Raw genomic sequence first — 72089 nt, 5'->3', positions numbered from 1 at the left:
CTAATGGAGAAATGCTGTGGCTGCCATGTAGTTCAAGTAAATCAGTACCGTTCTTACAGTACAGCACAGGCCTCGCTCTCATATTGGAAATGGAACTGTATTTGGTGGTGGTGGTGAGGTCTCTATTCTAATATACGCATAACTGGAGAAGTCTGCCTTTCTCATGAATGATCTAAACCAGCTGTCTCAATTAAAAAGGTAAGGACCACAGGAAGTCCCCCCCAGCATTTATCTTCCCAGTACAACCACAGAACATGCTCTCTACACTATAGATCTCATACGGGCACACTGATTTAAAGCTGCTGGACCTTCCAGACTCCATCAAATCACACTCATTTAGTCTTGACATTACACATTCATTACACAGTCAACGCAGCAGATACTGTACATGAAAACCATTATACAGCTTCCATACCAAATCAAATCGAATCAAATTGTATCAAATGTTATTGGTCACATACGCATGGTTAGCAGATGTTAATGCGAGTGTAGCGAAATGCTTGTACTTCTAGTTCCGACAGTGCAGTAATATCTAACAAGTAATCTAATAAACACAAATCTAAAGGGATGGAATAAGAATATGTACATATAAATATATGGATGAGCGATGACCGAGCAGCACAGAGAAGATGCAATAGATACAGTAACACCAGTCTCTCCCTTCTAGGCAGAGTTCCTCTGTCCAGTGTCTGTGTTCTTTTCCCCATCTTCATCTTTTCTTTTTATTGGCCAGTCTGAGATATGGCTTTTTCTTTACAACTCTGCCTAGAAGGCTGTCACGTCCTGACCTTAGTTCCTTTTTTATGTCTCTATTTTAGTTTGGTCAGGGCGTAATTTGGGGTGGGCATTCTATGTTTTGTTCTGTGTGTTATATTTCTAGGTGTTTGGCCTGGTATGGTTCCCAATCAGAGGCAGCTGTCAATTGTTGTCTCTGATTGAGAACCATACTTAGGCAGACTGTTTTCCCACTATGGGTTGTGGGTGGTTGTTTTCGGTTTTGTGTATTACACCTTGCAGTTTTGTTGTTTTGTTGTTCAAGTATTCACGTTGATTAAAAGGTATTATGAATACTTACCACGCTGCACCTTGGTCTTCTCCTTCTCCCGACAACAGACGTTACAAAGGCCAGCATCCCGGAGACGTCTCTTCACTGTTGATGTTGAGACTGGTGTTTTGCGGGTACTATTTAATGAAGCTGCCAGTTGAGGACTTGTGAGGCGTCTAGTTCTCAAACTAGACACTCTAATGTACTTGTCTTCTTGCTCAGTTGTGCACCGGAGCCTCCCACTCCTCTTTCTATTCTGGTTAGGGCCAGTTTGTACTTTTCTGTGAAAGAAGTAGTACACAGCGTAGTACGAGATCTTCAGTTTCTTGACAATTACTCGCATGGAATAGCCTTTATTTCTCAGAACAAGAATAGACTGACGAGTTTCAGAAGAAAGGTCTTTGTTTCTGGCCATTTTTAGCCTCTAATCGAACCCACAAATGCTGATGCTCCAGATACTCACCTAGTCTAAAAAAGGACGGTTTTATTGCTTCTTTAATCAGACAACATTTTCCAGCTGTGCTAACATAATTGCAAAAGGGTTTTGTAATGATCAATATGCCTTTTAAAATGATAAACTTGGATTAGCTAACACAACGTGCCAGGACTGATGGTTGCTGATAATGGGCCTCTGTACACCTATGTACTGTATATATTCCCACCAGAATGGGCCTTAGATGAGGCATATGAACCTTTAGCCATATAACTTCAACAGCATTTAACAAGAGATCCTCTCTCAGTTTTACAGGAATGTTGTTCTAAACATAAATAGCCACACCTCCACCTTTGGCATTTCTGTCTTTCTGTAGGTCTTATAACCATGTCTTGCTGCCACTGTATCAACAAATGTATTATCTAAGTGAGTTTCAGACATTGTCAGAATATGAATGTCATCTGTTACTAGCAAATTATTGATTTCATGAATCTTGTTTCTTAAGCTACATATGTTAACGTGGGCTATTTTTAACACTTTCTGGGATGCTTGATTGTTTTTCTTGCTTTACTGGGAAGCTTATCAGAGTTAGACATGCTCAGGTTATGTGTATTAGTGCAGGTTGAGCTGCACACAGTGGACATCCTACCTGGGCACACTACCTCAGTACTAACAGTATTACTCTGGTTCATAGTCATATGATTATTGTATACAATAGCTGTAGGATCAGCAGGGGCATTCAGGGCAGTATTTTATTTTATTTATTTAACCTTTATTTAACTAGACAAGTCAGTTAAGAACAAATTCTTAAGTAAAAGGAACATAAATGAGGTTACTTATATTGTGTCTACCAACGCCCCTGGTATATTGTACATTTGCTGAAGCACTATGACAACTCAGCGACACAATGGTAGGGATTAAATGAGCTGGACTTGAGTCATTGATAAGTCATTGTCTCAACACTGCCTTATAATGCTGTGAATGGATCCAGGAACCCAAATGATTTGGGTGGATCCCATCCTCCTTATAATACAAGTTGTTTCCAGAATGTATAAAAATTGTAAATAAATATTATACCCACAGAGCTGCAATAGTCTCATAGCCAATTATGTAGGGCTACAAGTCTGTTGAACTGTTCAATGCCATGGTTTAGGGAGAGCAGAGGGCCAGCTATTATGGGGCATTTGTTGATATCAAGTAGAGCCCCAATCCGTTCTTTAAAATCCATCTTCAGCTGTTCTGAGCTGCCCTTCATAATGTTTTTTAATTTTACCTTTATTTAACCAGGCAAGTCAGTTAAGAACATATTCTTATTTTCAATGACGGCCTGGGAACAGTGGGTTAACTGCCTGTTCAGGGGCAGAACGACAGATTTGTACCTTGTCAGCTCGGGGGTTTGAACTCACAACCTTCCGGTTACTAGTCCAACTAGTCAACTAGGCTACGCTGCCGCCCCTTCATAATGTAATTTGATCCCACATGAACCATGGCCGTATCAGCCCCCAGTGACTGACTCACAGCCTCGGGAAGCGACCTGGTGATATCCTGGGTACAGACATACATTGGGGAGAACAAGTATTTGATACACTGCCAATTTTTCAGGTTTTTCTACTTACAAAGCATGTAGAGGTCTGTAATTGTTATCATAGGTACACTTCAACTGTGAGAGACGGAATCTAAACCAAAAGTCCAGAAAATCACGTATGATTTTTAAGTAATTAATTTGCATTTTATTGCATGACATAAGTATTTGATACATCAGAAAAGCAGAACTTAACATTTGGTACAGAAACCTTTGTTTTGAATTACAGAGATCATACATTTCCTGTAGTTCTTGACCAGGTTTGCACACACTGCAGCAGGGTTTTTGGCCCACTCCTCCATACAGACCTTCTCCAGATCCTTCAGGTTTCGGTGCTGTCACTGGGCAATACGGACCCATCTTCAATGCTCTTACTGAGGGAAGGAGGTTGTTGGCCAAGATCTCGCGATACATGGCCCTATCCATCCTCCCCTCAATACGGTGCAGTCGTCCTGTCCCCTTTGCAGAAAATCATTCCCAAAGAATGATGTTTCCACCTCCATGCTTCACGGTTGGGATGGTGGTCTTGGGGATGTACTCATCCTTCTTCTTACTCCAAACACGGCGAGTGGAGTTTAGTGGAGTTTAGACCAAAAAGCTTTATTGTTGTCTCATCAGACCACATGACCTTCTTCCATTCCTCCTCTGGATCATCCAGATGGTCATTGGCAAACTTCAATCAGGCCTGGACAATCGCTGGCTTGAGCAGGGGGGGTCTTGCGTGCGCTGCAGGATTTTAATCCATGACGGTGTAGTGTGTTACTAATGGTTTTCTTTGAGACTGTGGTCCCAGCTCTCTTCAGGTCATTGACCAGGTCCTGCCATGTAGTTCTGGGCTGATCCCTCACCTTCCTCATGATCATTGATGTCCCACGAGGTGAGATCTTGCATGGAGCCCCAGACCGAGGGTGATTGACCTTCAACTTGAACTTCTTCCATTTTCAAATAATTGCGCCAACAGTTGTTGCCTTCTCACCAAGCTGCTTGCCTCTTGTCCTGTAGCTCATCCCAATCTTGTGCAGGTCTACAATTATATCCCTGATGTCCTTACACCCTCTCTGGTCTTGACCATTGTGGAGAGGTTGGAGTCTGTTTGATTGAGTGTGTGGACAGGTGTCTTTTATACAGGTAACGAGTTCAAACAGGTGCAGTTAATACAGGTAATGAGTGGAGAACAGGAGGGCTTCTTAAAGAAAAACTAACAGGTCTGTGAGAGCCGGAATTCTTACTGGTTGGTAGGTGATCAAATACTTATGTCATGCAATAAAATGCAAATTAATTACTTTAAAATCATACAATGTGATTTTCTGGATTTTTGTTTTAAATTTCTCTCACAGTTGAAGTGTACCTATGATAAAAATTACAGACCTCTACATGCTTTGTAAGTAGGAAAACCTGCAAAATTGGCAGTGTATCAAATACATGTTCTCCCCACTGTATGCCGGGTACAGATATATGCCTCACCATTGAACCCCCTATCACAATCGTCGGAATGATCCGCCCTCTGCCGTGTCTCGAAGCAGATTGCAGACCGTATAGGCAAATGTACAGTCATGAAGCAGAGATTAAAATATTAATGGACTATTTGGGGGGGAATGGTGGAGATTATAATAAAAAATAGGCCCCTCTGCTGGTACTTCATAGAAATGCAGTGTCTTTCACCACCATCTCTAATATTGATTGAGAAAAACTGTTACATTGAGAAAGTGTACACATACACTCGAACACACACACCTCATGATTTCACCTTTTAATCTTTGTCAAACGTTTTCATACCTTGGGAGTATCCTTTAATCAAGCTGTGTTATTCAAATGTTCTTACTTTTTAAAAACGTGTTCCCTTGGAATCACACAATTAAATAGGCTACTTGAAGAGGTAGATACAAAGACGGAAGAAAAACTAGCCTATGATGAAAAGTTATATCAGCAAACTCAATTATAATCTCATTAATTAGGAACACTTATCTTTCTACAGTACAGTACTATTCTACTGCTGTTGGCGCAGTACAGGGAATGAATCGTTAAATAGACCATAGGCGTACATCTGACTTACAACAGAGACAGCACAAAAAAACTGTTGTGCAGTTCAAAGGGGCCCGAGTCAGTAAATAACCTGGGAGAGTGTTGACATCTGTAAGGTCATGACATCTTTCTTTCATTACTCTGCTTGCCCCACTTTTCATTGCAGAATTACTCCGGCCCACTTTCATGTTGCCGAATAGGTTTGAACTCATAACTTTAAAAAGCAGTGATTTTTCTGTTTTATTTTTTATGATAGATGCACAGTTTTGGGAAGTAGATTCAGTGTTGGGGAGTAGATGCCGTGTTGGGGAGTAGATGCCATGTTGGGGAGTAGATGCCATGTTGGGGAGTAGATGCCGTGTTGGGGAGTAGATGTACAGTTTCCAAACTATGAGGTTGAAATAAAACTGAAATTGTGAAAATGATGATAATGCCCTTTTTGTGTAAATAGAAAATAATAAGCCTGGAATTTCAGCCTGTTCAGATGGGTTGGAGTTTTTGGCTCAGAACATGATTCGACATTTGATCTGATTATACTGACCAATGACCAGTCATATTTTATTTGCATATGTATCCTCCTACTAGATGCTCTACAGATGGTCATACTATCAACAAACTATGGTCATACTATCAAACTATGATCGGCAATCAGGGCTGTCTATATAAATACATTTACATTTGTATCTGTCACGAACCGGCTCAAAGCCCGTAACAAAAGGGAACAACGTGGAGATGAGGAGTAATAAAATATATATTTATTAAATAAGTAACTAAGTATAATATACAATGGTGTCTGTAATCAGTAGTCAGTAGTGTAAGTGAGTGTTTTGCATGAATGTGATAATGCAGGGTGTTGAAAGGTTCCAAAGCAAACAACCAAAAAACCACCAAGAAAAACAACCAAATCTATAAAGGTGTCTGCATGGAGAGAGTCTCCTCCATGAATGGGGAAGTGGTGTATTTATCCTGGGAGACACCAGGCCCAGGTGTTTCCCATGTAGCTGACGACCCTCCCAACTCCGCCCACCAGCATCCTAATAAGGAAATAACAGAGAGAATACGGCAGACAGAGTGGGAGGGTCGTCACATATCAATGCCCACACAATCAGACTGAGCATTTAAATGGCAAAAGGAGGCTCAGGGGGAAAAAAGGTTACAAAATATATTTGGATTTATTTTCATGAAATTAACACACAGTGATATACTGTATTAGACATACAGTGATGATTTAAAAAGACTGCATGGGGGCTTTAAGACTTTATGACTCTATAAAAGTCAAATGAAGGAAGAAAAAAGCGTCCTATTTTTTCTGAAGGTTAGCTTGGGGCCTCTGTTATAACGGTAGCTCTCTCCTCTTGCTAAAACACTGCTCTTACTCTGAAAGAGAGTTTCTGCCTGTATATTTATGTGCTTGGAGGTCACTAACAATAAAGCATGTAGCAGGAGTGAAAACAAGCAGTATATGTCTCTCACAGTGAAACTAAAGGGAAAAATATCTTAAACACCGGTATGGGTCACGCTGTGTTTGCAGTTCATGGGCGAATAGTAATTTTATCTGAGACGGAAACCTATATTGAATTTATGAGCCGCTTCTCACATATAACTGAAGTGATGTTTAACTCAGTGCATAAGTGAAGTAATGTTTTCCAATCAATCAACACAGGAAGCAGTATTGTTTTTTTTATTTGGTCACACTCACATATTGTTTGTTAGTTTCTTTCTGACCTCATTCTTGAAAAAAAAGTCTAGGCCTAAAATGTCTAGGCCTAAACTCAAGGCTGGTTAATTTTTTCCTGTGGGTTTATCTGAATTCTCCACATGGCCTTGCCTCGTCATACAACGTCATGCTCATTGAGACAGGGATTGTATCACATTAAGAACAGCCAGTCAATGCGTTGTTTGGGAAAACACTATGGGCCGGATCCAAAGGCCTAATCCTAGGTTCTACTGAACAGATGTATCATACCGTTACCCTCAGTGTCGGACCTTGTCATGCACACAATAAGCATGGACTGCCACTAATACATCTACATCTGAAGAAAAAGTACCATGAGTCCATTTCACATACCATCCGATGCCTAGTGTAGTTGTAGCCACAATCAGAGTAGAGAGGTTTCACCATCTAAGGCCTCCTCCTCTTCCTCCTCCACCTCCAACTCTACTTTATTGACTCATGATTCAGTGAGGCTGACCCTAAGCTCCTAGCACCTGGTCCTGATCACAAACTTGTTCTCCCAGATAATATATGGGTTAGACATGCTCTATATTCATTTTCATAAAGTGACTTGTATAACTTTAGACGTCCCCTCGCCCATACCCGGGCGCGAACCAGGGACCCTCTGCACACATCAACAACAGTCACCCACAAAGCATCGTTACCCATCGCTCCACTTCAAGGTCTCAGAGCAAGTGATGTCACCGATTGAAACGCTATTTAGTGTGCACCGCTAACGAAGCTAGTCGTTTCACATCCGTTACACTCACCCCCCTTTTGACCTCCTCCTTTTCCGCAGCAACCAGTGATCCGGGTCAACAGCATCAATGTAACAGTATAACTTTAGACCGTCCCCTCGCCCATACCCGGGCGTGAACCAGGGACCCTCTGCACACATCAACAACAGTCACCCCTCGAAGCATCATTACCCATCGCTCCACAAAAGACCCATGTCACCGATTGAAACGCTATTTAGCGCGCACCGCTAACTAAGCTAGTCGTTTCACATCCGTTACACTTGTTCAGAAAATTATAACGGATTCCAAAGTACAATGTAATAACAAAGCTTTATCTTGGTACTGTGTTGACTGTCTGGATTGTGGGTGGCATTTTGGAATGCATGTTCGTCTTCTGAAAGACATTTGCTTTCTATACCCCTTCGTGAGTCTCTCCATCATTGCACTCTACCTTTCACACTGCACAAAGTAGCCTACAGTGTACACTCTACCTTTCACACTGCACAAAGTAGCCTACAGTGTACACTCTACCTTTCACACTGCACAAAGTAGCCTACAGTGTACACTCTACCTTTCACACTGCACAAAGTAGCCTACAGTGTACACTCTACCTTTCACACTGCACAAAGTAGCCTACAGTGTACACTCTACCTTTCACACTGCACAAAGTAGCCTACAGTGTACACTCTACCTTTCACACTGCACAAAGTAGCCTACAGTGTACACTCTACCTTTCACACTGCACAAAGTAGCCTACAGTGTACACTCTACCTTTCACACTGCACAAAGTAGCCTACAGTGTACACTCTACCTTTCACACTGCACGAAGTAGCCTAGACATACTATTATTTGATTGGATTTGGAACATAAATTCAATAGATGAAGATAAATGCCTTTCATATCTCTTTGATAACACAAGTGAGGCACATGCCTCACTCTTTGGTTTCCCCTGTCATAAATAGTGTCCAGTCATAAGGGATTATTATCCTCTGGTTAATGGGGCCCCTTGGGTTAGCGTGTAATAATTTATCTAAGAACATTAAAATAATCTATCATCAAAAATAAGGTTATTGATAGACTAGTGACAAGTAAAGACAAATGTTGATAAGAAAATAAACAAACACTGAACAAAACTCCCAACCGTGAGTAATTGGCATTCAGTTGTTTTAAATGTCATTATATTTGCACAAATATCCATAATAGCTACCTAAGGTGTAAGATGGACACCTGAGTTCACTTATGTTTGTTAATGCTTTGTTCTCTTTTTAAATGGCCTTTGATGGTTGTTTCTCAATCAGCCACAGTCCCACTGGGCCCTCAAGTACAGTTGTAAGTCAAATCAAAATATGTTTCAGTTAAAATGCTTGGACCGAACACAAAAAGGGACTCTCAACAGCCCTTAAAAAACAATTTCTCAGAATCTAGCTAATGTTTTAGACATTCCCCTGTGCTGATGTGGTAAGGACTATATTAACGGAGCTCATGGGGTGAGAACAGAAGACACTAAATCTGATTTTGGATAGTAGTTCAGGTCTGTCATGCAGCCGGACAAAAATACAGAGACAAAACTCTTGAAAACAAGCCCTGTCTCAGCCACAAGAACGCAACTGAAATGTGTGTTTTCAATTATATAAAACCCACTCAACCATAGTCTCCTTCATTTGGCTGCCTGTGAAGAAGACTAAATTACACTTCTTCACAGTAAATCAGTACACTGTCATGTTAATGCACACACAATCTCAAATGATTTAAATTAGGAAATAAAACGTGACAAATCCTAGGTTCTCCAAAACAACTAAACTGAACTAAAATAGGTGGTCTCCTGGCAAAATGGAAATATCTGTGGTTTTCAACTGAAGAAAGTGAGCGGTATGCTAAAAAGAATTTGGAAATCTCCCCTGCCATGTTCTTGCATACTGTGGTGGAAAAGAGGGGAATATTGTCAAAGTTGGCCATTGGGAAGGCAAATATAGAATGATGTTCTAGAGTTAGGGTCTATTCGGTGTGAAATAGCAGATATTTCCCATCAATACAAACATATCTAAGTGACTGATTAAGCTGTATTGTTTTTCTAATGTCAAGCATATGAGCTTTGTGTAAATTATTTTACTTGACTTTAGTCAAGTTGCCATAGTTCTGAAGTGTCTCTACAACCTCATTCATTCTTACAGTATATAATGCAGCACATTGCTACTGATTGAGCCTCACTAGCATATATTTTAGACAGCCAAATGTATTTGAGAAAAAAGTAGTAGGAATTCTAAATAGAATGAACATATCACTGCATCTGTACACAGCCCATCTGTAAATAGCCCACCCAATGACCTCATCCCCATATAGTTATTTATTTTTGTTATTTTGCACCCCAGTATCTCTACTTGCACATCATCATCTGCACATCACTCCAGTGTTAATGCTAAACTGTAATTATTTCGCCACTATGGCCTATTTATTGCCTTACCTCCCTAATCTTACTACATTTGCACACATTGTATATAGAGTTTGTTGTTTTATTGATTGTACGTTTGTTTATCCCGTGTGTGACTGTGTGTTGTTTTTGTCGCACTGCTTTTCTTTATCTTGGCCAGGTTGCAGTTGTAAATGACAATTTATTCTCAACTAGTCTACCTGGTTAAATGAAGGTGAAAAGAAAAGAAAGAAAAAAATAAACTGTGAGAGTTGAGAAAAAAAGCCTCAGACTGTCTGTTTACCCCGCATATACAGTGGGGCAAAAAAGTATTTAGTCAGCCACCATTTGTGCAAGTTCTCCCACTTCAAATGATGAGAGAGGCCTGTAATTTATCATAGGTACACTTCAAATATGATAGACAAAATGAGAAGAAATCCAGAAAATCACATTGTAGGATTTGTAATGAATTTATTTGCAAATTATGGTGGAAAATAAGTATTTGGTCAATAACAAAAGTTTATCTCAATACTTTGTTATATACCTTTTGTTGACAATGACAGAGGTCAAACGTTTTCTGTAAGTCTTCACAAGGTTTTCACACACTGTTGCTGGTATTTGTTGTCATCCGAGACATTCTCGTCAATGATAAGATGACATAAACTCTACAGTCTATACATTATAGTTATCAGATTCACATGGAATTGTTGTGCAATTTAGAGGTGTCACGTTCTTTCAAAATCTAACCCAGAAGCAGACCAGGACAAGGAGAGTAGGAAGAAGGTGAGTATTTATTTACAAGTGAATGTGAATGGGTAGATATATCCAGGTGGTGTAGCGGGCAGCGGTGGTGAGTTGATGGGAGTAAATAGGTGGATCCAATGGGGTAGCGGAATCCTCCGACGCCCAGGCGGGAATGGGGTAAATGATCCGGGTGAGTAACTGAAGACAGAACAAACGGAGGTAAGTTTAAGGCAAGCAATACGTAAAAAACAACAAAACAAATTCTATCCAACTTGAGGCTGATACTATGGCACAACATACTGTTCATGGCTAACGATCCGGCAGGGAATGGATGTCAGGTCCGGGATTATGAAGAGGAGAGATGATGATCAGGACCAGGTGTGCAGATAGCTGATACAGGTGCGGGTAATCAGAACTCCCAACTGGCTACATTGCCCGGCAACGCGACAGGGTGCGTTCCAGGACGCCGGAAAAAACACTCCCGGACAGAACACAGGCAAAAAACAGACTCAGGAAACGGGATTCGTGACAGAGGTTTGAATATTAAATTATTTGTGATGGGATGAAATGTGATCTTACCTTCTAAAATGTGAGAATTGGGTTTTCATGGGTGAATTAGGCCTGACTCAGTAGCCCACCCACGTGAAGAGACATAGGTTGTAAACTATGAAACACACCCCTTTTCTCCCTCCACTATTTAAGCCCTTGACGAAAATGTAACCTCCTGTTCCGAGGACGTGAGGACAATGGTCCATACGTTAAAAAGGAATAACATGTCAACTACAGAACTAAGCCAACCTCAGCGTGAGCTTCGGTTCTGAATGGTATGAACTTTGAACTCTTATTCACTAAAGAAGTGAGACATCCTAGCCGTTGAGTTAGCAACAGCAGCTAAAAACGTGGGCTAGGAAAGGATAGACAGAGTATCCCGTCTACCACCCAACGACGACACTACAACATTTCCCGTTCACCACTAGAGACACTCTTCAAAGGACAAAGGACTCTGTTGGGCAACACGGCCATCCATCTACCACCAACGTATTGATGCGCAGCTCAGAGTAAATCTTTATTGCATTTTTCTTTTCCAAATGGGCGGGAATTTAGAATGCATAGGATATTGTATTTACGATAGCACAGCTTCTCCCTTTGTTCTTCAGTCTTCCCGCTCTTTCACTCAAACCCAACCCACTTTCCTTTGTGTGTCATATCTGTTCCGTCCGCTAGGGACGTTTTACTTTATGAATTTTTTGTAATCAAGGTATGATTAATTCTGTGTATATGTAATTCTGTGTGATTAGTTAGGTATTTAGTAAATAAATAAATAAACCCAATTTTGTATTGCTGATTCAACTTGTTAGCCAGAATTTACAACTTTCAGATGAGGCTAAAATAAGGTGACGATTAATATAGACTGCTATTGATGGTAAATATTAAGTCTTTAAGAGTTTACTCGGAAGATAACAGCTCTATAAATATTATTTTGTGGTGCCCCGACTTTCTAGTTAATTACATTTACATGATTAGCTCAATCAGGTAATATTAATTACAGAGAAAGGATTTTATAGAATAGCATGTCATATCACTTAATCAGGCATAGCCAAAGACACGACAGTATAATTTATTAAGCTTTTCTGTCGTTCAACCTCAGATGTGTCTAATTGTGAAATACAATGCTCTGAGCATCAATTGATCACACTCCATAAGAAAAAGAATAGACAAGCTCTAATTATTTTCCTGTAGGCTCTCTTACATTATAATCCCAAAATGTCTACTCCAGCAGTGGCTTATCCCATTTCACATCTCAACATGTACCTACTTGCCCTTTGATCTTTTGTTCGGCAACCCCTCCTCTGCTCACTGAGAGACACGCTCAGGTCCCTACTCCACTTCCACATCATCAACAGCGAGATAAAGCTCTCTCTGATCTATAATTTACAGTGCCCGCTGCAGCCATTCAGCCAAACAGCAGGCCATAGCTCCACTTTGCAGCCTGCCCAAACCTGAGTTTGCTACCTGATATTTGTTGAGCTTTTAGCCAGCACTTTTATATACTGCCAATAAAGACTCTAGCAGAGAGTGGGGCTCTATAGGAGCGTGGCTCAGCTGAAGAAGGGTTGCCCATTGATGGAGTGTTTTTTGCCATAAAGATCCTCAGCACGGTAGGATGGATACATTCCAGAGCTATGCACAAAGCGTTATGGAAGACAACCGTGTTCCAGGTTCCATCCCTCAACACTCTTAGAAAAAGGGCTTCCAAAAGGATTCTTCGGCTATCCCCGTAGGATGACCCTTTTTGGTTACGGGTAGAACTATTTTGGGTTCCATGGATTACCCTCTGGGGAAAGGGTTCTACATGCAACCCAATAGGGTTCTTCCTGGAACCAAAAGGGGTTATTCAAATGGTTCTCTAATGGGGACAGCCGAAAAAAACCTTTTAGATTCTAGATAGCCCTTTTTTTCTAAGAGTGTAGTCTATATGATTGTGTTCTGAATGTTTTAATACTGTTTTTAGGTATGGAGACTTCTTAACCATACATACTTTCAACGCCACTCTTTGCAGTACTTATACCACTAGTACTGTACCACTATGTTTCCTCTATATCTTCCACATGAATTGGTGTGTATAGTTTTTATTTTTTTAAAGGGATATGAAAAAAAGAACAATACTTTCATGGACATTTTGTGGACAGAGAAGTTGTAAATTGTAATTATTACCCACATACCCTTAGTGGGTAGTTTTCACAGTTTTAGCCTGGTGGTCCTCTTCTAAATTAAAAGTGAATCCTCTAGTAAATCAAAAATGGCTTGGTGGAAAACAATAACCAAGACCTGGAGACAGCTAATGTATACAACAGTGAACACCAAGACGATTTCATCCCATTACTGTCCACATTAAGGCTTTCAAAGGGATTTCCTTTTCTGGGAGACGCTAATGCGGTTTACAAGTCTTTGTTACCTAAGGGTATTGTGGTCCCATTGCGCTGGGAGACCACAAAAAAAGTATCATTAAAATATCATGAGGCAGATGGTAGATCTGCTAACAGGCTTGGGGTATAGGCCATCCACCGCAAGATATCAAATATTATTTTGATATGTGTTAATGCAGAGACTTTGATATATGGCTGCTGAATGCAAGTTTGCCTGTTTGTTTTGATCCTAATCATGGGGATATCTGTGGGTAGGAGCCGTTCCTATTTCCCCTTGCTATAAGTCACTGTCAGAAACAGATTTTCAGCATCAGCACATCAGCGTTCTGCTATTGGGAAACTGAAGAAAGTGAGAGAAAATCTCACTGAGGTCACAATGAATCAACAGCGGCAGAGTTACTTTTAGAAGCTGGTATTCTGTATATAGCACACAAGAGCCACAAGCCGAGCGGTGGGCAACAGTGAGAAATTCTAGAATACACACTCATTATTCTGTCTTGACCTCTAGGGTCAAAGAAAGGAAGGAAGCCGGATACAGTGCCAAAATGGAGCCGAGACACTTGCTTTAAAACCAGCCTCAGACAACAAGATTCACTGTTTTCAACTGCTGGAATTAGAAGGAAGTGGTATCTCTGGAATATATCATTACCTTCACCACTTTTCCTTTGAATGATCCTATTGCTCATTGGTATTTGGGAACAAATGTCCCTAGCCAATACAAACAGAGCTCTCAGTCTAAATACTAATGGCTATAAAGTTGCTATATCTTATTTAGAAAACATTCTCTGTATTTGGTTCCAACCAAGGAGAAAGTCTGGGTATCTGAGTTCAGTTGAACCTTCTACCAGTCATTCATTCATGGGAAAAAATGCATTTTTAGAATGCAAGCTAGTTGATTGGTTGATTAGGGATTATTATGGTCTCCATAGTACAATTAAATGGAAGCAAAATTACTGGTTAGTCTTCAGCAGAGTTTCTCTTTGTTTTAACATTTAAAAAATGTCAAAATCATTGTGGCTAGGTACTTTTGAAATGTCATCCACCCTGCAGTTATAATCTACCAAATAAAGCAGTTTGCAGTATGGCAAAGACTTGGCACTCCCGTTTTTATACAGTACTCACTGCATACATTATAGGGCTAGTAAACACATGTGGTCTGGCAAATCCAAACATTCTAGGGCCCAAGGCTAGCATCTTACCCAGATAGCAGTCCCATGCTGTCATATGATTCTTAAAGTCAAATCTCTTTGGAGAGGCCACTTTCACATTGAGTTTGGAATATTCATATAGAAGTCAGCACATTGGAATTACAAATGTATCCTGCATGGTCTAGTAGTGTCATTCTTTAGCCCCCTAACCGATTGATTCAATAAGGGTTCAAAATGATTGGAAAATCCTATTGTACATGTATCTGGTGTTGTTGCATGTCAAGACCTTCTCAACATTTGGCTTTGGGTAATGTATATCATCCCTGATTGTGCATTACTGTGTACATGTAATGTAGAATTGTGCGGTATACAACTGTGCAGTGTACTGTAATTTGTTCATGAGCCACAGTACTGACTTGAATGCCCCTCTCCTCAGCATCATCTCTCAGCATCATCTGCCAAACCCACCTCATCTATAGAACCATACTACACAGTCATTAGAAAGCTTTAAATGTACCGTTTATGCCGGCTTTATCTTGTTTGCATGTGGCTTGGATTGAAATTAGCTGGTATTTTCTCTGTCCTCTATCATTTTCAGAGATCAACCACCTCCACTTAAAGCAGAATGAAACCTCCCCAATGGGAGCTCTCTTCAACCAGATGTTCACTATCTGACAACTCTGAGTGCACTTTTTCCATTCCACATAGACACTCGGAAAACAAATAAGAGAAGACTGGGAATAGAGTTTTGGCACTATAAACTGGCATGAATTTCTGGTTTGTAGACAATACAAAGTAGTAGCTAGAATGACTACACATTGGGGGAGAGAAAAATACACATTTGTCAGTGTGAATTTCCATTATATTCTTGTCATCCTTTCTGGTTCCACAAGTTATTTTTAGAATTTTGTTTATTAATGTATGTTTATTGATCTGAAAGTCAAAATGAGAATTTGATAGTTAAAAACGGTTCCTTTCACTCATAACAAAGCATTATAATGAAACGCAATGGAGAGAAACCATGCATTCCTGGACTGCCGCCGAGCTAAGATTTGTCAGGTCTGTTTGATGCCCAGTGCTGTAGTAGGCTAGCCATAACATTCAATAAGACTGTGACTTGTGGTGCTCATCTTCATTGGATTGCCACTGGACACCTGGGCTCATAGTCTGTTGGGGGGTTTCATCATGTATGATCTACATTCTGTGTCTCTGGAACTAACGCTGTAAATTGCTCAAGTCATTGTACGTATCTGTCCTTAATACTACATTGATGTGCCTCCTCCAAAATGAATGTAATTTGTACAGTACACATGGTTCAACACACAGAGTTGTGCATATTACTGGCAAGATATGTATCACACTAAACCATGAATGCTGAGCACAGTCCATACTTCTTAGCTGCCACGTTGCAACATCAATTATTACCGCACAGTGTGTCCAACTGATTACCATTCAACATACAAACGCATCATTTATTAAGACTTTAATGTTTTGTATAGGCACCCAAGTTGACCCTTATGGAAAAGACACAGGAATTTCACATGTGAGTGTAACCGATGTGAAATGGCTAGCTAGTTAGCGGTGGTGCGTGCTACTAGCGTTTCAATCGGGTGATGTCACTCGCTCTGAGGCCTGAAGTAGCTGCTCCCCTTGCTCTGCAAGGTCCATGGCTTTTGTGGAGTGATGGGTAACGCTGATTTGAGGGTGTCAGTTGTTGTGTGCAGAGGGTCCCTGGTTTGAGCCCGTGTATGGGCGAGGGGACGGACTAAAGTTATACTGTTACATTGATGCTGTTGACCCGGAACACTGGTTGCTGTGGAAAAGGAGGAGGTCAAAAGGGGGGTGAGTGTAACCGATGTGAAATGGCTATCTAGTTAGCAGTGGTGCATGCTAATAGCGTGATGGGTAACGATGCTTCGTGGGTGACTGTTGTCTGTGTGCAGAGGGTCCCTGGTTTGAGCCCGGGTAGGGGCGAGGGGACGGACAAAAGCTATACTGTTACATGAACACATCTGAAGTGTTCCAAAAACACATGTTTTCATGTGATCACGTGATCTTATGTGAAGTAAAGCAACATGTTATAACATGAAACTACACATGTGAAATCATGTGATTTTCCACAGGTGAAAACATTGTTTTTCTGTAAGGGGAGGAACAACATTGTAGCAATGTTCTACTAATTTAAGACACTACAGTACTGCATGTACAAAGCCTGCAGCGTACTACTAACCATAACACTAAAAGATGCAGCCTGTGGTACAGAGTCATTATAAATGCACATTTCTTGGAAAGATTTAATTGGTTTGTGAAATTAAATGCTTTTTGCCTCTAGTTTAAAGATCCATTAAAGCCATTCAAAAGTAGGATAACGTTTGGTGTGTGTGTGTGTGTGTGTGTGTGTGTGTGTGTGTGTGTGTGTGTGTGTGTGTGTGTGTGTGTGTGTGTGTGTGTGTGTGTGTGTGTGTGTGTGTGTGTGTGTGAATGGCATAGTCTGGAGAGAGAACACTTTGTATAATAAGACTAATGCGCTCTCAGCGACACTTCTCTCTCCTGCTCAGGGAGGACGGTAGTGGAGACAGCATGGAGGTGCACTGAGCTGAGCCCAGCATGAGAGACACAATACAGAGAGGTTCACAACAGATGGAAGGAGCTTATGATTTAATAACATTGTTTATACCTGCTGGGTTGATAACATTTCAACACATTGAGAGGAAAGACTGCGTGCTGATGAATGTCAGCCAGAGGACACAGAACTGCGTATTTTTTAGAGGATGACTTTCAATGTTTCACTTTAACTATGTAGTATAATATCTGTAAACTAAAGATCTTATAAAAAGGGCATTACAAGATCTTTGGTAAGGGGTTCATTTTAGCATATTAGTCAAAAGATCCACTCAAACTACTCTGACTTTAGCAGAGTAGCTAATTTGATTCTGGGTGCCGGGATTACACTCAAACTGATTTACTTCAACTAGTATTCCAGTTTATCTCAACCTATATCAAATTGAACAGTGATATTATCCTAGCCCATGTTGTTTGGTGGTTACAACATACATCCTTTAGATATTCAACAGTTGTAATAGTTTTTGCAACAATATCAATATCAAGACAAGCCTGACCTCTAACCCCAAATATTTTAAGAACCACACAATAATACATGTGTTACATTTTGCTTTGCAGCAAAAACCTCTATTGGCTTTGTTGGATCTTGAAAATTCCCTTATGTAGAGAAAAGAAGAACAACTTGCAAGTGTTATTAAACATGTGGCTATGGTTATGTGGAAAGGTTGAAAATTACACTGGATTTGCAAAACATCTTATGATCAACATTCGGAGCTCCATGCAGCCAATACAAACCAAAATCAAATATTTCACAATGGCTGTTTTATCTTCTTGGTTTAGTGGTTGTAAAAAAAAATCACTTGCAAGCAAAACGTCAAACAGGACCATCCTCCTGATACTAAAGTTCTGCGATGGCAAATCAACTGGAATTTCATAATTCCATTTAGTCCAATCCCCCCCAAAAAGAGAACAAACATATATTATAAGACTGAATGACATTGATTTGCCTGATTTGTAACCTTGCATTAGGATTGTCAGCTTCCAAGACACTGGCCAATGATATACAGTTGGTGACATAGCCTGTGTACTCCAGAAATGTATAGATGATACATTAGCACACTGGGAGGAGGGAGATATTGAAATATGTGTCCTGTTTGTTTAACTTGGAACAAGGCGCAAATCTTAGCACATTTTGCAAATGAAGGAATATTTATATCTTAAACACATCTCGTCCCTGACAAGAAATGAATCTGAATGTGTTTTTTTCTTTTTATTGACTTGCCACTGGGAATTAGATTTCCAAGGCATTGTAATAATGTTTTATGAAGAATGTCTTTCCCTGAATGATGCATACTGCTTATTGCCTGCCAACTCAACCAGGGCAGGGGCATACTGTATAAACCAATCTAGCTGGGGTCTGTTTGGACTGCTGTGGATTTTCAGAGGTGTTTGTCAAAATGTCCTCTACTCTCGCTGTGGTCTGGAAGACAGAGTTATAAATGCTACCCTGCTCAGGCCCAATGGGTGCAATGAAAATCCACACAGCTCTAAATGGTACTTACTTGTATTGCATAAGCTTTATTCAGAAATCCTTTATGATAATTTCACACACCCACTCCCAACACATAATTCTCATTGACAAACCATGAATTAGTAGGAATATATTTTTCTAAAAAGCATCTTCTTCACAGCACACATCTGTCATCTGGGGATCTCTGTCATGTGGTGGATATTCTTGTTTCTGCTGCATGGAAGATTTCCATGATGTCATAGGGTCTATGACATAGACCAATATCATCTCCAGAGTTATGAGGATTGTTTACACACACACAATAGAAAAGTCCTTGTCGGTTCTATAAATGTGTAAAGGTTTTATGTCACCCTCATAAAACAGGATCAGGTCTGGTTTTGATTGTAGTCTGATCTGGTGCTATTATTGCAAAAGCATTCCTCATATCAGGTTTTCAATGGCTACATTTCTGACACCTAACATACAGTAAATATACATATACACTACATAACCAAGAGTATGTGGACACCTGCTCGTCGAACATTTCATTCCAAAATCATGGGCATTAATATGGAGTTGGTCCCCGTTTTGCTGCTATAACAGCCTGCACATTTCTGGGAAAGCTTTCCACTAGATGTTTGAACATTGCTGCGGGGACTTGCTACAATTCAGCCACAAGAGAATTAGTAAGGTTGGGCACAGATGTTGGTGTTCGATGGGGTTGAGGCCAGGGCTCTGTGCAGGCCAGTCAAGTTATTCCACATCGATCAAGCCAAACCATTTTTGTATGGACCTCGCTTTGTGCACGGGGGCATTGTCATGCTGAAACAGGAAAGGGCCTTCCCCAAACTGTTGCCACAAAGTTGGAAGCACAGAATCATCTAGAATGTCATTGTATGCTGTAAAACAGCCCCAGACCATTATTCCTCCTCCACCAAACTTTACAGTTGCCACCATGCATTGGGGCAGGTAGCGTTCTCCTAGCAACCGCCAAACCCAGAATTGTGATTCACCCCTCCAGCCAACACTTGGCATTGCACTTGATGATCTTAGGCTTGTGTGAGGCTCCTTGGCCATGGAAACCCATTTCATGAAGCTCCTGACGAATAGTTATTGTGCTAACGTTGCTTCCAGAGGCAGTTTGGAACTCTGTAGTGAGTGTTACAGATGATTTTTACACACTACGCGCTTCAGCACTCGCCGGTCCCATTCTGTGAGCTTGTGTAGCCTACCACTTCCCGTCTGAGCCGTTGTTGCTCCTAGACCTTTCCACTTCACAATAACAGCATTTACAGTCGACCGGCCAGCTCTAGCAGGGAAGAAATTTGACGAACTGACTTGCTGGAAAGGTGGCATCCTATGATTGTGCCACGTTGAAAGTCACTGAGCTCTTCAGTAAGGTCAATGTTTGTCTATGGAGATTGCATGGCTGTGTGTTCAAATTTGTACATGTGGCTGAAATAACCGAATCTACTAATTTGAAGGGGTGTCCACATACTTCTGTATATATAGTGTATGTTATACATGTACTGTTCTGTACTGTAGGGTGCATGCTCACACACTTACAAACTGACACACATACTTAATCGACTTAACTCGAACGTGTTCACAGTCATACTGTACACACACACACACACACACACACACACACACACACACACACACACACACACACACACACACACACACACACACACACACACACACACACACACACACACACACACACACACACACACACACACACACACACACACACACACACACACACACACACACAGTGAACCACAGACAGACGCATATCCCTCTGTGACTAATGAACTGATTTGAGTGTTTTCTTTGGCTCATTTGGTCTTCTTCATTAATCAAACCGGGAAGAAACTTCCCCTGACCCTTTGAACCATAAAGAGTCAAAACACAAATAAAAGTGAAAGTTTGCCTCAGAAAGGCTGAGCCGGTGAACTTGAGCAACGTGGCTGGTGTTCCTGCGTGTAGATTTATGAGATAAATGATTGGCCAGAGTGTTCTCTGTAATGTGTATCCACAGTACTCATCATCAGAAAGCTGAGAGAGAGGGATGGCAGCCCTGGAGACCATACAGATGGACTCCCAGATCACCTTTCAATACCACACTTAAAGCCCCGCTCTCTGAGCTGCTAATGTTTATGTAAATAACTTGAAAAGGAAATGTTCGGTTCCCCACGGAATGTTAATCGATTTACCCAGACAATGTATTAAATCACTACATAGCCAGCCAACAGTATATGAGAGAATAACATTTTTTGGTAACAATTTATTTGGATAGTCCATCTGTAGATGCTCTATAGACTATCTACAGACTATCAGTAACATTTCAACATTTCATAACTATCTACTAACCCTATCCCTATCCCTTAAACCTTATTCTAAACTTAACCCTTACCCTAGCCCTTATTCTAAACCTTACCCTAACCGTAACCTTAGCAAGCAGTTGCTTATCAACAGATAGTCAGTTGCTTATCAACAAATAGTTTGTTGATAGTATGACCATCTGTAAAACATCTACAGATGGATTATCCAAATAAAGTGTGACCCGTTTTTCTATATAGAATCATTTGGATTACATTGCATTTCACTGTAAAAGTATAGATATCTTGATTTGGTTTAGTGGCAGCAGAGAGATGAAATACGGAATATTTGTTTATGCCTGTACATAATTTGCCTGAACCACTGTTCGTTGGGCTAGCTACACATTGGAGCTGGTGTGATTTACTGTGTTGGATGCCTTTCCCATTGAGTCAGCAGGCAAGAATGCACCTTGACCCACGTCTTCCAGTAAACTTTAGACAGTCAATTCATTGTAACTGGAATACAAGAACAGTCAAGACCCTATATTTAAGCATATGCTATTGCTCATGTCCTTGTTTTTCACCAGGGCCATGCAACACAAAAATGTTGTGTGTCCTTGTAATGTCAGAGTAATCACTAAATGCAATTGATTTTACATTTAAAAGTTCTTAATTTTCTTAAAGTCATTTAATAATAGTCTGCTGATAAAATAGTGGGTACTTTGACTTGCTAGTTCATTATTAAAAAGATCGAATGACCTGCAAAAGCTAAATTAGGATGATTAATTGACCCTCTGTTCCCAGAACCTCTGTTACCATGAAACAGTATGGATGCTTGTTTTGAAGTGGTCTGTTGTTGTGCACGGCAAAGGGAGGGACCTGCCTGCTTAGTTACTCTAACAATCATCTCCTAAAGTCTGTGAAGCAGTGAGTCGGTCAGGCAGGCAGTGGTGCCAGTGGTGAGATCAGACCACAGGGCAGCGAGTAGCTCAATATTCCCAAACAAAGAAAAGTTGTTTTGATTTGACCCACTATTGCATGTGACTGCAGAATAATCCTTGGTATGATACAAGGCTCTTTCCCGAAACTCTTGAACCTTGGTGTGAGTTGCATGTTACCAAATCAGTTTGGTAACAGGATTTAATCAGCCAGTGCTGACACGAGCAGCCATAGGCTGAGCCTATAATAAAAGACTCAGTGGACTCAGTGGAAGATGTTTTCATTCACTTTCTTGTTTGAAAGGGTAACACATCTACTAGACTTATTGTGCTCCCACTCAAACTTGAGTGTTTTTGTTTCCATGGCTTGCTGCGAATAACAACAAATGTCATGTGTTATTTCAAGAATCAGGCTACAGTATTATCAGTATATATGTATACAGGACACAGTATTAGAGGTTATGTTTACTGCTATTTTTACAAGTGGCTATTGTAATGGGGAATTCCATAATATATGAATGTCTGGACTTATAGTATGTTGCATCATTTGTCTAGACTTATTTAACATAATTTAACACATAAAGCCCTCAGCCTGAACTAGTGGCTGGACTGTGCGAACCTAGTAGATGTCTCTGTTTCTTTTAAGGCTGAAAGTTGAAGGTCAGGTGAGATTACAACACTAAAGTGATGGTGGAGATCAGAGGACATAAGAGAAACAAGCATATTTCATTTCATTTCTTCATCAATGCATTGTCTCAAATAATATGTGCTTTGAAGTTTTGCATGAAATACTTCCCTCAACCTCTGGGTTCCACCATAGGGAATTCCTCTCCTCTTATTGGGACATTAGACTTACTCAAACTGCATTACAGTCAAAGAGCAATCCTTGCATTCAGCACTGGACTATGATTTCATTACAGATGCTTTATTTATTTATATAAGCTCATATGACTACGAGGCAACGAATCGATGATAGTACGACAAGCCACCCTATCCATCTCCTCCCAACCTCCCCTCTCATCTTGGCTAATCAACCGGTCAACCTGCTCCACACACCATTCATCCATCGCTGCTTACAGCATCCTAATAAAGTCTATCCCTCTCTTGAACTGTGTTTGGCTGACACATACTCTAGCCTAAAGCGTTGGCGCCAAGTGCACAGCTGTGAAAACAATCCTTTCACATGCATTTCCCAATTTTAGAGCTTGAAATCATTTTACATTTGGGGTCTTCCCAGCTAGCACATTTGGTTCTTTGGAAGTTGTGGGAACATGTGTTTTCAGCTTCACATTGGTTCTATGAACGAAGCCATACGTTTCCTAACCGGTAAAATGTAGCTTTTTTAAAACATTCTGAGAACGTAAGTAAACATTTCGCATGTTCTGGGAAAGTTTATGTTTAGGTTGCATGGAGGTTCTGGGGGCATTTTACTCTGGTTCCTTAAGTTTTCTTGGGAAGTTTTATTACCGTTCTGAGAACGGAAATTATAGGTAATTTCAGGGTTTAAAATAAATTCCTTAAAACTTACACTGAATGTTTCAATAAAACTTCAAGTAACACTGCTAGCTTGTTTTGAGTTAACATTTCTTAATCTACAAGCACAGATAGAATACATGGAAAATAATTCATTTAGGCATTAATCAGATAACACATATTTATTTTATTGTGAGATTCTAACTTATTATATTCTGTTCTATATCCATGGAACTAGTCTACTGCGCCACCAGGATGGAGCCAGCATGGCATGTTTTTTTAAACTCATACAAAGCTGTTATTTTTATGTCTATTCAAACAGACCCCATCAAAGGAAACAAAACACTCGTTAAGATCAACACCTAAACACACTTTAAAAAATATATATATTTCACCTTTATTTAACCAGGTAGGCCAGTTGAGAACAAGTTCTCATTTACAACTGCGACCTGACCAAGATAAAGCAAAGCAGTGCGACACAAACACATATGGGATAAACAAACGTACAGTCAATAACACAATAGAAAAATCTATATACAGTGTGTGCAAATGTAGTAAGATTAGGGAGGTAAGGCAATAAATAGGACAATAAATAGGCAGAATTATTACAATTCAGCAATTAAAAACTGGAGTGATAGATGTGCAGAAGATGAATGTGCAAGTAGAATGTGCAACAATATGGGGATGAGGTATTTGGGTGGAATATTTACAGATGGGCTATGTACAGGTGCAATGATCGGTAAGCTGCTCTGACAGCTGATGCTTAAAATTAGAGAGGGAGAAATGAGTCTCCAGCTTCTGTGATTTTTGTAATCCGTTCCAGTCATTGGCAGCAGAGAACTGGAAGGAGAGGCGGCCAAAGTAGGAATTGGCTTTGAGGATGACCAGTGAAATATACCTGCTGGAGCGCATGCTATGGATGGGTGCTGCTATGTTGACCAGTGAGCTGAGATAAGGCGGGACTTTACCTAGCACAGACTTATAGATGACCTGGAGCCAGTGGGTTTGGTGACAAATATGAAGCGGGGGCCAGCCAACGAGAGGATACAGGTCGCAGTGGTGGGTAGTATATTGGGCTTTGGTGACAAAACGGATGGCACTGTGATAGCAAATTGGATGCAGTCTGAGTAGAGTGTTGGAGGCTATTTTGTAAATTACATCGCCGAAGTCGAGGATCGGTAGGATAGTCAGTTTTACGAGGGTATGTTTGGCAGAATGAGTGAAGGAGGCTTTGTTTGCGAAATAGAAAGCCTGTTCTAGATTTAATTTTGGATTGGAGATGCTTAATATGAGTCAGGAAGGAGAGTTTACAGTCTAGCCAGACACCTAGGTATTTATAGTTGTCTACATATTTAACGTCAGAACCGTCCAGAGTAGTGATGCTAGTCAGGCGGGTGGGTGCGGGCAGCGATCGGTTGAAGAGCATGCATTTCATTTTACTAGCATTTAAGAGCAGTTGGAGGCCACGGAAGGAGTGTTGTATGGCATTGAAGCTCTTCTGGATGTTTGTTAACACAGTGTCCAAAGAAGGGCCAGATGTATACAGAATGGTGTCGTCTGCGTAGAGGTAGATCAAAGAATCACCAGCAGCAAGAGTGACATCATTGATATATACAGACCAGGCATCCTCAACTGACGGAATGAGGTCAATATCCTTCCAGGATACCCGGGCCAGGTCGATTAGAAAGGCCTGCTCGCAGAAGTGTTTTAGGGAGCATTTGAAAGTGGCCCAGTAGCGGATACAAGCAATGAGGCAGTGATCGCTGAGATCCTGATTGAAGACAGCAGAGGTGTATTTGGAGGGCAAGTTGGTCAGGATAATGTCAATTAGGGTGCCCATGTTTACGGATTTAGGGTTGTACCTGGTGGGTTCCTTGATGATTTGTGTGAGATTGAGGGCATCTAGCTTAGATTGTAGGACTGCCGGGGTGTTAAGCATATCCCGGTTTAGGTCACCTAACAGAACAAACTCTGAAGCTAGATGGGGGGCGATCAATTCACAGATGGTGTCCAGGGCACAGCTGGGAGGGGGGTCGGTAGCAGGCGGCAACAGTGCTGCTTCCTGCTTGCTGAAGTGTTTTAGGGAGCGTTTGACAGTGATGAGGGGTGGTCGTTTGACCACGGACCCATTGTAGAGCCAGGCAATGAGGCAGTGATCGCTGAGATCCTGGTTGAAGAGAGCAGAGGTGTATTTAGAGGGCTGGATGGTCAGGATGATATCTATGAGGGTGCCTGTGTTTACGGATTTAGGGTTGTACCTGGCAACAGTAAGGGATTTATTTCTGGAAAGGTGGATTTTTAAAAGAAGATGCTTGTTTGTTTGGGAACAGACCTGGATAGCATGACAGAACTCTCTGCAGACTAACTCCACCCCCTTTAGCAGTTCTATCTTGGTGGAAAATGTTGTAGTTGGGGATCAAATTTTTGGTGGCCTTCCTAATCCAGGATTCAGACACGGCTAGGGCATCAGGGTTGGCAGAGTGTGCTAAAGCAGTGAGCAGCCATCAGCAATCTTAGGGAGGAGGCATCTGATGTTAACATGCATGAAACTAAGGCTTTTACGGTTACAGAAGTCAACAAATGACTGCACCTGGGGAATAGGAGTGGAACTGGGGGCTACACAGCCTGGGTTATCACCAGGAACAGAGGAGGAGTAGGATAAGGGTACATCTAAAGCTATAAGATCTGGTCATCTAGTGTGTTGGTGACAGAGAATAAAATGAGCAGATTTCTGGGCGTGGTAGAATATATTCAGGGCACAATGTACAGACAATGGTATGGTAGGCTGTGAGTAAAGTGGAGGTAAAACTAGGTGTTGAGTGACGATGAGAGAGGTTTCGTCTCTGGAGGCACCAGTGAAGCCAGGGGAGATATCCGCATGTGTGTGGGGTGGGACAAAAGAGAAAGCGAATATAAAAAGTTGTGGGAAGGTTGTTTTCAAAATATCCATAGGACAGCCACGCTCTCACCAAGCTCTAAGAAACATGTTTCTCAGAACGTTATGTGCTAGCTGGGCAAAGTAATGTGAAGTAAAGTAGTGAAAGATGTAACCGTTTTAATATAATTTCAGTGACAGCCTTTTAGAATATTGATTTCTGACAATATTGCAACAATGCAAATAATGTCAAATAATTGCCATTTCAAAATAGTGTACATGACTTTATATGTGCGTGTGCATATTTTTTATTTAACTAGGCAAGTCAGTTAAGAACAAATTATTATTTTCAATGACAGCCTAGGAACAGTGGGTTAATTGCCTGTTCAGGGGCAGAATGATATATTTGTACCTTGTCAGCTCTGGGGTTTGAACTTGCAACCTTCCGGTTACTAGTACAATGCTCTAAACACTAGGCTACCCTGCCACCACAGCTGAACTGACCATATCATCCAGGTTCTACGTGATAATGCTCGTTGTGGCCATTAAAAAGGGGATTTCCATACTTGGCAGACTATTCAGGCCATAGGCCCAAGTCCCAGATCCCAGCAGGAGATGTGATCATGTCCAAAGTAATAGCCTTAGACAGAGGCTTCACAGCCCATAATAGTGCTTCAAGGTCACTCTCACTGAGGCTTTTGCAGTTAATACCCTTAACCAAGAATGAAAGAGTTCAGGACTAGGATTTGATGTGATGGATTTAAACGGGCCGTACATTTAAACACAACGAGGCAGCTTTGACATTGAAGTGGTGTTAAAATATTTTAATGTACTACTCAAGTCATTTTTGGGGTTTCTACTTTTTAAAACTTTAACTCCACTAAATCATCAACTATATCCCGAGTCAAAAACAGTACAAGGGTGTAGCGGTATTTATTAAGAGAGGGGTAAAGAAAGATTTTGTTCGGGCGCCAGGCAGGTATTAACCCTGCCAAAAGGAAAAGAGTAGAATAGAGAGAGTACCACTACCAGAACCACACACATCAGCAGAAGAGACTGCCTAGAGTGTAGCCTGTTTACCAGATAGCCAGTGGAGAGAAAAAAGAATACACACCATATAAAACCCACATCACAGCACAGGGGTAACCCAAACAAGAATACCTCATACAATAATACTAATACTAATAATGGCAGAGCAATTCAACAGCAACTTCATACAAGAACGAACCCAGTCATCAACATAGGATTTGCAATAATCTGTATTATTTTCTAGTGGGTGAGTGCAGAGGGTATGAATGTGGGGGGTGTTCATCGACACAACAAAGGCCTTAAAAATGTCCACAGTCTTCTCGGCCACATGTCATTAGTCCACCCCACCTCAATACAGTTCACATAATATACAACTTGCAAGTAACCTACTAAAATGTCCATCCAAATACTAGGCAGGCTGGTAGTCAGAACAGGCAGAGTGGTAAAGGCAGGCAGGTTGGAGTCAGTAAGGGCAAGGGTTGAAACCAGGAGGACTATAATCAAACAGAGACTGGGAAAGATAGGAGCAAGGGGAAAACCGCTGGTTGACTTGGCAAACAAGACTAACTAGCACAGAGAGACAGGAAACACAGGGATATATACACCGGGGATAATAAGCGACACCTGGAGGGGGTGGAGATAATCACAAGGACAGGTGAACCAGATCAGGGTGTGACAGTAACGCATTGTCATTCCTACTGCCTAAACACAAATAGCATGTTTGTAAATGATGTCTAAGAGTTGGAGTGTGCCCCTGTCTGCTTGTAAAGAAAAAATAAATGTGTGCCTTTTGTTTGCTTAATATAAGAGATTTGATGTATAGCAATTACTTTTACTTTTTACTTCTACTCAAGTGTGACAATTGAGGACTTTTTCCACCACTGTACTTAAGTACACTTAAAATCAGATGCTTTTAGACTTTCACTCAAGTTGTATTTTACTGGGTGACTCACTTTTACTTGAGTCATTTTCTACTAAGGTATCTTTACTTTAGCTCAAATCTGACAATTTAGCACCAGTTCATTCACAGTACAATTGACACTTTCTTGCCTGTCACCTTGGACATTGTGTACTGTCCCTCTCTGTGTCTCTATCTCTACCTCTGTCTGTCTGTCTGTCTGTCTGTCTGTCTGTCTGTCTGTCTGTCTGTCTGTCTGTCTGTCTGTCTGTCTGTCTGTCTGTCTGTCTCTGTCTGTCTACTGTCTCTGTCTGTCTGTCTGTCTGTCTGTCTGTCTGTCTGTCTGTCTGTCTGTCTGTCTGTCTGTCTGTCTGTCTGTCTGTCTGTCTGTCTGTCTGTCTGTCTGTCTGTCTGTCTGTCTGTCTGTCTGTCTGTCTGTCTGTCTGTCTGTCTGTCTGTCTGTCTGTCTGTCTGTCTGTCTGTCTGTCTGTCTGTCTGTCTGTCTGTCTGTCTGTCTGTCTGTGTGTCTTTCTCTCTCCATCTTTCTCTTCACCTTTCTCATGAAGCAAGTCAACAATAGGCAGGCCCAGGTGGATGAGAGGAAGTTGTGAAAGCTGGTACAGAGCAGAGGAGGATCCAAGAGGAGTAGGAGGAGACCTTGGACCTGAGTAAATAAATGACAGAAGGTCTGGCTGGCTGGAGGTCTGGAGTCATATCAGTAAAGTGTCTTAGAGTAGGAGTGCTGCAAGGGAGGGGTTTCTGATCCTAGATTAGTACTCCTACTCTGAGGCGTTTTGGACCCGATTCAGACTTAGGAAATGTATCCCTTTCCTACGCACACCTTTTTCTACGCACTTCTCAGTAGTTGGTATTCATACTTACCTTATGTAGTTGTGTAAAGGGCTTTGCAGACGTGGTTCCCTTGCGGGCACTGAATACATTTAATTCAACCACTGAAAAGCTTCCCACATGCTGGCCAACAGATTTTCTCGTGGATTTTCTCGAGTGGACTAATGAAACAAATACCAAAAGATCATTTGGGGTTTTCCTTTAAGTTCAAGGTCAGAACATTCATAGAGAGAAAAGTGCATATAAAGGGAATTGCGTTCCATTTATGCACACTAAACTCAGGTCGGAATTTCCCCCAATGAATACGAGCCCTGGTGTCCTGTGTGCTAAGAGGGGGGTGAGAGAGCCTGAAACCTCATGGAGCTTCTGGCACTGTAGTAGGATCATCTGTCGCCCCCGGAGACCGGAGGAGGTGGATTGTGGGGCGATGAGACCAGGATGTTGAGCAGACTTTATTAAGGTCTCTGTGTCTCTGGGGGGAGTCGAGTGTTTAGGATCTAAATGTTTTGGAGAGCTTCACGGTGGAAATGGTAGACAATACGGTGGAGTTCTCAGAATTTCCTCTATATTCTCCTTTTGAAGTCTCCTTTTTTGAATTAACTAAAAAGGAAAGGAAAGTATTAACAGTACAATTTCAGATGGGAACCATAGAAATGAAGTCTAAATAAAAATAATAATGTTCACGAATCTCAAATGTTTGGTTCCTCATAACAGTTAAACTTCTGAGAACCTTTATGTAATAATATTGTTCAAGAATAACAAATATTTGGTGGCTCATAACAGTTTAACTTCTGAGAACCTTTATGTAAATAATATTGTTCAAGAATTACAAATATTTGGTGTCTCATAACAGTTTAACTTCTGAGAACCTTTATGTAAATAATATTGTTCAAGAATAACAAATATTTGGTGCCTCATAACAGTTTAACTTCTGAGAACCTTTATGTAAATAATATTGTTCAAGAATAACAAATATTTGGTGCCTCATAACAGTTTAACTTCTGAGAACCTTTATGTAAAATAATATTGTTCAAGAATAACAAATATTTGGTGCCTCATAACAGTTTAACTTCTGAGAACCTTTATGTAAAATAATATTGTTCAAGAATAACAAATATTTGGTGCCTCATAACAGTTTAACTTCTGAGAACCTTTGTCTAAAAGATGTTCTCTTTGGCGTTCTTGCTTGTATCGAGGCTGAAGTCATCTTTATAACCTAGACTGGTAGAACAATCATACAACATTATCATAAATCCACACCAAACATTTCATTTTTCCCTCAGTAGATATGAGTCATTATTGAAGTAATCTGAACTGCATCAAGGTGGAGTATTGTGCATATTTGACTAAATCTGACCATAGTGGAATATTGTTTTATTCTTTTCTCATAGGTTTAATATATAAATTGAGTTTTTCGCTCAGTGGGGGATTTAATACTGTAATTTGCCAGAGTAATTGTGCTCAGTCAGTGCAGGATCCAGCATTTCCCACAATGCTATTTTCGGTGCAGATTTGATATAGCAAATATGGCCTGTCCTAGAAAGTCACGTTTTCTGTGGGGATTTGTTGACTGATTCATGTGGTTAATTACAATGATAATTCGGCTGTCTATGAAGAACAGATGGACAATGGATTTGATGGTCATGCTTGGTGAAGTGTGAATAAATAAGGGGACATTTGTTCAGTCCCAAAACTCAATGTTGGTAGAGTTTTAAAAGGAATGGTGGGGGGAGAAGGGGGAGGAGGGCTTCACCAACTGAATTTAGCCTGAGGATAGAGCACTGTAATGATGACAGCTGGCTTCTGAAGCGACTATGATCTCTCTGGAGCCAGATTGGGAAGTGCCTAGAGTGTAATTTAGCTAGGATAAGACATTAAGTTTTCAGCCCACAACGTAGCATCACTGTAGGAGAATTATGATTTATATTGGTTTACCTTAAAAGAAAACTATACCCAGAAATTATCTTTTGGCATTTGTTTAATTAGTCCATTGTTGATATTGGCCCAAAATGTTTTGCATGTCAGCAATCAAATTGACAAGATATGTAACATTCAAAATACAGAAACCTGGCCCGTATGATGCATTTAGCATCATATAATGCCAAACGCAGCATCATATAATGCCAAACGCAGCATCATATAATGCCAAACGCAGCATCATATAATGCCAAACGCAGCATCATATAATTAAAAAAAAAAAAAAAATTATTACCTTTATTTAACCAGGCAAGTCAGGTTATTCTTATTTTCAATGACGGCCTGGGAATAGTGGGTTAACTGCCTGTTCAGGGGCAACCTTCCGGTTATTAGTCCAACGCTCTAACCACTAGGCTATGCTGCCACCCCGGCATGATAATGCCAAACGCAGCATCATATAATGCCAAACGCAGCATCATATAATGCCAAACGCAGCATCATATAATGCCAAACGCAGCATCATATAATGCCAAACGCAGCATCATATAATGCCAAACGCAGCATCACATAATGCCAAACGCAGCATCATATGATGCTAAACGCAGCATCATATAATGCCAAACGCAGCATCATATGATGCTAAACGCAGCATCATATAATGCCAAACGCAGCATCATATGATGCTAAATGCAGCATCATATAATGCCAAACGCAGCATCATATGGTGCTAAATGCATCATACGGACCAGATTTCTGTATTTTGAAAGTTACACATATCTTGCCAACTTGATTGCTGACATGCAAAATAATTTGGGCCAATATCAACAATGGACTAGTTAAACAAATACCAAAAGATAGTTTCTGGGTGGAGTTATCCTTTAAGGTACATAATGCTGTTCTGGATAGGCCTATTGGTTTAGGAAGAATATTACCAATACATCAGAACACTATTTGCTGAATTTCCAAAGGGAATTATCTTTGCTGATCTTAAAGGTATACTCACTGTGCTTCTATAGCTGTGCACTGTTGCTTTATGCATTGCTGTGAAGCTGACAGATAATCAGGGTCAAAGGTAGTTGAGGGAATTCGCTGAAAGGTTATATTCTGTTGGCTGCTGTCATCTAGTGGACATTTGATGGTAGCATTGATGGTCTCAGTACATTTTCAAACAAACCCTAAATGAGTACAGTCAATTTAGTTATAGTTTTTGATTGGCCTACAGTATTAGAATTGACTGGGAGCATTAGTTTGAGAAGACTGCCATCTTCTGGCACATTGCAGTAGGACACTGAAGTTGCTTCATTATGTAATCTTGGCACATAGAACCAGACCCCATGTTCACTCTGACCAAATACTTAATGGTAACAGTCTGTCACAAGAGACTACTTTAGTAGATGATGGGAAGCATTGAGGATCAAACAGCGTGGTAATATTGCAGTGTGCATGCCTGAGCTGGGTGAAAACGTGGACGATAGACAGTGAACCTGGAAAATCCTTCCAAGAAATGTTCCATACATCACACAGTAGTACACATGATGAATCAGAATGTATCTGCCCAGTGAAAATCTCATATTCTGGTAACCCAAATCATGTTGTTCACCTGTCTTATGCTCATATTTGTGGCCAAAGCATACATTTGAGAAAAAACACTTCAAAAACTCCATCTCAAACCTGTATCTCAAACAGAATGTTTGAAAACACTTGCTATTTTATCATAGAGAATTATGTCATCCTTCCTCATTGGCTAAGCTGGCCAATCAGCGGTCATCTCACATTAATATTTGTAATGGCCGGTGTACGGCCACACCATTCGGTTACACTTTATTTGGATAGTCCATCTGTAGATGCTCTACAGACTATCATTAACATTTCAATGAACTATCTGTTAACCCTAACCCTAACTCTAGCTCTAACCCTAACAATAACCCTTGTCCTAACCCTAGCCCTAACCATAACCTTAGCAAGCTTTTTAACAGACCTAATTTAAACTAATTATAAGGAAAAGCATTTTACTGATATTGTAATCTTTACTAGATGCTGTTCTTCCACTAACCTCATTGCAACTCCCCTCCAAGTCTCCGACCACTGCCTTGTATCCTTTTCCCTCTCGCTCTCATCCAACACCTCCCACACTGCCCCTACTCGGATGGTATCGCGCCGTCCCAACCTTCGCTCTCTCTCCCCCGCTACTCTCTCCTCTTCCATCCTATCATCTCTTCCCTCCGCTCAAACCTTCTCCCACCTATCTCCTGATTCTGCCTCCTCAACCCTCCTCTCCTCCCTCTCTGCATCCCTTGACTCTCTATGTCCCCTATCCTCCAGGCCGGCTCGGTCCTCCCCTCCCGCTCCGTGGCTCGATGACTCATTGCGAGCTCACAGAACAGGGCTCCGGGCAGCCGAGCGGAAATGGAGGAAAACTCGCCTCCCTGCGGACCTGGCATCCTTTCACTCCCTCCTCTCTACATTTTCCTCCTCTGTCTCTGCTGCTAAAGCCACTTTCTACCACGCTAAATTCCAAGCATCTGCCTCTAACCCTAGGAAGCTCTCTGCCACCTTCTCCTCCCTCCTGAATCCTCCGCCCCCCTCCTCCCTCTCTGCAGATGACTTCGTCAACCATTTTGAAAAGAAGGTCGACGACATCCGATCCTCGTTTGCTAAGTCAAACGACACCGCTGGTTCTGCTCACACTGCCCTACCCTGTGCTCTGACCTCTTTCTCCCCTCTCTCTCCAGATGAAATCTCGCGTCTTGTGACGGCCGGCCGCCCAACAACCTGCCCGCTTGACCCTATCCCCTCCTCTCTTCTCCAGACCATTTCCGGAGACCTTCTCCCCTACCTCACCTCGCTCATCAACTCATCCCTGACCGTTGGCTACGTCCCTTCCGTCTTCAAGAGAGCGAGAGTTGCACCCCTTCTGAAAAAACCTACACTCGATCCCTCCGATGTCAACAATTACAGACCAGTATCCCTTCTTTCTTTTCTCTCCAAAACTCTTGAACGTGCCGTCCTTGGCCAGCTCTCCCGCTATCTCTCTCTGAATGACCTTCTTGATCCAAATCAGTCAGGTTTCAAGACTAGTCATTCAACTGAGACTGCTCTCCTCTGTATCACGGAGGCGCTCCGCACTGCTAAAGCTAACTCTCTCTCCTCTGCTCTCATCCTTCTAGATCTATCGGCTGCCTTCGATACTGTGAACCATCAGATCCTCCTCTCCACCCTCTCCGAGTTGGGCATCTCCGGCGCGGCACACGCTTGGATTGCGTCCTACCTGACAGGTCGCTCCTACCAGGTGGCGTGGCGAGAATCTGTCTCCTCACCACGCGCTCTCACCACTGGTGTCCCCCAGGGCTCTGTTCTTGGCCCTCTCCTATTCTCGCTATACACCAAGTCACTTGGCTCTGTCATAACCTCACATGGTCTCTCTTATCATTGCTATGCAGACGACACACAATTAATCTTCTCCTTTCCCCTTCTGATGACCAGGTGGCGAATCGCATCTCTGCATGTCTGGCAGACATATCAGTGTGGATGACGGATCACCACCTCAAGCTGAACCTCGGCAAGACGGAGCTGCTCTTCCTCCCGGGGAAGGACTGCCCGTTCCATGATCTCGCCATCACGGTTGACAACTCCATTGTGTCCTCCTCCCAGAGCGCCAAGAACCTTGGCGTGATCCTGGACAACACCCTGTCGTTCTCAACTAACATCAAGGCGGTGGCCCGTTCCTGTAGGTTCATGCTCTACAACATCCGCAGAGTACGACCCTGCCTCACACAGGAAGCGGCGCAGGTCCTAATCCAGGCACTTGTCATCTCCCGTCTGGATTACTGCAACTCGCTGTTGGATGGGCTCCCTGCCTGTGCCATTAAACCCCTTCAACTCATCCAGAACGCCGCAGCCCGTCTGGTGTTCAACCTTCCCAAGTTCTCTCACGTCACCCCGCTCCTCCGTTCTCTCCACTGGCTTCCAGTTGAAGCTCGCATCCGCTACAAGACCATGGTGCTTGCCTACGGAGCTGTGAGGGGAACGGCACCTCAGTACCTCCAGGCTCTGATCAGGCCCTACACCCAAACAAGGGCACTGCGTTCATCCACCTCTGGCCTGCTCGCCTCCCTACCACTGAGGAAGTACAGCTCCCGCTCAGCCCAGTCAAAACTGTTCGCTGCCCTGGCCCCCCAATGGTGGAACAAACTCCCTCACGACGCCAGGACAGCGGAGTCAATCACCACCTTCCGGAGACACCTGAAACCCCACCTCTTTAAGGAATACCTAGGATAGGTTAAGTAATCCCTCTCATCCCACCCCCCCTAAGTTTTAGATGCACTATTGTTAAGTGACTGTCCCACTGGATGTCATAAGGTGAATGCACCAATTTGTAAGTCGCTCTGGATAAGAGCGTCTGCTAAATGACTTAAATGTAAAATGTTAAATGTAATGTAATGAATTATAGGTCATATTTCATAGAAATCTGAAATACGGGCCAGATACTTGAAGGGTTTGTTCTAGATGTGACAGTGAGTACTACATGTTTTACTCTTCTGGCTCTGTTGCATAACTCCAGTCCTAGAATTCTGTTAGTACTTAAGCATGTCCTGAAGAAAGTTCCTCACATATTTAAGTTTGTCAATAGATAACTTTACTTCTACAATAGATAACTGTACTTCAACAATAGATAACTGTACTTCAACAATATATAACTTTACTTCTACTATAGATAACTGTACTTCAACAATAGATAACTTTTCTTCTACAAAAGATAACTGTACTTCTACAATAGATAACTGTACTTCAACAATAGATAACTGTACTTCAACAATATATAACTTTACTTCAACAATATATAACTTTACTTCTACAATAGATAACTGTACTTCTACAATATATAACTTTACTTCTACGATAGATAACTGTTCTTCTACAAAAGACAAGTGTACTTCTACAAAAGATAACTGTACTTCAACAATATATAACTTTACTTCTACAATAGATAACTGTACTTCTACAATATATAACTTTACTTCTACAATAGATAACTGTACTTCAACAATAGATAACTTTACTTCTACAATAAATAACTGTACTTCAACAATATATAACTTTACTTCTACAATAGATAACTGTACTTCAACAATAGATAACTTTACTTCTACAATAGATAACTGTACTTCAACAATAGATAACTTTACTTCTACAATAGATAACTGTACTTCTACAATATATAACTGTACTTAAACAATAGATAACTGTACTTCAACAATAGATAACTTTACTTCTACAATAGATAACTGTACTTCAACAATAGATAACTTTACTTCTACAATAGATAACTGTACTTCTACAATATATAACTGTACTTCAACAATAGATAACTTTACTTCTACAATAGATAACTGTACTTCAACAATAGATAACTGTACTTCTACAATAGATAACTGTACTTCTACAATATATAACTGTACTTCAACAATAGATAACTGTACTTCAACAATAGATAACTTTACTTCTACTATAGATAACTGTACTTCAACAATAGATAACTTTACTTCTACTATAGATAACTGTTCTTCTACAAAAGATAACTGTACTTCTACAATAGATAACTGTATTTCTACTTCTACTATACTTTTTGCAAAGCTATGTCTATTTGGACATGACTTTTACTGTAACAGCATAAAGACAATTACCTTCTCCCCTTTTCTAGTAATTTAATGAAACTAGATAAATATTCACTCACATATCAATTATTTCACATCCTCACAGACTGTGGTATTACTAATAGGGCTAGGAGAAGAAACTACATTACACAGGGCAACTCTTTGAATTGGAGTGTGACCAAAAACAACCCATTTTCTTTTAATTTCCCCTGTGAGAATAGAATGTTTGTTCAACTTATTGTGTTCTCATTTAGAGATTCTATGGTGGCCCCATCCATCTTTCCAACTTTAACACTGTCTCTGCATTCCCTGGCAGCTTCATGACTGCCACATCTCATCAGCATGAGAGTGTCTCACTGGTCCTAAAGAGAGAGGAGTTCAACTTCGAATTGGAGGATGAATTATTAGTTAAGGAAAAACTGAGCTCTTTCTGAATCATTTTTTTTTTACTGTTACAACTATTGTTAGCTATAAGTTGCACAGAATGAAGCAAATTACATAACACTACTAAATCACACATTTCTTCTTTGTGATGTTTCTTCTTTTGGTGATCTTACTGCTTCAGATGGTTTGTATATAGGCGTTGGCTGTGCTCCATTCCACTGTGTGTTTGGATAGCTATAATCTCTAGTAATAAATAATAATACTCATAATAATCATAATCATAATAATACATTTAATTTGTAGAGCAACAATATGCTGTGTTGGGTTGTGTGTTTGGAGTGTGAAGTCTCTACACTCCACCTCCCAGAAAACAAAACTGGGTTGGTTCCCTGAAGTGTTCCTGGCACAGACACACACGTTCCAAGTTCCAACCCTCCCAAGGATCCTCTCGTTAGCATAAGCAGAACTAATGTTGACCATACAGAAACATGGTTCAGCAGTCTGGACAACAATGAATGCTTGCATTCATCCATTCACAAACGTCAAACTCAAGGCAGAGTCCAGTAATATGTCCTCAAAGCATTTTTTAAACAAAAAGGGAGCATACACTGATTATACAGTTGCATTGAGTTGCATCCCACCTTTTGCCTTCAGAACAGCTTCAATTCATTGTGGAATGGACTTTACAAGGTGTCGAAAGCATTTCACACAGATACTGGCCCGTGTTGACTCCAGTGCTTCCCACAGTTATCAAGTTGGTTGGATGTCCTTTGGGTGGAGGAACATTCTTGATACACACGGAAACTGTTGAGCATGACAAACCCAGCAGAGTTGCAGTTCTTGACACAAGCCTGGCACCAACTATCGTACCCTGTTCAAAGGCACTTAAATATTTTGTCTTGCCCATTCACCCTCTTGAATGGCACACATACACAATCCATGTCTAAGTTTTCTAAAGGCTTAGAAATCCTTCTTTAACCTGTCTCCTCCCCTTCATCTACACTGATTGAAGTGGATTTAACAAGTGACATCAGTAAGGGATCATAGCTTTCACCTGGATTCACCTGGTCAGTCCATGTCGTGGAAAGAGCAGGTGTTCTTAATGTTTTGTGTACTCAGTGTATATTATTGATGAACACAAGATGTTCCACAGAAGAAACTGGACTGCACTTATTAACATCAATGTAATTAACGTGATCAGGACTAGGAGGACTGTTCAGCATTAAGGAGAAGGAGGAAGAAGAGAAAAGGAAGATAATGAAAGAGAAAAAAGGAAATGATCGTAAGGCGCGCTTACGGTCAGAAGAGGACAAGGAGGCAACAGTAAGAAGTAGACGTGTCTCTCTGGGTCTGATGACTGCCAGATGACAGCAGAGAGAGAGAGAGAGAGAGAGAGAGAGAGAGAGAGAGAGAGAGAGAGAGAGAGAGAGAGAGAGAGAGAGAGAGAGAGAGAGAGAGAGAGAGAGAGAGAGAGAGAGAGAGAGAGAGAGAGAGAGAGAGAGAGAGAGAGAGAGAGAGAGAGAGAGAGAGAGAGAGAGAGAGAGAGAGAGAGAGAGAGAGAGAGAGAGAGAGAGAGAGAGAGAGAGAGAGAGAGAGAGAATATTTCAGAAAGGAGGAGCGCTGTTGCCATGGTGGGATGGTCTGAGGTTTTTCCCAGTGGAGTGACTGTGGTCCTTGATCGTGGTCCTCGACCTGTGGCTCTGTCCAGTCTGTCCCTGGCTACTGGATGCCAGGTCGCCATGATGCCCTGGAAGATGGTCATTGTTGCACTATTTTACTGCAATATCCACACATGTGCCACTTATCGGCATAACAAAGGTAAGAATATCTTCACCCATATTAATGTGTTCAATTGGAAATGTTATACAGTTTACAGTATGTTTAAAATCAAATCAAATCAAATTTTATTTGTCACATACACATGGTTAGCAGATGTTAATGTGAGTGTAGCGAAATGCTTGTGCTTCTAGTTCCGACAATGCAGTGATAACCAACAAGTAATCTAACTAACAATTCCAAAACTACTGTCTTATACACAGTGTAAGGGGATAAGGAACATGTACATAAGGATATATGAATGAGTGATGGTACAGAGCAGCATACAGTAGATGGTATCGAGTACAGTATATACATATGAGATGAGTGTGTAGACAAAGTAAACAAAGTGGCATAGTAAAGTGGCTAGTGATACATGTGTTACATAAGGATGCAGTCGATGATGTAGAGTACAGTATATACATATGCATATGAGATGAATAATGTAGGGTAAGTAACATTATATAAGGTAGCATAGTTTAAAGTGGCTAGTGATATATTTACATCATTTCCCATCAATTCCCATTATTAAAATGGCTGGAGTTGGGTCAGTGTCAATGACAGTGTGTTGGCAGCAGCCACTCAGTGTTAGTGGTGGCTGTTTAACAGTCTGATGGCCTTGAGATAGAAGCTGTTTTTCAGTCTCTCGGTCCCAGCTTTGATCCTGTACTGACCTCGCCTTCTGGATGATAGCGGGGTGAACAGGCAGTGGTTCGGGTGGTTGATGTCCTTGATGATCTTTATGGCCTTCCTGTAACAACGGGTGGTGTAGGTGTCCTGGAGGGCAGGTAGTTTGCCCCCGGTGATGCGTTGTGCAGTCCTCACTACCCTCTGGAGAGCCTTACGGTTGAGGGCGGAGCAGTTGCCGTACCAGGCGGTGATACAGCCCGCCAGGATGCTCTCGATTGTGCATCTGTAGAAGTTTGTGAGTGCTTTTGGTGACAAGCCGAATTTCTTCAGCCTCCTGAGGTTGAATAGGCGCTGCTGCGCCTTCTTCACGACGCTGTCAGTGTGAGTGGACCAATTCAGTTTGTCTGTGATGTGTATGCCGAGGAACTTAAAACTAGCTACCCTCTCCACTACTGTTCCATCGATGTGGATAGGGGGTGTTCCCTCTGCTGTTTCCTGAAGTCCACAATCATCTCCTTAGTTTTGTTGACGTTGAGTGTGAGGTTATTTTCCTGACACCACACTCCGAGGGCCCTCACCTCCTCCCTGTAGGCTGTCTCGTCGTTGTTGGTAATCAAGCCTACCACTGTTGTGTCGTCCGCAAACTTGATGATTGAGTTGGAGGCGTGCGTGGCCACGCAGTCGTGGGTGAACAGGGAGTACAGGAGAGGGCTCAGAACGCACCCTTGTGGGGCCCCGTGTTGAGGATCAGCGGGGAGGAGATGTTGTTGCCTACCCTCACCACCTGGGGGCGGCCCGTCAGGAAGTCCAGTACCCAGTTGCACAGGGCGGGGTCGAGACCCAGGGTCTCGAGCTTGATGACGAGCTTGGAGGGTACTATGGTGTTGAATGCCGAGCTGTAGTCGATGAACAGCATTCTCACATAGGTATTCCTCTTGTCCAGGTGGGTTAGGGCAGTGTGCAGTGTGGTTGAGATTGCATCGTCTGTGGACCTATTTGGGCGGTAAGCAAATTGGAGTGGGTCTAGGGTGTCAGGTAGGGTGGAGGTGATATGGTCCTTGACTAGTCTCTCAAAGCACTTCATGATGACGGAAGTGAGTGCTACGGGGCGGTAGTCGTTTAGCTCAGTTACCTTAGCTTTCTTGGGAACAGGAACAATGGTGGCCCTCTTGAAGCATGTGGGAACAGCAGACTGGTATAGGGATTGATTGAATATGTCCGTAAACACACCGGCCAGCTGGTCTGCGCATGCTCTGAGGGCGCGGCTGGGGATGCCGTCTGGGCCTGCAGCCTTGCGAGGGTTAACACGTTTAAATGTCTTACTCACCTCGGCTGCAGTGAAGGAGAGACCGCATGTTTCCGTTGCAGGCCGTGTCAGTGGCACTGTATTGTCCTCAAAGCGGGCAAAAAGTTATTTAGTCTGCCTGGGAGCAAGACATCCTGGTCCGTGACTGGGCTGGATTTCATCTTGTAGTCCGTGATTGACTGTAGACCCTGCCACATGCCTCTTGTGTCTGAGCCATTGAATTGAGATTCCACTTTGTCTCTGTACTGACGCTTAGCTTGTTTAATAGCCTTACGGAGGGAATAGCTGCACTGTTTGTATTCAGTCATGTTGCCAGACACCTTGCCCTGATTAAAAGCAGTGGTTCGCGCTTTCAGGTTCACGCGAATGCTGCCATCAATCCACGGTTTCTGGTTAGGGAATGTTTTTATCGTTGCTATGGGAACGACATCTTCGACGCACGTTCTAATGAACTCGCACACCGAATCAGCGTATTCGTCAATATTCCCATCTGACGCAATACGAAACATGTCCCAGTCCACGTGATGGAAGCAGTCTTGGAGTGTAGAGTCAGCTTGGTCTGACCAGCGTTGGACAGACCTCAGCGTGGGAGCCTCTTGTTTTAATTTCTGCCTGTAGGCAGGGATCAGCAAAATGGAGTCGTGGTCAGCTTTTCCGAAAGGGGGGCGGGGCAGGGCCTTATATGCGTCGCGGAAGTTAGAGTAACAATGATCCAAGGTTTTACCACCCCTGGTTGCGCAATCGATATGCAATGATTATGTTTAATGTTGCTGTGTAATTGTAACCTGTGCATTTGCCCTTTTAAAGGGTACGTTTTGCTGCAGTAGTTGTCCATAAATATAATTGATAGGAATGCACCTCATTCCCAGATGCTACACTAAACTCTAACCCTAAACTCAACAGTAATTCTGCCAAAAGAATTCAAGGCATTACTGAGAATCAGCTCATTGTGGATTAGAATATGTATCCAGTGATGGAAAGAAAGATGTAACGCTCTTATTCCAGAGAAAGGACAGATTAATGATCATTCTGTTATGATAGTCACAAAGTACAATATCATTCCTGGTATCAAATGTCAAGCTAAAGTCATTTTACATATGCTTCTTTCTTGGCCTCAGCATCGCCGTCTCAAATCCAGAAGACTAATACAGAATATAGACTTACCCTATCCCATCCCCATCACACAGAAAACTGCAATCAAAGGTTAGCCTAGTCACACATTTAATTCTGTCCTCTGTGCTTTGTCTGTCCAGCTCTAACCTCTGATTGAGCAAAGTCATTTCACAACAGTATGTGTTAACATGACTGATTAGTATGTACACAGATCCAGCAGCAGCATCCACCAGCACAGCTGGAACATGCTGCACACATCACAACAATGTGCAAGCTGTGTGGTGGGGAGTGTACTGGGGATATTTTGGTATTTTGATTTGTTTCTGTGTTTCTTTAGGGTTAAAGGAGGAGTGACATTGAAATCATTGTTTTCTCTCCAGCTGTTTCGATCCATCTGAAATTCAAGTGCCCTACAGATTGACCTTAATGATGCTGAGCAACTGTAGCAGTTCTATACTTGGTTGGATAAATGATTTAACATCAGAAAAATCCAGATAATTAGAATGGATAACTCTTTTGTACTGTATATACACTTGGAAAAAAGGGTTCTAAAAGGGTTCTGCAGCTATCCCCATAGGGTAACCTATTTTGGTTCCAGGTAGAACCCTTTTTTGTTCATGCTAGAACTCTTTTGGGTTCCATGTGGAACCCTCTGTGGAAAGGGTTCTACCTGGAACCAAAAGGTTTTTTAAAAGGGTTGACCTATGGGGACAGTATAAGAGGCCTTTTTGGTTCCAGATAGCATATTTTTCTCAAATAGTGTACAGGTGTAGCTGCCAAGAACTCACATTTCTGGTCCTGCAGAACAGTTGGGTCCCATTTTCTAGCACAATTAAACTATGGTCCTTAACGACTTGTATGTTTAAAGTTCCATTTCAGTTTATGTGTCGGCTACTGGGCTCAATGTGTGTATGAACTATCCGCATCTGTTTCTGATATGAAAACAATGAAAGGGCTCCAAATATGAACTGCAGCAGGAAACTGATAGGCCCCTGAAGAATGAAAAACACACCACCAAAAAGTTTTCAAAGCTGTCTTGAATCTGGCTAAATAAGGTATTTTGTGGTTTTTGTTTCAGTTATTGTAGATATTATGTGATGTGTTGTGGCAATTGGATCATACGGAAAAAAACATATTCTTAGAATGAGAGGATTGAGGCTCAAACAGTACAATGGCAGCTCAGGAGTACTGTCTTTCTAGCTTTTCTTGGATGACATTTGTTGATATTTGTTTATCATGGCTTTACTATGATTTGTGTATGGGTGGAGCATCTGGAACATTGTTTGACATGCTCTGGTATATCTGATGAAATCAAATCAACTTTGTGTTTGCTATTACACACATTCTGAAGTCATAGAAATCTCAATTACCTCAATGGAAAAGTAGTGATCAAATAGCATGAATTGTTTGATTTCATCATGGCATCAACAAATCTTATTAGCTGAATGTACTAAAATAAAGGCAAACAAAAACCTCCATGTAGAACATTTGACTATTTGTCAAATGTTTGTGAATAAAAATATTTGGAAAGTTTTGCCCACGATGGACAACATATATGTGCTAGTACACTCTTAGAAAACATAGTTTCAGAAAGGGTTCTTCAGCTGTCCCAATAGCAGCAACCTTTTTGGTTCCAAGTAGGACCCTTTTCAGTTCCAGGTAGAAGTAGAACCCATTTAGGTTCCATGTAGAAAGGGTTCGCTATGCAACCAAAAAGGGTTCTTCAAAGGGTTCTCCTATGGGGACAGCCGAAGAACCCTTTAAGGTTTGAGATAGCACTTTTTTTTCTAAGAGTGTATGCTTGTATGCTGAACCCTTCGTTTGTCTAGGTGTCTACTGCATGGCTTCTGTCTCTATGGTCCTAGGACACAGGTTTCCAGCTTGCAAACGATAGCTTTGTTATGACACACTCCTCTGCGCTTCCTGATGATTTTCTTCTAAACTTATCAGCCCTTCTTAAACAAGTACTATTTCAGGGCCTTCATTAGCTGGATTGACTGTAAACACCAAAGGAAGCACTGGAGAGAATATTCCAAAGTTTCATTCCTGGTATGTGCACTCAGGAATGTGCTCATGTCCAATAATGGATTTCCTCCTTAGAGTTTGTTTTTCAAAGAACATCTGAATAAGATTTGCTTGTCAATGCACACTGAGTTTACAAAACACTACGAATAACTTCTTAATATTCAAAAGCTTTGCACGTTTACAGCACCTCTATCTGACATTTTAATGGAGCTACAGTGGATATAGCTGCCAATTTACGGGATTCTGACCAAGTCTGCTATTTATATCGCAAATTCTAACCAGCAACCTTTCGGTTACTTGCCCAACGCTCCTAACTGCTAGATTACCTAATGCAGGAAAACTGAAATCCATTTTACCTCATTTCTACCAGCATGTCACCTGTGCTACTGGAGGAGACAAAACTCTAGATCACTTTTACTCCATACATAAATGTATACAAAGCTCTCCCTTGCCCTCCATTTGGCAAATCTGATCATCATTGTATCCTCCTGATTCTTGCTTGCAAGCAAAAATTCTGAAGTACCAATGACAGCTCAATACGGAAGTGGTCCGATGAAGCGGACGCTAAGCTACAGGACTGTTTCACTAGCACTGACTGGAATATGTTCCAGGATTCATCTGATTACATTGTTTACCACATCAGTTACCTGCTTCATTAATAAGTGCATCGATGATGTCATCCCCACAGTGACTGTATGTACATGTTGCAACCATAAGCCATAAATTACAGGCAATATCTGCACTGAGCTAAAGGCTAGAGCTGCTGCTTTCAAGGAGTGGGACACTAATCCAGACTCTTACAAAATATCCCACTATGACCTCCGACAAGCCATCAAACAGGCAAAGCATCATTACAGGACTAAGATGTAATCGTTCTACGCCGGCTCTAATGCTCGTCGGATGTGGCAGGACTTCTAAACTATCATGGATTACAAAGGGAAACCCAGCAACAAGCTTCCCAGTGACTTGAGCCCACCAGACGAGCTAAATGTCTTCTATGCTCACATCGAGGCAAGCAACACTGAACCATACATGAGAGCAGCAGCTGTTCCGGACGACTGTGTGATCACACTCTCCCTAGCCAATGTGAGTAAGACCGTTAAACAGATTAACATTCACAAGGCCGCAGGGCCAGATGGATTACCAGAATGCATGCTCTGAGCATGCGCTGACCAGCTGGCAAGTGTCTTCACTAATGCTCTCAATCCCTCTCTCTCTTTGTTCTCTATATTTTTTCCCTCTGTCATGTACAGAAACAATGCTTGTTCAGCATAACCGGTTTGTGTCTTTACAATATTTGTGGACTTGCGGAACTATGAATAGCTTTGATGTTATAGAACAGGGATCATCAATCAGATTCGGCCGCGGGCCAATTTTTTCTTGAGGGGATGATCAGGGGGTCGGAACATAAGTACAAATAATTTGTAGACTGCAAATTCACTGGAAGAAGCCCAAACAGATATAATATTTGACAAAAAAACAAATCATTTCAAACCTTGCTTGCTTTTGTATACGATCACCACTCTCTATTATGCTGGGAATAAAAAATCACTTGGGGCTGATTTCCTGGGTTTATTATAGTCTTTTATGTCCAACAATAAAAATCGAACAACAAAAACCCTTGGTGGTGGGGAATAAAACCACTCGCGGCCCAAATTTGGCCTGGGGACTGCCAGTTGAGAAACTCTGTCATAGAATGATTTACAATCCTGGATTTGGATTGAGATGAGAATCCAGATAGCAGATTTCAGTAAGTGGTGGTCCTTAACTCAAAAGATGAGTAGGTCAAATGTTATTTGGGAAGTGTCCTGCTATGACCAGGTCACATATTCTGGTTAGCACTCACTCTTAAAACCAGCATCCAACGTTGCTCTGGTAAGTGAGCTCTGGTATTTATGAAAAGTAGACTCATGTCCAAGTCAGTTGCTCTCTCTCTCTCTCTCTCTCTCTCTCTCTCTCTCTCTCTCTCTCTCTCTCTCTCTCTCTCTCTCTCTCTCTCTCTCTCTCTCTCTCTCTCTCTCTCTCTCTCTCTCTCTCTCTGTCTCTCTCTGTGTCTCTCTCTGTCTCTCTCTCTCTGTCTCTCTCTCTCTCTCTCTCCTCTCTCTCTCTCTCTCTCTCTCTCTCTCTCTCTCTCTCTCTTTCTCTCTGTCTCTCTCTCTCTCCCTCTCTCTCTCTCTCTCCCTCTCTCTCTCTCTCTCTCTCATCCCATGTGCCTCTCTGCTTTGAATTCTCTGCCTTTGAAGCCTGAGGTCATTTCTTACAGTCTGCTGATCAGAGCTATTCGTAAGGTCACACATTTCAGGTTTCTCAACTGAACCGCGTGGTGCTCTATGGTCCTCACATGTCTGTGAAAATTATGGCTGTAAAGTCTACCCTGTTATATACAGTACCTGTCAAGCCATGCAAGGTGTACTGTATGTTAGCCTTGTCTCGGGAATTCATCTTAATATGCAATACATCTGGTTCAAGCCACATGGTCCGCATCGCATGAGGAAACCCTAGGCAAGAGTTAAAGAGAAAGTAGTAGGTTGGATAACATTCTATCTCTTTCTCTCTCTCCCTCCCTCTTTCAGTCCTTTACCCATCAACGTTTCGAGTGAAGAGAGGAATGGCATCAATGGTGAACCCCACTTTTCAGAACTCCATAGAGGATGTCAATTTACTATTTGAGGTGAGACATTTTCCTTGGATAACTACAGTAGCAAATATTGTATGAATCCTCTAAGTTGGCAACCAAAAATATGGGTTTGTAATGAGTCTACTGTTTTTGGCTGTGCTGTGTAGATTCTGCTGGCTGGCCTGCAGTTTGGAGACGAGCACACTCTGTTCTCCGTGCAGGACGAAGAGTTGGCCTCCCTGCGGAAGACCAAAAAGCTGGAAGTCATCTGCGAGGACATCCTGCCCAAAACACTCTCTGATATCCGTCGCCTGACCTCTGACCTTTCCAATCACATGGGCCACCTGCGCCTGGAGGACTTTGAGCGCACTGTGCTGACCATGGTGTACACCGCCCAGCGGCTGGCCAACGCTACCACAGACCATCAAAGAGACTTGTGGGCAGAGTCCTTTGTCAGTTTGTACAGAGCTATCAAGCTGGACCTGACAGCTGAGAACGACCTCACAGCTAAATGATATCGCAATGTTGGGGATTGATACTGCCTTTATTTCCAGATCTCTATTGGAGAAGGAATTTCTCTCATTTTCTATTATTCATTATAGATACGATGTTTCAGCATGATATTCTTGGCAACTCTTGAGTACTATCGTATCACATGGACTCAAAATTAAAGTTTCTGAGATATACTTTAATCCTATTGCTGTTTTTTAAATGCATTGGGACAAAATATTTATTTGATTTATTTCAAACTTTTTACAAGGTTTATTACTAGTGTTACCCTGAACCAACTTGGAAATGCAGAGAAATCAGTATGATTATTATCATTTTAAAAATCAAGGTTTTTCTTTAAAAAGCACAAATTTTTGTAAAATTTGTATACAGTTCTTATACATAGTGTTATCATTAAATACAAGATCCACTGAAAAGAAAAAAATATTAACAATGTACAACATTTCCAAGCAAAAATGTATTCACACCCCAAAAAGCCAAAAGATCCCTGCCAAAAGTTCATTTAGAAAATACAAAGCAAACCTATACAAGGGCCAGGATTCAATCCGATCAGTGGTAACAATCATTACCAGACAAAAGCAGAGCTTCTCATAGATTCTTTTGTGGGACATTTATCTGCATTACATGCTGACCATACCGCACGCACCGCGTGCGTTGCAAAATACACATACATACATCAATCATTGCACTCACACTGCTCACGCAAGTCAGCAAGCATCTGCGTTGCCAGGTGCTAAAATATAACTTGGTTGCATTTGTGGCGCTCAACGCGCTGCAAGTCCTTCCTCTCCCATCTCCTCATTGGTTATTAGGAGCATATACCAACATAGGTGATTGAAAGATGAACTGAGATCCACACTCCAGTCGGTTGTGGTAATGCACCTTAAAGTTGGTTGCCAACCGGCATTTAAAGTCCTAATAATAAAGAAGAAGCCTGAAGGAAGGAGGAGAGATGACTAGAAACTAATTTGGTTTACCGTTTTATCTGTGGATTAATCGTTGGAGTAGAGTACTTGGCGGCAGTGTAGCCTAGTGCTTAGAGTGTTGGACTAGTAACCGAAAGGTTGCAAGTTCAAATCCCTGAGCTGACAAGGTACAAATCTGTCGTTCTGTCCCTGAACAGGCAGTTAACCCACTGTTCCTAGGCCGTCATTGAAAAAAATAATTTGTTCTTAACTGACTTGCCTAGTAAAATAAATTTAAAAATCACTTGTGCATTTCAGGTAAAATAACAACCCAATGGTGCACGCAGATGTTAGAGCTGTCAATATGTATAGCAGCAGCTGTTGTAGTCATTGTCATGAAACCACACCTGTCCTGATATCCTAGCCATGTTAAAGGTTCAGAATGAGAAAGTGCAGGCTTTATAGAAATAATTACACATTTAAAGTCACTAAACAACATAACAGGGATTTATATCAATGTAATCAAGATGTACATTACATCCCACATTCCAGTGGGATGGCTGCATGGGATTTCTACTAATTCTACTGGGTGCATCCAATGGCAATGTGTGCGATAGGTAATGCCAGGAGCCGCTTGTGGATTATTACAGCTCTAATGCAGTTACACCTCCGACACTGCCTAAACAAAAACAAAGCTATGCGTTTGTTGGCTAATGAGGGTTACTGCTAATCTGATTCTGGCCAAGAAGTGAGTAGAAAATGTCTGACTAAATAAGTATGGATAGCGTTCTTTTACAGCACATATGTCAGAGTCAAGGCCCGCGGGCCACATCCGGCCCGCGAGAAGGTTTTTTACGGCCCCTGGGATGATCTTGATTTATTATTAGAACCGGCCCGCAGACCGCAGCAAGCCGGCAGCCCGCAGATCTTTTACACGCACCAATACTACATTTCCCACAATGCAACGGTGACGCACCGAGCAGTAGGCTGCTTCATTTCAATATTTATTGGCACAGCAGTTGTCAGCATCACAGTAAAATTAACTTTCAGATACCCATCAAAAATGGCAAAACGGAAGGTGGACACTGAGAACCGGGGGTTTCAAACAAGGTGGGAGTCGGAGTATTTGTTCACGGAGGTAGCTGGAAAACCTGTGTGTCTTCTGTGTGGAGAAAGTGTGGCGGTACTGAAAGAGTATAATCTGAGACGACATTATGAAACGAAACACGCGGACAAAAACAAGAATATGGACATGGAACAAAGGCTACAAAAGGCAGAGGAATTAAAACGAGGCCTCAAATCTCGACAGGCTCTGTTCAAAAAAGCCAAATCACAAGGCCAGGCTGCTGTCAAGGCCAGTTTTATTTTGGCAGAAGAGATCGCTAAATCAGCCCGGCCATTTACGGAGGGGGATTTCATCAAAACTGCATGATTAAAGTTTGTGACGAAGTTTGCCCAGAAAAAGGCAACTCTTTTTAAATGTGAGTCTGAGCAGAAACACCATTGCCGAGAGAGTAGACCAGTTGTCCATCAATCTAAAAGAGCAGCTTGTGAAAAAGGGAAAAGATTTCATTGCATATTCCTTGGCTGTGGATGAGAGCACCGACATTTCTGACATTGCCCAGTTGTCAATTTTCATCCGCGGAGTGGACTCCAGCCTAAGCGTGACAGAGGAGTTTTTGGCTTTACGTCCTATGCATGGCACAACTACGGGGCATGATTTGTATGAAGAGGTGTCAAGATGTGTAAATGAGATGGAGCTGCCTTGGGAAAAACTCGTGGGTTTGACAACCGACGGAGCACCTGCGATGTGTGGACACAGGAGCGGACTGGTGGAGAAGATACGGGAAAAGATGCAAGAGGAAAACGCGACAGGTGAGCTGACAGCTTATCATTGTATCATACACCAGGAAGCGTTGTGCGGTAAAGCCTTGAAAATGGAGCATGTAATGAGCATCATCACGCGCACAGTTAACTTTATCAGAGCCAAAGGTTTGAATCACCGCCAGTTCAAGGCATTTCTGACGGAGTTAGAAACGGAGCATGGTGATTTGCCTTATCACACAGAGGTGCGATGGCTAAGCCAGGGAAAGGTGCTTCAAAGATGTTTCGAGCTTCGTGAGGAGATTTGTCTGTTCTTGGACAGCAAAGGGAAAGACACAACACAACTCCGAGACGAAATGTTTCTGTGTGAAATGGCTTTTCTGTGTGACATTACGAGTCATCTGAATGCAATGAACTTGCAGCTGCAGGGTCGGGATCGTGTCATCTCTGATATGTACAGTACAGTGAAGGCATTTAAAACCAAACTGACTCTGTGGGAGACGCAGATGCGGAAAGAAAATTTGAGCCACTTTCCCAGCTGCCAGACCATGAAAGTGAAGCTCTCTACCAGTGCGTTCCCGAGCGCACAGTTGGCTGATAAAATAGGTATGCTTGCCGCTGACTTTCGACGCCGATTTGCTGACTTTGAAGCACAAAAAGCAGGTTGGAACTGCTCGGTAACCCATTTGCTGTTGACGTGGAAAGCTCACCACCAAACCTCCAAATGGAGTTGATTGACCTCCAATGCAATGATGCACTGAGGGCAAAATATGCGGCAGTGGGTGCTGCGGAGTTCGCCCGTTTCCTCCCCCGACACAATGCCCCAGCTGCGCATCCAGGCTGCTCAAACGTTGTCTATGTTTGGCAGCACATACCTGTGTGAACAACTGTTTTCTTTGATGAACTTGAACAAAACATCACACAGAAGTCGACTTACTGCTGAACACCTCCACTCAATTCTGAGGATTTCCTCAGCTCAGAGCCTTACCCCGAACATTGATGAACTTGTGGAAAAGATGGGACACCACCAAGTATCACCCTCAACCTCAAACAAGTGAACATTACTGTGCAATCACATATTTAGAGTTTTTACTCAGTTCAAGTTTAAAAGTTAAAGTTTAATATTTGTTTTCACTGCATGTTACTTCTCCTTAAACAAAGTGTTGTTTTTGATTAATAGATTTTTGCACTTTATTTTATTGTATTTCAATCCAATTATATTTTAAAAATATTTCAGTTGAGTGGATGATAGAAAATTGCTATTATTGTTTTTTTCTTTGAAGTAAATTTAGCCCACTTTTGCTAAAATAGAAAATATAGGCTACTGATGGTGCCTTGAATACCGGTTTCTTTCATTTAATGTTCATGTTATGGGGATTTTTATATAAAGGAAATTTGTCTTTTGTGTCTGTTGAAAATTAAAGATTACTGACAGAGCCATAAGAAAATATTGCTTTATTTATCTGATCATATTGGAATATATTTGTTAGGTTTTCAGTAGGTTCAATTAGGTTCACTAGACTATATGCGTCATTTAAAAAATTTTCAATGAACATTCGAACAGTCCGGCCCTCGGCTTGTAGCTAAATTTTTTATTTGGCCCTCCGTCCATTTGACTTTGACACCCCTGTTTTACAGTGTCTTAAGACACTGTAAAAGTGTCTGTAAAAGGTGGTCCAAGTCATGGGAGCTGCCTTTGTTATTGTTGTTATAGCCAGAGTCTGGGCTTTCTCAGTGTTCATAGGGCTACTGATCTGATGATATGTGAGGGCTCTGGCTTCCCAGGTTGCTTCTTGGCCTCCAAAGAGTCCACCCCGGGCTTGTCCTGTGAGCTGGGTGCATTCAGAGGGAGGAACGGCACATATCGAACCCAGGTGTAGGAGGAGAGGCAAGAGCTGATTCCAAATGGAAGGTTGTACACCTCGCTACTCTCCAAGGTGTTGCTGGAGTCGTCCAGGTGGATCTTGTTCCAGGCTATGATGCCTCGCTCTCGCTTGGTTCCTGTGTGGCACAAAGCAGTGGCGTTAGAATGCTTCAACCTATAACAGAGACTTGTGAATCTTAGGAAAGATGTGTAATGTTTTTGAGGTCTGGGGAGGAGAATAACTAACACTGAATATATACCCTTTACCTAATCATTACTCTATGTGAAACAGTTGGATAGATATTCCCCCTTATTCCTGGGTGGAAGCTTACCAGGAATGGTGTTGTCAAGGAAGAACCCAAAGAAGCCTCCAACAAACATGCTGGTTGTCAGAAGCACCTGCAGCAGTTGGTCCAGCTCGACCACACCTGACAAAGAGAATAGAGTTCATCATACTGGGCCAATTCACATACTAGAGGAACCTTAGATCTCCATGTTGATCTTCTGTTGAGCTTTTCCCCCAGCTTTTTTGAAGAAGTTTGAATGTTTTGTTTTACAGTGTTACATGCGTTGTCTGCTCTGATACCTGTTGCTATGGCATCTGGGTTCTTGAATATCCAGTTTGGAATGACCAGTCCGGAAAACATGGAAAACCCAAAGATAAAGATGTTCCGGGAGGAGTTCATGTCTGCATACTGTCAAATGATAAGGAGAGAGGAGATGACAAAAAACAGAGCCAACCAGTCATCAGGGTTGCAAAAGTCCAATAGCTTTCCCCAAATTCCCATATTTTCCATAGATCCTGGTTGGAAGATTCCCAGAGATCCTGCTTATTCCCCCCTGATACCAGACATATTTTAACTGTGATTTCTGGAATTTTCCCTGAATTTTGCAACCCTACTTGTCAGTAAAGACCTGAATGAAAAAGCCTTCATATGCTAAATGTCTTGTGGCCATTGTACAATAACAATGGGTAAATAAACCTAGGAAACTGTCCAAACTGGTGTGAGTCTCCACAGGAGTTTACCTGCAGATTTGAAACTCCAGCTGCAGATATGACCCCAAACATGACCAAGAACATTCCTCCAACCACAGGTGTGGGGATGGTGGTGAAAATGGCTCCAATTTTACCAAACAGTCCCATGATGATCAGCAAGACGCCACCAGCAATGATCACCATTCGACTGCCCACCTGCAAGAAAAGAGAACATTGTCTATTGAGACTGTTCACAGCAAATAGCTTTTATAAGTTCCATATTCCCAAAAAACATTGATTCAGCTCAGTTTAACATCTAAAAACAGATTCTATATTGAAAACTAGCCCATCTCACCTTGGTGATCCCCAATGCTCCCACATTCTCACTGTAGGAGGTGGTTCCGTTGCCTGTGCCCCAGGCCCCAGCCAGCAGACAGCCAAGTCCCTCGATGCCAATGCCCCTGTTGATTGCATGTTTTGGGGGAGGAGGGGCCCCTGACAGCCTGGCACAGGCGTGGTAGTCCCCCACCGACTCTATCATGGAGGATATCACCCCAGCCAAGATCCCTACCACTCCTGCCAGGCTCACTGTTGGTAAGCCCCACTGACCTGAGTTTGGGTGGTCCAGTTAATGTATAATACATTAGGGTCTTTTTAATAATGCACATATCAATAAACCATACATATTCATTACCCATATAGTGCAAAGGGTTAGGGTTAGGGCTAGAATAGGTGATACGCCCTGAGTTTTTCCTGACCATGTGACCTGACCATGTAACCAGACCATGCGACCTGACCATGTGACCTGACCATGTGACCAGACCAGGAAAAACGTATCCAAACATCTGATTATCAGTTTATGGAGTTGTTGCTTATGATCCCCCCTGAGCGGCTGTGCCTCCTACCTGGGTATGGGAATCTGAACCAGGGGGCCTGGACTATGACATCCCCTTTCAGGTCTGTGCGAGCCAGGTAGCCATATTGCCCCGGCTGTGAGGGCAGGACGTCAGAGATGGTGAAAATGTAGCAGATCAGCCATGACAGTGTGATGCCAAGGAGCACCTGAGGAAGACGTCACATACAGTACATGTAAATATGTTACACCAGTCATTATTAGGACCAGGAGTTTTTCCAGACCACAGAAACTGACCAGGGAAAACTCTGGGTCCTATATAAGGGCTTGAGAGAACAGTGAACAGCTTTGAGTCTTAATTTTCCAATGGACTTACTGGTAGAATCTGGAAGATGTAGATCTTGGTGGTGTGGAGTTTTTTGGTCTTGCTGTATGTGGGAAATGGTACAGGGATGTGTCGGAGGTACTGGGAGAACAGGATGATCAGAGCAGTCGTCCTGTAGGAAAGAGACTAACTCTGTTCACAAAGCAGAATGTGCCCTCTAGTTATGCACTTAGCATGGGTACCATCTTACAGTATGTAGCCATTGACATGCATGAATTCATAGCTACGCCAAACCTGGTCTGGGACAGCTAGAGGGTGAGCATGCTTTTGTTTACAACCCTAAATCCAGCCGATTAATTGAATCTGGAGTTTTAATGCGGGGCAGGAACACAAACCTGCACACCTTATGGCTCTCCAAGTCAAGGATTGATGACTACAGGCTTGTGGGGGTTTGGAAGTAAAAACCCATAAATCAGACTTAAATAACCATACTGAGAGGTACATACATAGTTGAGATGCCCCAGTGGTTCCCTGCATTCATTCCAGCTGAGTCGTATAGGGACAGGCCAATCAGAGAGATGGTGGGTGCGATGGTGAGGGGGCCAATGAAACGCATGAAGAGGCCGATGAGGCCAGAGAAACCCACCAGGACCTGGAACAAGGAGCCCACCATGATGGAGCCCTGTAACTGTAGAGGAATAAACCACATAAGCATATACACACAATCAATAACCACAATAAGATGGGAAATCCTATAGATGGGAATCCTGTAAATAATGGGTTGTCAAGGGTTATTAAGACATTTTCAAATGTGGCTAAACTCGCCCTCTCTCTCAATAAAATACACTGAGTGCACAAAACATTAGGAACACCTTCCTAATATTGAGTTGCAACCTCTTTTGCCCTCAGAACAGCCTCCATTCGTTGCGGCATGACTCTACAAGATGTCAAAAGCATTCTACAGGGATGATGGCCTATGCTGACTTCAATGCTTCCCATAGTTGTGTCAAGTTGGCTGATTGTTCTTTGGGTGGTGGACTGTTGAGCATGAAAAACTCAGAGGGGCTACAGTTCTTGAGACACTCAAACCGGTGCACCTGGCACCTACTACCAAACCCTGTTCAAAAGCACTTACATCTTTTGTCTTGCCCATTCACCCTCTGAATGGCACACATATACAATCCATGTTCAATTGTCTCAAGGCTTAAAAATCCTTATTTAACCTGTCTCCTCCCATTCATCTACATTGACTGAAGTGGATTTAGCAGGTGACATCAATAAGGATTCACCTGGTCAGTCTAGGTCATGGAAAGAGCAGGCGTTCCCCATGTTGTGTACACCCTGTGTACTGTGTATGCCATTTAGCAGACGCTTTTATCCAAAACTTACAGTCAGTACATACATTTTACAATATTGATGGTTCCGGGAATCAAACCCTGGCACTACAAGTGCCATGCTTCTCTCTCTCTCTCTCTCTCTCTCTCTCTCTCTCTCTCTCTCTCTCTCTCTCTCTCTCTCTCTCTCTCTCTCTCTCTCTCTCGCTCTCGTTCTCTCTCTCTCTCTCTCTCTCTCGCTCTCTCTCGCTATCTCTCTCTCTCTCTCGCTCTCTCTCGCTCTCTCTCGCTCTCTCTCGCTCGCTCTCTCTCGCTCTCTCTCGCTCGCTCTCTCTCTCTCTCTTTCTCTCTTTCTCTCTCGCTCTCTCTCGCTCTCTCTCGCTCTCTCTCTCTCGCTCTCTCTCGCTCTCTCTCTCTCTCTCTCTCTCTCTCTCTCTCTCTCTCTCTCTCTCTCTCTCTCTCTCTCTCTCTCTCTCTCTCTCTCGCTCTCTCTCGCTCTCTCGTAAGTGTGTCACTCACCGCTCGCATGCGGCTCTGCCACACCTCTACATACTCAGGAGAGGTGGCATTGACCAAGGAAGCGTTCTGGGTCCAGGCAGGGCATGTCCACTCTGGCATCGACAGCATGGCCATAGAGGGAGCCAGCAAGGTGAAAGTACCCCCCTGTAGAATGGGCAGTCTGAGGGGTAGAGAGAGAGAAAGCACGAGGGGGGGTATGATGTCTGAAATCACAATTGCAAAGATGTTCTGTCTAAAGTGTAGAGACTAATACATAAGGAATTCATCCCCATAATCAATTTCACATTGAATTGGGATGAATTTAAATCCCTTTGCTTTGTAGTATCATCTTGTCAATCATCCAAACAAAAGTTGCCTTTTATGAATCAACCCCTCCTTTTCTTCCGTAGAGAACAGCCTCAATCAACTCCCAGCCAAAGTACAAGTCCTTAGCTAATCCGATCCAAAACACGCAACCTCTAGGTTCAAACAGCATGGCCTGAATCACACACAGCACATTGTTAGGCCTTGAAGGGCTGATTCAAATCTTGTGAGGACGTTATGTAAAAACCATGTCTTTCCAATCAAGACTCCTACAGGTTAATGTAATGACTATCTGCTGTGTGTCTCCATCCTCTGATACATTATGCCCCACTTTCAATTATACTATTGTTGACAGATGGATCAGTAATGACAATGGAGCCATTAAATACAGTGAAGTGGTCGTTTGTCTGTGTAAATGTTGACTCTTATGGCATTACAATAAAATCATATCATATCCATATCATATCATATCACATCTCATATCCTGATCAGGGCTGTGCTGGAGTTTCACTCCCTACTAGCGAGTTCAACACATCCATTGTTTTCCTCACAGCTGACCTCCAGGCTTTTGGAGATATTTGCCTGCAGGAATGTGGACTTAATGTGAGCTAGTTTATCAACCTAATAAGATGGAAATTCCTACCTAATCCTGTTATGATGATATGATGCAGAACTCTGGGTCAGGTTATGGTTGGCCAGGTTGGACCTGGGCAGCTGGGCAGTGCCATACATGGCCTTACAGTACACCATAGACAGAACAACACCTTGCTTACAGTACACCATACTGTAGATAAAACAACAAATTGCTTACGGTACACCATATATAGAACAACACCTTGCTTACAGTACACCATATATAGAACAACACCTTGCTTACAGTACACCATATATAGAACAACACCTTGCTTACAGTACACCATATATAGAACAACACCTTGCTTACAGTACACCATATATAGAACAACACCTTGCTTACAGTACACCATATATAGAACAACACCTTGCTTACAGTACACCATATATAGAACAACACCTTGCTTACAGTACACCATATATAGAACAACACCTTTCTTACACTACACCATATATAGAACAACACCTTGCTTACAGTACACCATACAGTATAGAACAACACCTTTCTTACACTACACCATATATAGAACAACACCTTGCTTACAGTACACCATACTGTAGGTAAAACAACAAATTGCTTACAGTACACCATAGATAGAACAACACCTTGCTTACAGTACACCATATATAGAACAACACCTTGCTTACAGTACACCATATATAGAAAAACACCTTGCTTACAGTACACCATATATAGAACAACACCTTGCTTTCAGTACACCATATATAGAACAACACCTTTCTTACAGTACACCATATATAGAACAACACCTTGCTTACAGTACACCATAGATAGAACAACACCTTGCTTACAGTACACCATATATAGAACAACACCTTGCTTACAGTACACCATATATAGAACAACACCTTGCTTACAGTACACCATATATAGAACAACACCTTGCTTTCAGTACACCATATATAGAACAACACCTTTCTTACAGTACACCATATATAGAACAACATCTTGCTTACAGTACACCATACTGTAGATAAAACAACACCTTGCTTACAGTACACCATATATAGAACAACACCTTGCTTACAGTACACCATATATAGAACAACACCTTGCTTACAGTACACCATATATAGAACAACACCTTGCTTACAGTACACCATATATAGAACAACACCTTGCTTACAGTACACCATATATAAAACAACACCTTGCTTACCGTACACCATATATAGAACAACACCTTGCTTACAGTACACCATATATAGAACAACACCTTGCTTACAGTACACCATATATAGAACAACACCTTGCTTACGGTACACCATATATAGAACGACACCTTGCTTACGGTACACCATAGATAGAACAACACCTTGCTTACAGTACACCATATATAGAACAACAAATTGCTTACGGTACACCATAGATAGAACAACAAATTGCTTACGGTACACCATAGATAGAACAACAAATTGCTTACTGTACACCATATATAGAACAACACCTTGCTTACAGTACACCATATATAAAACAACACCTTGCTTACCGTACACCATATATAGAACAACACCTTGCTTACAGTACACCATATATAGAACAACACCTTGCTTACAGTACACCATATATAGAACAACACCTTGCTTACGGTACACCATATATAGAACGACACCTTGCTTACGGTACACCATAGATAGAACAACACCTTGCTTACAGTACACCATATATAGAACAACAAATTGCTTACGGTACACCATAGATAGAACAACAAATTGCTTACGGTACACCATAACAAATTGATAGAACAACAAATTGCTTACAGTACACCATATATAGAACAACACCTTGCTTACAGTACACCATATATAGAACAACACCTTGCTTACAGTACACCATATATAGAACAACACCTTGCTTACATAGATAGAATCACCTTGACACCATATATAGAACAACACCTTGCTTACAGTACACCATAGTACAACCTTACAGTATATAAAACAACACCTTGCTTAGATAGAACAACAAATTGCTTACACCATATATAGAACAACACCTTGCTTACAGTACACCATATATAGAACAACACCTTGTACTTAGATAGAACAACACCTTGTACACCACCATATATAGAACAACACCTGGCTTACTGTACACCATAGATAGAACAACACCTTGCTTACTGTACACCATAGATAGAACAACACCTTGCTTACAACATTGTACACCATACAACACAAATGTAGATAAAACAACAAATTGCTTACGGTACACCATACAACCCAGCTAGAACAACACCTTGCTTACGGTACACCATAGATAGAACAACACCTTGCTTTCGTACACCATAGATAGAACAACACCTTGCTTACAGTACACCATATATAGAACAACACCTTGCTTTCGTACACCATAGATAGAACAACACCTTGCTTACAGTACACCATATATAGAACAACACCTTTCTTACACCATAGATAGAACAACACCTTGCTTACAGTACACCATAGATAGAACAACACCTTGCTTACAGTACACCATACTCTAGATAGAACAACACATTTACATTTACATTTAAGTCATTTAGCAGACGCTCTTATCCAGAGCGACTTACAAATTGGTGCATTCACCTTATGACATCCTTGCTTACGGTACACCATAATAGAGCAACAAATTGCTTACGGTACACCATAGATAGAACAACACCTTGCTTTTGGTACAACATAGATATAACAACACCTTGCTTACAGTACACCATACTGTAGATAAAAGAACAAATTGCTTACGGTACACCATATATAGAACAACACCTTGCTTACAGTACACCATATATAGAACAACACCTTGCTTACGGTACACCATAGATAGAACAACACCTTGCTTACGGTACACCATAGATAGAACAACACCTTGCTTACTGTACACCATATATAGAACAACACCTTGCTTACAGTACACCATATATAGAACAACACCTGGCTTACTGTACACCATAGATAGAACAACACCTTGCTTACTGTACACCATAGATAGAACAACACCTTGCTTACAGTACACCATACTGTAGATAAAACAACAAATTGCTTACGGTACACCATATATAGAACAACACCTTGCTTACGGTACACCATAGATAGAACAACACCTTGCTTTCGGTACACCATAGATAGAACAACACCTTGCTTACAGTACACCATATATAGAACAACACCTTGCTTTCGGTACACCATAGATAGAACAACACCTTGCTTACAGTACACCATATATAGAACAACACCTTTCTTTCGGTACACCATAGATAGAACAACACCTTGCTTTCGGTACACCATAGATAGAACAACACCTTGCTTACAGTACACCATACTGTAGATAAAACAACAAATTGCTTACGGTACACCATATATAGAACAACACCTTGCTTTTGGTACACCATAGATAGAACAACACCTTGCTTACGGTACACCATAGATAGAACAACACCTTGCTTTCGGTACACCATAGATAGAACAACACCTTGCTTACGGTACACCATACTGTAGATAGAACAACAACTATCATTTTCCATTCTCAGTCAGAAAATAGATGTTTCTGAGAAAAACCTTTTGCACTTGCATACTAAGACCTAGCTAGTGCACAATGGCAATGGCACATGCTTTAATAACCTAAAGCCCCAGTGCCCACTACATAATATCCTATTGTGTGAGGATAATGCATCACACAGACCGAAAAAACATGCTTCAAAGGTCAACAGAGGCTTAGAAGGAAACTTAAGAACCCATAGTATACTACCCAGTTCAGGGGTGGCAAACTCATTTTGCCCCGGGGGCTTCATTCGGTCTTCAACAAGGTCTGGATGGCTGCACTACATTCACATTTTTTCAGATCAAAATTTGCTAACAAATTCCTCTATCTATCCATTGTTTTGGGAATGTTCGATGCTCCCTGACTGTCTAGCGTTCTTTTGGGTGATTATCAGCGGGCTGATAACATGTCTACACAGTTTGGATTTGGTTTCATTGGTTTTAAAGTATATTGATTTCATGGAATTTATGGCACTTTGACAACAAGGAGATGCCAAGCCTCACCCTCTACCTGTATGGTGTCTCCATATATCATGGGTAACTCCACCTTCACAAGAGTTTATCTCTTTAAAGTCAATCTTCATTGGCCCCTTTCTTCTTTCTTCCCCTTGCTGTAGGCCCCCTTTATGTCAACAGTCACTCTGTTGTTGCTGATGAATGATTGGCCCAAAGCCATATCCAACCAACCCCAGCTCCCCTCCTCACCTGATTCCAAAGGTGACCTGCACCAGGGTGCACACGCCTGACACAAAGAAGATGGTGCTGATAAGGTGACCCTGGGTCAGGCTGTCATGCTGCAGACACAGACCCTGAGACAGGATCAGAGGGATGGCGATGATCCCTCCAAATGCTGTCAGGCAATGCTGAGGAGAGACAGGGAGGATGGAGGGGAGAGAGGAAGAAGAGGAGATGCACTGATGAGGATTAAACCCACTGAGGATACTGAAGCCAAGATGAGCAGCTGAAATCTCAGGTACAGGTTCAGTGTTTGCCATCAGCCTCAACAAAAATCTCGCTGTTGAATATTTAAGTTTGAGGTCCTCATGTGACTTGGTGGCTTTCTTTTTAATTTGAGCCCAAATGAATCCTGGTAAACTAGGTTATTTGACTGTTCATCCAATTGATTACACGGCCTAATCAAATCAATGGAGCCCGAGGAGGCCCATCCTCAGCTGCACCCAGGCCGACCTCTACCAGTGAGCCTCCAATTACACAAAGTAGGGCTTTGAACTACCTGGATGCCCAGAATGATGCAAAGGTACCAGGGTGGGATGTCTGTGACACAGTAGGCCAGTTTGTTCTTGTCGTCCTCCTCAGAGAGGTCGGAGCCCTCTCCATCCTTCTCCAGATCACAGAAACGCCCATCAATCTACAGGACAGAGACCAGGGTCGCATTCATTGGGGTACAAATGGGTCTGACAGACATAATATCACTCATAACACAGGCATAATATCACTCATAACATAAGCTTAAAACCTTTTAATGCAGTGAGCTAAATCAGGGTCACACAGAGTGATTATTGGTAGTCTTAAATAAATCTACTTTGAAACTAAAGTATATACCTCACACACCATTACAATAAGGGCTTAAAAAGAAGACACCTATACCATGTCACATATTGAGTTGAAATGTAGCATTCATAAGTTTGCATCCCAATATGACACTTTATATACACTATAGAAGACTTAAATACAACAAAACTTCTTTGACATAGATTAACACTGAATTTTAGCGTCTTTAAAAAAACTATATTGATGATGAAAATATGAATAACATTTCACCCATGAGGCCAAAGATGGCGCTTTTGTTACAGCAGGAAATGGCTCACTATCACCCATATCACCAATGCTTGAAAATCACTGATTTACTGAAAGTGTTTTGTTAAGACAGTCTGGAAACCCATGTCACTATAGTTGTATACCAAATGCCAGCCTATCAATGCTTGCTGAATAGATTTACTCAGAGATGGTGGTGTAGAAATGTTTGCTTACACTATGAAAACTTTCATTGCTAATGTTTTTGTCAAATTTGACTTGAATGTTGACTGTATAGCGTACAGTATATGATATAAGATTAATACATTTCTTATCTCATTAAACTACACATATCCTTTATTTCAGGCAAACATTATATGATTTTGATCATGGGGTTGGGGAGGTGTGCCCTTTCTGTAAATGAGCAATTTTTGGAAATATTTCTGCAGAGAATAAAAGCCTTAATAGCTACTTATATAGCACAATTATAAACTACAAATTAGTGGCTTTCTTTTTCTGGATGTGTAGCTAAATACATTTTCATGGCCTTTCATGGACAAAATCAATTATGTGTGAATAAATCAACAAAGAGGAGAACAACTCACAGAATAGAAACTCAAGTTTCTTCTATTACTGTCATTTTCAGCGGGGAATTTGCACCAGAGAGCCATTATAAGTCAGTTATGAAGGGGACTAATTGGGGTCAGGTGATTGTACCGACAGAACCGTAAGAAAGTTAACAACACTTCTGCAGCCTAATAAGAATGATTGCAGCTTCAATTCTGCTCAACCAAACCCATATAATAGAGCACACATCCTATTTCAAGGTATACATGTGACGGTTGGCTTGAAGTAGCATTCATATAAAACAGACCCATTCTAAGGAATTCAAGTCACTCAGTGCTTATGAATTCACTCATACTTTTTATTGGAAATGATTAACTTACTATTGTAGCCCGTTACATTATTACAATACTACAGTATGCAATCTGAAGAGTACCACATGTGTTATGATATGGTAATTAGTTAAGAGGAAGAGATCAAATATATCACCAATGCTGAAAATCACTGGGAATTTGTTTCTTTGTTTGAGTTTACACATTCATCTATGTGCAGAAAATGCATTACATGTGTTCCCTCAGAACTTGTACCTATAATAGGTGGCGCTCGCAAATGTCCGTCTCCGATACTAAGAAAACTATCATTGTTGAATATCGTGTAAACATATCTAAATGTTACAGTGTTTATGCTTTACAGCCTGTAACTTTTAGGTTTACTATGAACATAATCTTTACTCAAATACACTGCAGCAAATGTCAACATAATCCTCCAGCACGGGAATAATTGTGTTCATACTTACAGCAAATGCGTAGTTTTCGAGACCATTGCTTTCCTTTTCTGGAGCCATGGCTCCAGTCTGAACTCAGCTAGGATGTTGGGTCCTCTGAGTTATGAGTGAATAATCTCAACAGGCGAGCAAAGAGGAGAGAGAATACAGAAGAAGGAGTAAAAAAGAGAGCTATAGTATGCAGGGAGATGGGAGAGAGAGAGAGCAAGATAGGGGAAGGAGGGATGGAGAGAGTTAGAGAGAGTAAGTAAAGAGAGAGTTGAACAGAAGACTACTGCTGTTGCTGATTGTAACTGAAATGAGTCCCACCACCAGCCTCTCATGTGAACCCAATTTACAACAGCAAGGCAAGCAGCTGATCAGGCCCTCGCGACCGTAGAATAGATCCTTTCAGGACACTAGCTCTACCTCTCTTTCTCTCCTCTTTTATTGGCATGACAAAAAATGATTGTGTTGCTAAAGCACAATGTTGAACTAATAGAAACAATAACACATTTAGAAATTGGAATCCTACACACTCTTTACTGTATAACCCTGACATCAGTACCATACCAGAGAAAAATACTGTATGTGATTCAACCTCCTCCCACTTCTCCCCATTCTAATGAGCATATAACATATGCTCATATAACATATGACATATAACATCTCTCTCTCAATTCAATTTCAATTTAAGGGTGTTATAACAGCATGGGAAACATATGTTTACATTTCATAAATGAAATAGATAATGAACAAAAGTGAAATAAACAATAAAAACTGTACAGTAAACATTACACTTTAAAAAGTTCATATTATGTATATATACAGTATTGTAATGATGTGCAAATAGTTAAAGGCCAAAAGGGAAATCAATAAACATAAATATAGGTTGGTGGACTGGTGTTTGTCCAAAATTGGAGTTGTTTTCAAATTCCTTGTGGGTCTGTATAATCTGAGGGAAATATGTGTCTCTAATATGGTCATACATTTGGCAGGAGGTTAGAGAAACTGAGAAGTAAGACCCAGTTCCCACTGGGGACAGCTCAGTTCCCACCTCATTTTATGAGCAATGTGCACATAGCCTGTCTTCTCTTGAGAGCCAGGTCTGTCTTTGGTCTGTCTTTGGCCTTTCTCAATAGCAATGCTATGCTCACTGAGTCTGTACATAGTCAAAGCTTTCCTTAATTTTGGGTCAGTCACAGTGGTCAGGTATTCTGCCCCTGTGTACTCTCTGTTTTGGGCCAAATAGCATTCTAGTTTGCTCTGCATTTTCATAAATTCTTTCCAATGTGTCAAGTAATTATCTTTTTGTTTTCTCATAATTTGGTTGGGTCTAATTGTGTTGCTGTCCTGGGGTCTGTGGGGTCTGTTTGCGTTTGTGAACATAGCCCCAGGACCAGCTTGCTTAGAGGGCTCTTCTCCATGTTAATTTCTCTGTAGGTGATGGCTTTGTTATGGAAGGTTTGGGAATCACTTCCTTTTAGGTGGCTGTAGAATTTAACGGCTCTTTTCTGGATTTTGATAATTAGTAGGTATCGGCCTAATTCTCCTCTACATGCATTATTTGGTGTTCAACGTTGTTCACGGAGGATATTTCTGCAGAGTCTCAATTTGATGTTTGTGTCACGTTCTGACCTTAGTTCTTTTGTTATGTATTTGTTTTAGTATGCTCAGGGCGTGAGTTGGGTGGGTTGTCTATGTTAGTTTTTCTATGATTTGCTATTTCTGTGTTTGGCCTGGTATGGTTCTCAATCAGAGGCAGCTGTCTATCATTGTCCCTGATTGAGAACCATATTTAGGTAGCCGGTTTTCTATTGTGTTTCGTGGGTGATTGTTTCCTATGTCTGTGTTTACCATACAGAACTGTTTTGTGTCGTTCACTCTCTTTGTTGTTTTTGGTCTGCTAAATGGCATATATATTGGTCATTTAGTGTTCTGTTTATTTTATTAAACATCATGAATACTTACCACACTGCACCTTGGTCCTCTCCTTCATACTACGACCGTTACAGAATCACCCACCACCAAAGGACCAAGCAGTGTGGTAACAGGCAGCAGCAGCAGGAGCAGCGCTATAAGAAGGAATGGACATGGGAGGACATTCTGGATGGCAAGGGTTGCTACACATGGTAGGAAATCTTGGCTGGAAGGGATTGCCTCCCATGGGAACAGGTGGAGGCAGCCATGAGAGCGGAGGCAGTAGGTAAAGGGAGCCAGCGCTTTGAGGGAACACGGCTGGAAAGGAAGCCCGAGAGGCAGCCCCAAAAATGTATTGGAGGGGGCACACGGGAAGTGTGGCTAAGTCAGGTAGGAGATCTGAACCAACTCCCCGTGCTTACTGTGGAGAGAGAAGGACCGGGTTATGCCGGTGTCCCCGCACGGTGTCCACATGGCACCTGGGCATCGAGCCCCCCGCACCAGGCTGTCTCTCCGTCTCCTCCCTACAGGTGCTCCCGCCTGTCCAGCGCTGCCAGATTCTCCCATCTGTCCTGAGCTGCCAGAGTCTCCCATCTATCCTGAGCTGCCAGAGTCTCCCTCCAGTCCTGAGCTGCCAGAGTCTCCCTCCAGTCCTGAGCTGCCAGAGTCTCCCTCCAGTCCTGAGCTGCCAGAGCCGCCAGTCAGCCAGGAGCTGCCAGAGCCGCCAGGAGCTGCCAGAGCCACCAGTCAGCCAGGAGCTGCAAGAGCCGCCAGTCAGCCAGGAGCTGCCAGAATCGCCCTTCACTCCGGAGCTGCCGGAGTCTCCCGCCTGTCCGGGGGCTGCCGGAATCTCCCGCCCATTCGGGACCCGTGGCTGTGTGTTTTGGGATTTCGTGCCCTTATGGATTGTGCAGATGATTACGGGTCTCGTCCCGTGTGTTAATCATTGTGCGTGTGTGCTATTTATTTGAGGTACACCTCGCTCTTTTGTTTTGGGTTTCTACCCTGTGTGTTTTGTTACGTGTTTATTTGGTCTTCTTCCCTGTGCCTTTACACGGCACGCCATAATTTGGTCTGAATAAAACCCAGATCACGCATTCCTGCGCCTGTCTCTCAAATCATTGTTACCAACGTGACAACTGACTGTGAACTCTCTAAGAGACTCTGGGTTGTGGTCAGTGATAAAATAGTCTACAGTACTACTGCCAAGAGGTTATCTATACTGTAGGTATACAGTACCTACCATAGGAGTCCCCTCGAAGCCTACCATTGACTATGTACATATCCAGCGTACGACAGAGCTGCAGGAGTTGTGACCTGTACTTGTTGGTTATGTTGTTGTAGTTATGACTAGGGGGGCATATGGGGGAGGGAATGCTGTCACCTCCAGGTAGGTGTTTGACCCCATGTGTGTCAGGTTCTTGTCCAGTTCTGGCGTTTAGGTCGCCACAGACTAGTACATGTCTCTGAGCCTGGAAATTGTTGATCTCCCCCTCTAAGATGGAGAAGCTGTCATCATTAAATTATGAGGATTCCACTGGGGGGGATATAGGTAGCACATATGAGGACATTTTTCTCTGTTGAGATCATTTCCTTATTAATTTCTAGCCAGATGTAAAATGTCCCTGGTTTAGGTCTGCTCTATATCAAATTAGCATACCCCCAGGGTCTCTTCCCTGATTTACACCTGGTAGTTTGGTGGATGGGACTCTGTAACCTAGATGGCAGACAGTGGGTCTGTCTCCTTTATACCATGTTTCTTGTAGGATTACAATGTCTGTATTTTCAATTTCTTTGAGGAATCTGGGTTCCTGCTCTTTACGCCAAAGGCAGTTGACCTCAGACCATATATATTCCAGGATGAGATGGTAAAAGTTTTGTGTTCTATAGTCTCTAGTGTTATTTTTGTGTGGTTTATGCCCAGACCGTCATAGTAGGGTCTCGCTCTCTTTCTTTCTTTCTTTCTCTCTCTCACACACACACACACACACACACACACACACACACACACACACACACACACACACACACACACACACACACACACACACACACACACACACACACACACACACACACACACACACACACACACACACACACACACACACACACACACACACACACACACACTGGGCACACACACACACACACACTGGGCACAACACACACACACACTGGGCACACAGTCTTATCTCAGGATATCTCAGTCCGTTGTTCCCACATGCTTCAAGAGGGCCACCATTGTTCCTGTTCCCAAGAAAGCTAAGGTAACTGAGTTAAATGACTATCGCCCCGTAGCACTCACTTCCGTCATCATGAAGTGCTTTGAGAGACGAGTCAAGGACCATTTTTCAGGGAAGAAACCATTATACACAGGCTAGCTTTTTCAAGCAGAAATTTGCTTCATGCAACACTAACTCAAAAAAGTTCTGGGACACTGTAAAGTCCATGGAGAATAAGAACAACTGTAATGTCCATGGAGAATCCTCCCAGCTGCCCACTGCACTGAAGATAGGAAATACTGTCACCACTGATAAATCCACTATAATTGAACATTTCTATAAGCATTTTTCTACGGCTGGCCATGCTTTCCACCTGGCTACCCCTACCCCGGTCAACAGCACTGCACCCCCCACAGCAACTCGCCCATTTCTCCTTCTCCCAAATCAGGTCAGCTGATGTTCTGAAAGAGCTGCAAAATCTGGACCCCTACAAATCAGCCGGGCTAGACAATCTGGACCCTTTTTTTCTCAAATTATCTGCCGAAATTGTTGCCACCCTTATTACTAGCCTGTTCAACCTCTCTTTCGTGTCATCTGAGATTCCCAAAGATTGGAAAGCAGCTGCGGTCATCCCCCTCTTCAAAGAGGGGGACACTCTTGACCCAAACTGCTAGTCCCCCCTTATCTCAGCTCGCTGGTCACCATAGCATCACTCACCTGTAGCACGCGCTCCAGCAGGTGTATCTCTCTGGTCACCCCCAAAACCAATTCTTACTTTGGCCGCCTCTCCTTCCAGTTCTCTGCTTACAATGACTGGAACGAACTACAAAAATCTCTGAAACTGGAAACACTTATCTCCCTCACTAGCTTTAAGCACCAGCTGTCAGAGCAGGTCACAGATTACTGCAACTGTACATAGCCCACCTATAATTTAGCCAAAACAACCACCTCTTTCCCTACTGTATTTATTTTATTTTATTTATTTATTTATTTTTCTCCTTTGCACCCCATTATTCTAAAAATAAATGATTCTTCACATTCTTCCACTGCAAATCTACCATTCCAGTGTTTTACTTGCTATATGGTATTTACTTTGTCACCATGGCCTTTTTTTCCTTTACCTCCCTTATCTCACCTCATTTGCTCACATTGTATATAGAATTGTTTCTACTGTATTATTGACTGTATGTTTGTTTTACTCCATGTGTAACTCTGTGTCGTTGTATGTGTCAAACTGCTTTGCTTTATCTTGGCCAGGTTGCAATTGTAAATGAGAACTTGTTCTCAACTTGCCTACCTGGTTAAATAAAGGTGAAATAAATAAAATAAATAAATAAATAGCTGTGTTTGAGATCCACCATTTCCAAAGGACTGAAAAGAGATTCAATTTGAACTTGTAACATTGGTTAAACACCCTAGACCCACTCCAATTTGCTTACCTCCCCAATAGGTCTACAGACGACGTAATAGCAATCACACTGCACTAACCCATCTGGAGAAGATGAATACCTATGTAAGAATGCTGTTCATCAACTACAACTCAGCATTTAACACCATAGTACCCTCCAAACTCGTCATTATACTCGGGACCCTGGGTCTCGACCCTGCCCTGTGCAACTGGGTCCTAGACTTCCTGACGGGCCGCCCCCAGGTGGTGAGGGTAGGAAACAACATCTCCACCCCACTGATCCTCAACACTGGGGCCCCACAGGGGTGCGTTCTCGGCCCTCTCCTGTACTCCCTGTATATCTGTTAAATAGAGATATCTCAATCCACCGCATCTGCTGATGTCGCCCTTCCGCATCTGCAGTGAAAGGTGGCAGAGCCAGAGCGGTGTTTGTCAGACCATAAGACATCCTGAAAAACGGTCTTCTCACAAAATCTTCTGTAGCGTCTTAATGGTCTGAACACAATGGTGTTCTCCATTTTGCTCTATGGCCCCCACAAGCGTCTGAAGGTACAGCCAATCTGCTGTGATCTGTAGCATCTGAACAGTTCAGGCTACACACTAATATGACCCCTGACCATAGAGAGCATTTTAATTATCTTTTGGTTAGGTCGGGGTGTGACTAGGGTCGGTATTCTAGGTTGTTTTATTTCTATGTTGGCCTGGTATGGTTCCCAATCAGAGGCAGCTGTTTTGCGTTGTCTCTGATTGGGGATCATATTTAGGCAGCAATTTCCCCACTGTTTTTTTGTGGGATCTTGTTTATGTGTAGTTGCCTGTGAGCACTCCATAGCTTCAAGTGTTGTTTGCTCTTTATTGTTTTTTGTGCGTTTCACAAATTAAAAGATGTGGAACCTATATCACCCTACGCTTAGGTCAGAATGTTCTTACGACGACCGTGACACACAGGCCTCACAAGACTCGTTTTAAAGACTCGTCTTAAGGTCCCCTGGTATGCTGCTGGCAGGGGGAGGGACTATTAAACATATGATGGCACATGAGCAAATCCTGGTCATTAGCAAGCAATAGTGTGGTCACTCTGTAATGGCCAGTTTGAAATCAACTTAATGATGTGCTGGTCAGAGGGGATCTGGAATCTGTCCCAGGATATTGTCATGAGTTCCCCTCGTGTGTGTGTGTGTAGACATTACTGTCACGTTACCATATCAGTCCCTACTAGTGTCACTCACAAGACTTCCCTCTGTGATGGAGACATGCATCAGTCAAGCCAAACACTTTTACTCAAAGGCACATGATGTCCAGACAGGGGAGCATCTGCAATGTAGTCTACATTATGTTTTTATTATTGAATTGGGTTAAAGGTTGTTAGGTATCTTAAAAGGTCTTTCTTGATTTTCATTGAAGTAGATCTACAGTACATGTTTGTTTAAAGCATTGAGTGGTTAAAGACACTGCAGTGGGAAAACCCTCCTGTGCAAGAATCATTCTGACTAATGTACCCTATGCACCCTTAGGGAGGGTTAAGGGTTACATGGAGAAAATCTGACCTCTCTGTAATGAAAATGTATGGCTCCATGACTGGACCCGTGGTCTGGGCAGGGGCAAAGTCCCCCTCAGGATGAAAATGTATGGCCCTCCCTTCAGCAAAATACATTTGACCTAAACCCTCCCTGAATGCCTGAAAAACAAGTGACTCTCCCCTATACTCAAAATAATAATTAAAAGAAAGTGGACAGCAGAGAACACTGTCTACCGTTTCACCTCACTTTTGCACAGACCAGTTTTAGAAACTGGTCTTTGTCCTGTAAGTTTTACATTTACATTACATTTACATTTAAGTCATTTAGCAGACGCTCTTATCCAGAGCGACTTACAAATTGGTGCATTCACCTTATGACATCCAGTGGAACAACCACTTTACAATAGTGCATCTAAATATTTTAAGGGGGGGGTGACAGAAGGATTACTTTATCCTATCCTAGGTATTCCTTAAAGAGGTGGGGTTTCAGGTGTCTCCGGAAGGTGGTGATTGACTTCGCTGTCCTGGCGTCGTGAGGGAGTTTGTTCCACCATTGGGGAGCCAGAGCAGCGAACAGTTTTGACTGAGCTCCTGTCTCAGCCTCCAGTGGTTATGGAGCAGTAGTTTAGGCCAGGGTGGATGAACGCAGTGTTTATCTGGGTGTAGGGCCTGATTCAGAGCCTGTGTAAATCTAAGTGTGCGTGCCCTTATTTGGGTGTAGGGCTCTAGGTATTCACAGCTCCGTCAAGCACCATGGTCTTGTAGCGGATGCGAGGACCTGACTGGAAGCCAGTGGAGAGAGCGGAGGAGCTACCTGACGTGAGAGAACTTGGGAAGGTTGAACACTCCACCTGGCCATTCTGGATGAGTTGTAGGGGTTTAATGGCACAGGCAGGGAGCCCAGCCAACAGGACAGTAATCCAGACGGGAGATGACAAGTGCCTGGATTAGGACCTGGCCATGCTCCTGTGTGAGGCAGGGTCTGCCTCTGCTATGTTGTAGAGCATGAACCTACAGGAACGGGCCACCGCCTTGATATTAGTTGAGAACGACAGTTTGTTGTCCAGGATCACGCCAAGGTTCTTAGCGCTCTGGGAGGAGGACACAATGGAGTTGTCAACCGTGATGGCGAGATCATGGAACGGGCAGTCCTTCCCTCGGAGGAAGAGCCCTAGCTCCGTCCCCAGGACTACCTGAGGTGGTGATGGCTCCTTGCTGTCCCCAGTCCATCTGACTGTGCTGCTGCTCCAGTTTCAACTGTTCTGCCTGATTATCCGTCATCCACACTGATTTGACCATGCTGGTCATCAGAATGGGGAAAGGAGAAGATTAATTGTGTCATGTTCTGTTAGCAATGATAGGAGAGACCATGTGAGGTTATGACAGAGCCAAGTGACTTGGTGTATAGCGAGAATAGGAGAGGGCCTAGAACAGAGCCCTGGGGGACACCAGTGGTGAGAGCGCGTGGTGAGGAGACAGATTCTCGCCACGCCACCTGGTAGAGATATCAGGTGGATGTACGTGGGGCTAGATGCCCAATAAGAGGGTGGAGAGGAGGATCTGATGGTTCAAGTATCTTAAGGCAGCCGATAGGTCTAGAAGGATGAGCAGGGGAGGGACTATTAAACATATGATGGCACATGAGCAAATCCTGGTCATTACAGA

General features: G+C 42.2%; 2 protein-coding genes across 2 annotated transcripts; one reads left to right on the top strand and one right to left on the bottom strand.

Moving 5' to 3' along the window:
* The first annotated feature begins 38800 nt into the window (after nucleotides 1-38800).
* On the top strand, nucleotides 38801-48238 carry LOC124001211 (protein FAM180A-like). The gene is made up of 3 exons (XM_046307876.1): nucleotides 38801-38993; nucleotides 46638-46735; nucleotides 46849-48238. The coding sequence occupies exons 1-3, from the start codon at nucleotides 38804-38806 to the stop codon at nucleotides 47194-47196; spliced, it is 636 nt and encodes a 211-aa protein (XP_046163832.1). The 5' UTR covers nucleotides 38801-38803; the 3' UTR covers nucleotides 47197-48238.
* Nucleotides 48239-51492: 3254 nt separating this feature from the next.
* On the bottom strand, nucleotides 51493-63717 carry LOC124001137 (solute carrier family 23 member 1-like). Its single transcript, XM_046307759.1, has 12 exons — nucleotides 63386-63717; nucleotides 61505-61639; nucleotides 60976-61133; nucleotides 55792-55951; nucleotides 54445-54626; nucleotides 53990-54110; nucleotides 53666-53822; nucleotides 53116-53369; nucleotides 52812-52976; nucleotides 52371-52479; nucleotides 52117-52212; nucleotides 51493-51921 (listed from the first exon to the last, which is right to left on the bottom strand). The coding sequence occupies exons 1-12, from the start codon at nucleotides 63431-63433 to the stop codon at nucleotides 51659-51661; spliced, it is 1848 nt and encodes a 615-aa protein (XP_046163715.1). The 5' UTR covers nucleotides 63434-63717; the 3' UTR covers nucleotides 51493-51658.
* Between the last annotated feature and the right edge of the window lie 8372 nt (nucleotides 63718-72089).

This window comes from Oncorhynchus gorbuscha, linkage group LG01, assembly GCF_021184085.1.
Source record: "Oncorhynchus gorbuscha isolate QuinsamMale2020 ecotype Even-year linkage group LG01, OgorEven_v1.0, whole genome shotgun sequence".
In the NCBI taxonomy this organism is placed as follows: Eukaryota; Metazoa; Chordata; class Actinopteri; order Salmoniformes; family Salmonidae; genus Oncorhynchus; species Oncorhynchus gorbuscha.
This window is presented reverse-complemented; position numbering and strand designations above follow the sequence as displayed.

Coding starts and splice junctions, on each gene's coding strand:
- LOC124001211 (XM_046307876.1), top strand. CDS start 38,804: ATGGTGGGATGGTCTGAGGTTTTTCCCAGTGGAGTGACTGTGGTCCTT. Junction 38,994..46,637: donor CACTTATCGGCATAACAAAG/GTAAGAATATCT, acceptor TCCCTCTTTCAG/TCCTTTACCCATCAACGTTT. Junction 46,736..46,848: donor ATGTCAATTTACTATTTGAG/GTGAGACATTTT, acceptor TGTGCTGTGTAG/ATTCTGCTGGCTGGCCTGCA.
- LOC124001137 (XM_046307759.1), bottom strand. CDS start 63,433: ATGGCTCCAGAAAAGGAAAGCAATGGTCTCGAAAACTACGCATTTGCT. Junction 55,952..60,975: donor CAGGTCACCTTTGGAATCAG/GTGAGGAGGGGA, acceptor TCTACCCCTCAG/ACTGCCCATTCTACAGGGGG. Junction 54,627..55,791: donor GGCAGAGCCGCATGCGAGCG/GTGAGTGACACA, acceptor ATTCCTCTACAG/TTACAGGGCTCCATCATGGT.